The following is a 72,089-nucleotide window of genomic DNA, read 5'->3' as shown; positions in this document are numbered from 1 at the left end:
TAGAAAGTGAGAGTGTCAGTCCTCTTGTACTTAAGTCGGCATTGTGCCTTTTGAATTTAATTCCGATGCAATTTCTGTGTTTCATGGTCGATAAGAAGGTCCAAGGTTATACAGTAAACCTGAAGTGAACCATCGGAATCTAAAACTGGACTCACAGGAGCGGTTCAAATCATAGATATCTAGAGTGTCAGTCCTCTTGTACTTAAGTCGGCATTGTGCCTTTTGTATTAAATTCGGATGCAATTTCTGTGTTTCATTGTCAACAAGAGGGTCCAAGGGATACAGTAAACCTGAAGTGAAGCAACGGAAACTAAAACTGGACTCAGAGGAGAGTTTCAAATCATTGAAAGTTAGAGTGTCAGTCCTCTTGTACTTAAGTCGGCATTGTGCTTTTTGTATTAAATTCGGATGCAATTTCTGTGTTTCATCGTCAATAAGAGAGTCCAAGGGATACAGTAAACCTGAAGTGAAGCATCGGAATCTAAAACTGGACTCACAGGAGAGGTTCAAATCATAGAAAGTGAGAGTGTCAGTCCTCTTGTACTTAAGTCGGCATTGTGCGTTTTGTATTAAATTCGGATGCAATTTCAGTGTTTCATCATCAATAAGAAGGTCCAAGGGATACATTAAACCTGAAGTGAAGCATCGGAATATAAAACTTGTCTCACAGGAGACGTTCAAATCTTAGAAAGTTAGAGTGTCAGTCCTCTTGTACTTAAGTCGGCATTGGGCCTTTTGAATTTAATTCCGATGCAATTTCTGTGTTTCATCGTCAATAAGAAGGTGCAAGGTATACAGTAAACCTGAAGTGAAGCATCGGAATCTAAAACTGCACTCACAGAACAGGTTCAAATCATAGAGAGTTAGAGTGTCAGTCCTCTTGTACTTAAGTCGGCATTGTGCCTATTGAATTTAATTCCGATGCCATTTCTGTGTTACATCGTCAATAAGAAGGTGCAAGGTATACAGTATACCTGAAGTGAAGCATCGGAATCTAAAACTGGAGTCACAGGAGAGGTTCAAATCATAGAAAGTGAGAGTGTGAGTCCTCTTGTACTTAAATCGGCATTGTGCCTTTTGTATTAAATTCGGATGCAGTTTCTGTGTTTCATCGTCATTAAGAAGGTCCAAGGGATACAGTAAACCTAAAGTGAAGCATCGGAATCTAAAACTGGACTCACAGGAGAGGTTCAAATCATAGAAAGTTAGAGTATCAGTCCTCTTGTTCTTAAGTCGGCAATGTGCCTTTTGTATTAAATTCGGATGCAATTTCTGTGTTTCATCGTCAATAGGAAGGTGCAAGGAATACATTAAAACTGAAGAGAAGCATTGGAATCTAAAACTGGACTCACAGGAGAGGTTCAAATCATAGAAAGTTAGAGTGTCAGTCCTCTTGTTCTTAAGTCGGCAATGTGCCTTTTGTATTAATTTCGGATGCAATTTCTGTGTTTCATCGTCAATAAGAAGGTGCAAGGTATACTGTAAACCTGAAGTGAAGCATCGGAATCTATAATTGGACTCACAGGAGGGGTTTAAATCATAGAAAGTGAGAGTGTCAGTCCTCTTGTACTTAAGTCGGCATTGTGCCTTTTGTATTAAATTCGGATGCAATATCTGTATTTCATCGTCAATTAGAAGGTCCAATTGATACATTAAACCTGAAGTGAAGCATCGGAATCTAAAACTTGACTCACAGGAGACGTTCAAATCATAGAAAGTTAGAGTGTCAGTCCTCTTGTACTTAAGTCTGCATTGTGCCTTTTGAATTTAATTCCGATGCAATTTTTGTGTTTCATCGTCAATAAGAAGGTGCAAGGTATACAGTAAACCTGAAGTGAAGCATCGGAATCTAAAACTGGACTCACAGGAGAGGTTCAAATCGTAGAGAGTTAGAGTGTCAGTCCTCTTGTACTTAAGTCGGCATTGTGCCTATTGAATTTAATTCCGATGCAATTTCTGTGTTTCATAGTCAATAAGAAGGTGCAAGGAATACAGTAAACCTGAAGTTAAGCACCAGAATCTAAAACTGGACTCACAGGAGAGGTTCAAATCGTAGAAAGTTAGAGTGTCAGTCCTCTTTTACTTCAGTCGGCATTGTGCCTTTTGTATTAAATTCAAATGCAATTTTTGTGTTTCATCGTCATTAAGAAGGTCAAAGGTATACAGTAAACCCGAAGTGAACCATCGGAATCTAAAACTGGACTCACAGGAGCGGTTCAAATCATCGAATGTGAGGGTGTCAGTCCTCTTTTGCTTAATTCGGTATTGTGCCTTTTGTATTAAATTCGGATGCAATTTCTGTGTTTCATCGTCAATAAGAAGGTCCAAGGGATACAGTAAACCTGAAGTGAAGCTTCGGAATCTAAAACCGGACTCAAAGGAGAGGTAGAAAGTGAGAGTGTCAGTCTTCTTGTACTTAAGTCGGCATTGTGCCTTTTGTATTAAATTCGGATACAATTTCTGTGTTTCATCGTGAATAAGATGGTCCAAGGGATACAGTAAACCTGAAGTGAAGCATCGGAATCTAAAACTGGACTCACAGGATAGGTTCAGATCATAGAAAGTTAGAGTGTCAGTCCTCTTGTACTTAAGTCGGCATTGTGCCTTTTGTATATAATTCCGATGCAATTTCTGTGTTTCATCGTCGATAAGAAGGTCCAAGGTATACAGTAAACCTGAAGTGAACCATCGGAATCTAAAACTGTACTCACAGGAGAGGTTCAAATCATAGAAATTGAGATTGTCAGTCCTCTTGTACTTAAGTCGGCATTGTGATTTTTGTATTAAATTCAGATGCAATTTCTGTGTTTCATCGTCTATAAGAAGGTCCAAGGGATACAGTAAACCTGAAGTGAAGCATCGGAATCTAAAACTGGACTCACGGGAGAGGTTCAAATCATAGATATCTAGAGTGTCAGTCCTCTTGTACTTAAGTCGGCATTGTGCCTTTTGTATTAAATTCGGATGCAATTTCTGTGTTTCATTGTCAATAAGAGGGTCCAAGGGATACAGTAAACCGGAAGTGAAGCAACGGAAACTAAAACTGGACTCAGAGGAGGAGTTCAAATCATTGAAAGTTAGAGTGTCAGTCCACTTGTACTTAAGTCGGCATTGTGCCTTTTGTATTAAATTCGGATGCAATTTCTGTGTTTCATCGTCAATAAGAGAGTCCAAGGGATACAGTAAACCTGTAGTGAAGCATCGGAATCTAAAACTGGACTTACAGGAGAGGTTAAAATCATAGAAAGTTAGAGTGTCAGTCCTCTTGTACTTAAGTCGGCATTGTGACTTTTGTATCAAATTCGGATGCAATTTCCGTGCTTCATCGTCAATATGAAGGTTCAAGTGATACAGTAAATCTGAAGTGAAGCTTCAGAATCTAAAACTGGACTCACAGGAGCGGTTCAAATCATTGAAAGTTAGAGTGTCAGTCCTCTTGTACTTAAGTCGGCATTGTGCCTTTTGTATTAAATTCGGATGCAATTTCTGTGTTTCATTGTCAATAAGAAGGTCCAAGGGATACAGTAAACCTGAAGTGAAGCTTCGGAATCTAAAACTGGACTCACAGGAGAGGTTCAAATCATAGAAATTTACAGTGTCATTCCACTTGTACTGAAGTCGGCAATGTGCCTTTTGTATTAAATTCGGATGCAATTTCTGTGTTTCATCGTCAATAAGATGGTGCAAGGTATACTGTAAAATTGAAGTGAAGCATCGTAATCTAAAATTGGACTCACAGGAGAGGTTCAAATCATAGAAAATGCGAGTGTCAGTCCACTTGTACTTAAGTCGGTATTGTGCCTTTTGTATTAAATTCGGATGCAATTTCTGTGTTTCATCGTCAATTAGAAGGTCCAAGGGATACATTAAACCTGAAGTGAAGCATCGGAATCTAAAACTGGACTCACAGGAGAGTTTCAAATCATAGAAAGTTAGAGTGTCAGTCCTGTAGTACTTAAGTCGGCTTTGTGCCTTTTGTATTTAATTCCGATACAATTTCTGTGTTCCATCGTCAATAAGAAGGTGCAAGGTATACAGTAAACCTGAAGTGAATCATCGGAATCTAAAAATGGACTCTCAGGAGAGGTTAAAAACATAGAAAGAGAGAGTGTCTGTCCTCTTTTACTTTAGTCGGCATTGTGCATTTTGTATTAAATTTGGAAGCAATTTCTGTGTTTCATCGTCAATAAGAAGGTCCAAGGGATACAGTAAACCTGATGTGAAGCATCGGAATCTATAACTGGACTCACAGGACAGGTTCAAATCATAGAAAGTTAGAGTGTCAGTCCTCTTGTACTTAAGTCGGCATTGTATCTTTTGTATTAAATTCGGATGCAAATTTCTGTGTTTTATCGTCAATTAGAAGATCCAAGGGATACAGTAAACCTGATGTGAAGCATCGTAATCTGAAACTGGACTCACAGGACAGGTTCAAATCATAGAAAGTTAGTGCGTCAGTCCTCTTGTACTTAGGTCGGCATTGTGCCTTTTGTATTAAATTCGGATGCAAACTCTGTGTTTCATCGTCAATAAGAAGGTCCAAGGGATACAGTAAACCTGAAGTAAAGCATCGGAATCTAAAACTGGACTCACAGGAGAGGTTCAAATCATAGAAAGTTAGAGTGTCAGACCTTTTGAACTTAAGTCGGTAATATGCCTTATGAATTTAATTCCGATGCAATTTCTGTGTTTCATCGTCATTAAGAAGGTGCAAGGGATACAGTAAACCTGAAGTGAAGGGTTGGATTCTAAAACTGGCCTCACAGGAGAGGTTCGAATCAAAGAAAGTGAGAGTGTCAGTCCTCTTGAACTTAAGTCAGCATTGTGCCTCTTGTATTAAATTCGGTTGCAATTTCAGTGATTCATCGTCAATAAGAAGGTCCAAGGCATACAGTAAACCTGAAGTGAAGCATCAGGATATAAAACTGGACTCACAGGAGAGGTTCTAATAATAGAAAATTAGAGAGTGTCAGTCCTCTTGTAATTAAGTCGGCATTGTGCCTTTTGAATATAATTCCGATGCAATTTCTGTGTTTCATCGTCAATAAGAAGGTGCAAGGTATACAGTAAACCTGAAGTGAAGCATCGGAATCTAAAACTGGACTCACAGGAGAGGTTCAAGTCATAGATAGTAAGAGTGTCAGTACTCTTGTACTTAAGTCGGCATTGTGCCTTTTCAATTGAATTCCGATGTAATTTCTGTGTTTCATCGTCAATAAGAAGGTGCAAGGTATACAGTAAACCTGAAGTGAAGCATCGGAATCTAAAACTGGACTCACAGGAGAGGTTCAAATCATAGAAAGTTAGAGTGTCTGTCCTCATGTACTTAAGTCTGCATTGTGCCTTTTGTGTTAAATTGGATTGCAATTTCTGTGTTTCATCGTCAATAAGAAGATGCAAGGTATACAGTAAACCTGAAGTGAAGCATCGGAGTCTAAAACTGGACTCACAGGAGAGTTTCAAATCTTAGAAAGTGGGAGTGTCAGTCCTCTTATACTTAATTCAGCATTGTGCCTTTTGTATTAATTTCGGATGCAATTTCTGTGTCTCATCGTCAGTAAGAAGGTCCAAGGGATACAGTAAACCTGAAGTGAAGCTTCGGAATCTAAAACTGGACTCAAAGGAGAGGTAGAAAGTAAGAGTGTCAGTCCTCTTGTACTTATGTCGGCATTGTGCCTTTTGTATTATATTCCGACGCAAATTGCTGTGTTTTATCGTCAATTAGAAGGTCCAAGGGATACAGTAAACCTGAAGTGAAGCATCGGAATCTAAAACTGGACTCACAGGAGAGGTTCAAGTCATAGAAAGTTAGAGTGTCAGACCTCTTGTACTTAAGTCGACATTATGTCTTTTGAATTATATTCCAATGCAAATTCTGTGTTTCATCGTCAATAAGAAGGTGCAAGGGATACAGTAAACCTGAAGTGAAGGATTGGATTCTAAAACCGGACTCACAGGACAGGTTCAAATCATAGAACGTTACAGTGTCAGTCCTCTTGTACTTAAGTCAGCATTGTGCCTCTTGTATTAAATTCGGATGCAATTTCTGTAATTCATCGTCATAAGAAGGTCCAAGGGATACAGTAAACCTGAAGAGAAGCATCGGAATCTAAAACGGGACTCACAGGAGAAATTCTAATAATAGAAAGTTAGAGAGTGTCAGTCCTCTTTTACTTAAGTCGGCATTGTGCCTTTTGAATTTAATTCCGATGCAATTTCTGTGTTTCATCGTCAATAAGAAGGTGCAGGGTATACCGTAATCCTGAAGTGAAGCATCGGAATCTAAAACCGGACTCACAGCAGAGGATCAAATCATAGAGAGTTCGAGTGTCAGTCCTCTTGTAATTGAGTCGGCATTGTGCCTTTTGAATTTAATTACGATGCAATTTCTGTGTTTCATCGTCAATAAGAAGGTGTAAGGTATACAGTAATCCTGAAGTGTAGCATCGGAATCTAAAAGTGGACTCACAGGAGAGGTTCAAATCATAGAAAGTAAGAGTGTCAGTCCTCTTGTACTTAAGTCTGCATTGTGCCTTTTGAATTCAATTCCGATGCAATTTCTGTGTTTCATCGTCTAAAAGAAGGTCCAAGGAATACAGTAAACCTGAAGTGAACCATCGGAATCTAAAACTGGACTCACAGGAGAGGTTCTAATCATAGAATGTTAGTGTGTGAGTCCTCTTGTACTTAAGTCGGCAATGTGCCTTTCGAATTGAATTCCGATGCAATTTCTGTGTTTCATCGCAAAAAGATGGTGCATGGTATACAGTAAACCTGAAGTGAAGCATCGGTATCTAAAACTGGACTCACAGGAGTGGTTCAAATAATAGAAAGTGAGAGTGTCAGTCCTCTTTTATTTAAGTCGGCATTGTGCATTTTGTATTAAATTCGGATGCAATTTCTGTGTTTCATCGTCAATAAGAAGGTCCAAGGGATACAGTAAACCTGAAGTGAAGCATCGGAATCTAAAACTGGACTCACAGGAGAGGTTCAAATCATAGAAAGTTAGAGTGTCAGTCCTCTTGTACTTAAGTCGGCATTGTGCCTTTTGTATTAAATTCGGATGCAATTTCTGTGTTTCATCGTCAATAAGAAGGTCCAAGGGATATAGTAAACCTGAAGTGAAGCATCGGAATCTAAAACTGGACTCACAGGAGAGGTTCAAATCACAGAAAGTTAGAGTGGAATTCCACTTGTACTTAAGTCGGCAATGTGCCTTTTGTATTAAATTCGGATGCAATTTCTGTGTTTCATCGTCAATAAGAAGGTGCAAGGTATACTGTAAACTTGAAGTGAAGCATCAGAATCTAAAACTGGACTCACAGGAGAGTCTCAAATCATAGAAAGTTAGAGTGTCAGTCCTGTTGTACTTAAGTCGGCTTTGTACCTTTTGTATTTAATTCCGATACAATTTCTGTGTTCCATCGTCAATAAGAAGGTGCAAGGTATACAGTAAACCTGAAGTGAACCATCGGAATCTAAAAATGGACTCTCAGGAGAGGTCCAAAACATAGAAAGAGAGAGTGTCTGTCCTCTTTTGCTTTAGTCGGCATTGTGACTTTTGTAATTAATTTGGATGCAATTTCTGTGTTTCATCGTCAATAAGAAGGTCCAAGGGATACAGTAAACCTGAAGTGAAGCATCGGAATCTAAAACTGGACTCACAGGACCGGTTCAAATCATAGAAAGTTAGAGTGTCAGTCCTCTTGTACTTAAGTCGGCATTGTGCCTTTTGTATTAAATTCGGATGCAAATTTCTGTGTTTAATCGTCAATTAGAAGGTCCAAAGGATACAGTAAACATGACGTGAAGCATCGGATTCTGAAACTGGACTCACAGGACAGGTTCAAATCATAGAAAGTGAGAGTGTCTGTGCTCTTTTACTTAAGTCGGCATTGTGCCTTTTGTATTAAATTCGGATGCAATTTCTGTGTTTCATCGTCAATACGAAGGTCCAAGGGGTGCAGCAAACCTGAAGTGAAGCATCGGAATTTAAAACTGGACTCACAGCAGTGGTTCAAACCATAGAAAGTTAGAGTGTCAGTCCTCTTGTACTTAAGTCGGCATTGTGCCTTTTGTATTTAATTGGGATGCAATTTCTGTGTTTCATCGTCAATAAGATGGTGCAAGGTATACAGTAAACCTGAAGTGAAGCATCGGAATGTAAAACTGGACTCACAGGGGAGGTTCAAATCTTAGAAAGTGGGAGTGTCAGTCCTCTTTTACTTAATTCAGTATTGTGCCTTTTGTATTCATTTCAGATGCAATTTCTGTGTCTCATCGTCAATAAGAAGGTCCAAGGGATACAGCAAACCTGAAGTGAAGCTTCGGAATCTAAAACTGGACTCAAAGGAGAGTTAGAAAGAAAGAGTGTCAGTCCTCTTGTACTTAAGTCGGCATTGTGCCTTTTGTATTAAATTTCGATGCTAACTCTGTGTTTCATCGTCAATAAGAAGGTGCAAGGGATACAGTAAACATGAAGTGAAGCATCGGTATCTAAAACTGGACTCACAGGAGTGGTTCACATAATAGAAAGTGAGAGTGTCAGTCCTCTTTTACTTCAGTCGGCATTGTGCCTTTTGTATTAAATTCGGATGCAATTTCTGTGTTTCATCGTCAATACCAATGTCCAAGGGATACAGCAAACCTGATGTGAAGCATCGGAATCTAAAACTGGACTCACAGGAGAGGTTCAAATCATAGAAAGTTAGAGTGTCAGTCCTCTTGTACTTAAGTCGGCATTGTGCCATTTGTATTAAATTGGGATGCAATTTCTGTGTTTCATCGTCCATAAGAAGGTGCAAAGTATACAGTTAACCTGAAGTGCAGCATTGGAATCTAAAACTGGACTCACAGGAGAGGTTCAAATCATAGAAAGTGATGGTTACAGTCCTCTTTTACTTAATTCGGCATTGTGCCTTTTGTGTTTAATTCGGATGCAATTTCTGTGTTTCATCGTCAATAAGAAGGTCCAAGGGATACAGTAAACTTGAAGTGAAGCTTCGGAATCTAAAACTGGACTCAAAGGAGAGGTAGAGTGTAAGAGTGGCAGTCCTCGTGTACTCAAGTCGGCATTGTGCCCTTTGTATTATATTCGGACGCAAATTTCTTTGTTTAATCGTCAATTAGTAGGTCCAAGGGATAGAGCAAACCTGATGTGAAGCATCGGAATCTAAAACCGGACTCACAGGACAGGTTCAAATCATAGAAAGTTAGAGTGTCAGTCCTCTTGTACTTAAGTCGGCAATGTGCCTTTTGAATTGAATTCCGATGCAATTTCTGTGTTTCATTGTCAATAAGAAGGTCCAAGGGAAACAGTAAACCTGAAGTGAAGCATCGGAATCTAAAACTGGACTCACAGGACAGGTTCAAATCATAGAAAGTTAGAGTGTCAGTCCTCTTGTACTTAAGTTGGCATTGTGCATTTTGTATTAAATTCGGATGCAAATTTCTGTGTTTTATCGTCAATTAGAAGGTCCAAAGGATACAGTAAACCTGATGTGAAGCATCGGAATCTAAAACTGGACTCACAGGACAGGTTCAAATCATAGAAAGTTAGAGTGTGAGTCCTCTTGTACTTAAGTCGGCAATGTGCCTTTTGAATTGAATTCCGATGCAATTTCTGTGTTTCATTGTCAATAAGAAGGTGCAAGGTATACAGTAAACCTGAAGTGAAGCATCGGTATCTAATACTGGACTCACAGGAGAGGTTCCTTTTATAGAAAGTGAGAGTGTCAGTCCTCTTTTACTTAAGTCGGCATTGTGCCTTTTGTATTAAAATCGGATGCAATTTCTGTGTTTCATCGTCAATACGAAGGTCCAAGGGATACAGCAAACCTGAAGTGAAGCTTCGGAATCTAAAACTGGACTCACAGGAGAGGTTCAAATCATAGAAAGTTAGAGTGTCAGTCCTCTTGTACTTAAGTCGGCATTGTCCCTTTTGTATTAAATTGGGATGCAATTTCTGTGTTTCATCGTCAATAAGAAAGTGCAAGGTATATGGTAAACCTGAAGTGAAGTATCGGAATGTAAAACTGGACTCACAGGAGAGGTTCAAATCTTAGAAAGTGGGAGAGTCAGTCCTCTTTTACTTAATTCAGCATTGTGCCTTTTGTATTCATTTCGGATGCAATTTCTGTGTCTCATCGTCAATAAGAAGTTCCAAGGGATACAGTAAACCTGAAGTGAAGCTTCGGAATCTAAAACTGGACTCAAAGGAGAGGTAGAAAGTAAGAGTGTCAGTCCTCTTGTACTTAAGTCGGCATTGTGCCTTTTGTATTATATTCGGACGCAAATTTCTTTGTTTAATCGTCAATTAGAAGGTCCAAGGGATAGAGCAAACCTGATGTGAAGCATCGGAATCTAAAACTGGACTCACAGGAGAGGTTCAAGTCATAGAAAGTTAGAGTGACAGACCTCTTGTACTTATGTCGGCATTATGCTTTTTGAATTTTATTCCGATGCAATTTCTGTGTTTCATCGTCAATAACAAGGTGCAAGGGATACAGTAAACCTGAAGTGAAGGATTGGATTCTAAAACCGGACTCACAGGACAGGTTCAAATCATAGAAAGTCAGAGTGTCAGTCCTCTTGTACTTAAGTCAGCATTGTGCCTCTTGTATTAAATTCGGATGCAATTCCTGGGCTTCATCGTCAAAAAGAAGGTCCAAGGGATACAGTAAACCTGAAGTGAACCATCGGAATCAAAAACCGGACTCACAGGAGAGGTTCAAATCATAGAAAGTTAGTGTGTGAGTCCTCTTGTACTTAAGTCGGCAATGTGCCTTTTGAATTGAATTCCGATGCAATTTCTGTGTTTCATCGTCAATAAGAAGGTGCAAGGTATACAGTTAACCTGAAGGGCAGCATTGGAATCTAAAACTGGACTCACAGGAGAGGTTCAAATCATAGAAAGTGAGAGTGGCAGTCCTCTTGTACTCAAGTCGGCATTGTGCCTTTTGTATTAAATTCGGATGCAATTTCTGTGTTTCATCGTCAATTAGAAGGTGCAAGGTATACAGTAAACCTGAAGTGAAGCATCGGAAACTAAAACTGGTCTCACAGGAGAAGTTCAAATCATAGAAAGTGAGAGTGTCACTCCTCTTGTACTTAAGTCGGCATTGTGCCTTTTATATTAAATTCGGATGCAATTTCAGTGTTTCAGCATCAATAAGAAGATCCAAGGGAAACAGTAAACCTGAAGTGAAGCATTGGAATCTAAAACTGGGCTCACAGGATTGGTTCAAATCATAGAAAGTTAGAGTGTTAGTCCTCTTGCACTTAAGTCGGCATTGTGCCTTTTGTATAAAATTCGGATGCAATTTCTGTGTTTCGTCGTCAATAAGAAGGTGCAAGGTATACAGTAAACCTGAAGTGAAGCATCGGAATCTAAAACTGGACTCGCAGAAGAGGTTCAAATCATAGAAAGTGAGAATGTCAGTCCTCTTGTAATTAAGTCGGCATTGTGCCTTTTGAATTTAATTCCGATGCAATTTCTGTGCTTCATCGTCAATAAGATGATCCAAGGGAAACAGTAAACCTGAAGTGTAGCATCAGAATCTAAAACTGGATTCACAGGAGAGGTTCAAATCATAGAAAGTAAGAGTGTCAGTCCACTTGTACTTAAGTCGGCATTGTGCCTTTTGAATTTAATTCCGAAGCAATTTCTGTGCTTCATCGTCAAAAAGAAGGTCCAAGGGATACAGTAAACCTGAAGTGAAGCATCGGAATCGAAAACTGGACTCCCAGGAGAGGTTCAAATCATAGAAAGTTAGAGTGTGAGTCCTCTTGTACTTAAGTCGGCAATGTGCCTTTTGAATTGAATTCCGATGCAATTTCTGCGTTTCATCGTCAATAAGAAGGTACAAGGTATACAGTAAACCTGAAGTTAAGCATCGGTATCTAAAACTGGACTCACAGGAGAGGTTCAAATAATAGAAAGTGAGAGTGTCAGTCCTCTTTTACTGAAGTCGGCATTGTGCCTTTTGTATTAAATTCGGATGCAATTTCTGTGTTTCTTCGTCAATACGAAGGTCCAAGGGATACGGCAAACCTGAAGTGAAGCATCGGAATCTAAAACTGGACTCATAGGAGAGGTTCAAATCATAGAAAGTTAGAGTGTCAGTCCTCTTGTACTTAAGTCGGCATTGTGCCATTTGTATTAAATTGGGATGCAATTTCTGTGTTTCATCGTCAATAAGAAGGTGCAAGGTATACAATAAACCTGAAGTGCAGCATTGGAATCTAAAACTGGACTCACAGGAGAGGTTGAAATCATAGAAAGTGAGAGTGACAGTCCTCTTTTACCTAATTCGGCATTGTGCCTTTTGTATTTTATTCGGATGCAATTTCTGTGTTTCTTCGTCAATAAGAAGGTCCAAGGGATACAGTAAACCTGAAGTGAAGCTTCGGAATCTAAAACTGGACTCAAAGGAGAGGTAGAGAGTAAGAGTGGCAGTCCTCTTGTACTCAAGTCGGCATTGTGCCTTTTGTATTAAATTCGGATGCAATTTCTGTGTTTCATCGTCAATTAGAAGGTGCAAGGTATACAGTAAACCTGAAGTGAAGCATCGGAAACTAAAACTGGTCTCACAGGAGAGGTTCAAATAATAGAAAGTTAGAGTGTTAGTCCTCTTGCACTTAAGTCGGCATTGTGCCTTTTGTATAAAATTCGGATGCAATTTCTGTGTTTCGTCGTCAATAACAAGGTGCAAGGTATACAGTAAACCAGAAGTGAAGCATCGGAATCTAAAACTGGACTCACAGAAGAGGTTCAAATCATAGAAAGTGAGAATGTCAGTCCTCTTGTAATTAAGTCGGCATTGTGCCTTTTGAATTTAATTCCGACGCAATTACTGTGCTTCATCGTCAATAAGAAAGTGCAAGGTATACAGTAAACCTGAAGTGTAGCAACGGAATCTAAAACTGGACTCACAGGAGAGGTTCAAATCATAGAAAGTAAGAGTGTCAGTCCACTTGTACTTAAGTCGGCATTGTGCCTTTTGAACTTAATTCCGATGCAATTGCTGTTCTTCATCGTCAAAAAGAAGGTCCAAGGGATACAGTAAACCTGATGTGAAGCATCGGAATCTAAAACTGGACTCACAGGACAGATTCAAATCATAGAAAGTTAGAGTGTCAGTCCTCTTGTACTTAGGTCGGCATTGTCCATTTTGTATTAAATTCGGATGCTAACTCTGAGTTTCATCGTCAATAAGAAGGTCCAAGGGATACAGTAAACCAGAAGTGAAGCATCGGAATCTAAAAGTGGACTCACAGGAGAGGTTCAAGTCATAGAAAGTTAGAGTGTCAGGCATCTTGTACTTCAGTCGGCATTATGCCCTTTGAATTTTATTCCGATGCAATTTCTGTGTTTCATCGTCAATAAGAAGGTGCAAGGGATACAGTAAACCTGAAGTGAAGGATTGGATTCTAAAACTGGACTCACAGGAGATGTTCAAATCATAGAAAGTGAGTGTGTCAGTCCTCTTGTACTTAAGTCAGCATTGTGCCTCTTGTATTAAATTCGGAAGCAATTTCTGTGATTCATCGTCAATAAGAAGGTCCAAGGGATACAGTAAACCTGAAGTGAAGCATCGGAATCTAAAACTGGACTCACAGGAGAAATTCTAATAATAGAAAATTAGAGAGTGTCAGTCCTCTTTTACTTAAGTCGGCATTGTGGCTTTTGAATTTAATTCCGATGCAATTTCTGTGTTTCATCGTCAATTAGAAGGTGCAGGGCATACAGAAAACCTGAAGTGAAGCATCGCAATCAAAAACCGGACTCACAGGAGAGGTTCAAATCATAGGAAGTTAGTGTGTGAGTCCTCTTGTACTTAAGTCGGCAATGTGCCTTTTGAATTCAATTCCGATGCAATTTCTGTGTTTCATCGTCAATAAGAAGGTGCATGGTATACAGTAAACCTGAAGTGAAGCATCGGTATCTAAAACTGGACTCACAATACAGGTTCAAATAATAGAAAGTGAGAGTGTCAGTCCTCTCTTACTTAAGTCGGCATTGTGCCTTTTGTATTAAATTCGGATGCAATTTCTGTGTTTCATCGTCAATACGAAGGTCCAAGGGATACGGCAAACCTGAAGTGAAGCATCGGAATCTAAAACTGGACTCACAGGAGAGGTTCAAATCATAGAAAGTTAGAGTGTCAGTCCTCTTGTACTTAGGTCGGCATTGTGCCTTTTGTATTAAATTGGGATGCAATTTCTGTGTTTCATCGTCAATAAGAAGTTGCAAGGTATACAGTAAAACTGAAGTGCAGCATCGGAATCTAAAACTGGACTCACAGGAGAGGTTCGAATCATAGAAAGTGAGAGTGACAGTCCTCTTTTACTTAATTCGGCATTGTGCCTTTTGTATTAAATTCGGATGCAATTTCTGTGTTTCATCGTCAATAAGATGGTCCAAGGGATACAGTAAACCTGAAGTGAAGCTTCGGAATCTAAAACTGGACTCAAAGGAGAGGTAGAGAGTAAGAGTGTCAGTCCTCTTGTACTTAAGTCGGCATTGTGCCTTTTGTATTAAATTCGGATGCAATTTCTGTGTTTCATCGTCAATTAGAAGGTGCAAGGTATACAGTAAACCTGAAGTCAAGCATCGGAATCTAAAACTGGACTCACAGGAGAGGTTCAAATCATAGAAAGTTAGAGTGTCACTCCTCATGTACTTAAGTCGGCATTGTGCCTTTTGTATTAAATTCGGATGCAATTTCTGTGTTTTACCGTCAATAAGAAGGTGCAAGGTATACAGTAAACCTGAAGTGAAGCATCGGAATCTAAAACTGGTCTCACAGGAGAGGTTCAAATCATAGAAAGTGAGAGTGTCAGTCCTCTTGTACTTTAGTCGGCATTGTGCCTTTTGTATAAAATTCAGATGCAATTTCAGTGTTTCATCATCAATTAGAACGTCCAAGGGAAACGGTAAACCTGAAGTGAAGCATCGGAATCTAAAACTGGGCTCACAGGATTGGTTCAAATCATAGAAAGTTAGAGTGTTAGTCCTCTTGCACTTAAGTCGGCATTGTGCCTTTTGTATAAAATTCGGATGCACTTTCTGTGTTTCGTCGTCAATAAGAAGGTGCAAGGTTTACAGTAAACCTGAAGCGAAGCATCGGAATCTAAAAGTGGACTCACAGGAGAGGTTCAAATCATAGAAAGTGAGAATGTCAGTTCTCTTGTAATTAAGTCGGCATTGTGCCTTTTGTATTAAATTCGGATGCAATTTCTGTGTTTCATCACCAACAAGAAGGTCCAAGGGATACAGTAAACCTCAAGTGAAGCTTCGGAATCTAAAACTGGACTCAAAGGAGCGGTAGAAAGTGAGAGTGGTAGTCCTCTTGTACTTAAGACGGCATTGTGCCTTTTGAATTAAATTCGGATGCAATTTCTGTGTTTCATCGTCAATAAGAAGGTGCAAGGTATACAGTAAACCTGGAGTGCAGCATCGGAATCTAAAACAGGACTCACAGGAGAGGTTCAAATCATAGAGAGTAAGAGTGTCAGTCCTCTTGTACTTAATTCGGCATTGTGCCTTTTGAATTTAATTCCGATGCAATTTCTGTGCTTCATCGTCAATAAGAAGGTGCAAGGTATACAGTAAACCTGAAGTGTAGCATCGGAATCTAAAACTGGACTCTCAGGAGAGGTTCAAATCATAGAAAGTAAGAGTGTCAGTCCTCTTGTACTTAAGTCGTCATTGTGCCTTTTGAATTTAATTCCGATGCAATTTCTGTGCTTCATCGTCTAAAAGAAGGTCCAAGGGATGCAGTAAACCTGAAGTGAAGCATCGGAATCTAAAACTTGACTCACAGGAGAGGTTAAAATCATAGAGAGTTAGATGTCAGTTCTCTTGTACTTAAGTCGGCATTGTTTTATTTGAATTTCACTCCGATGCAATTTATGTGTTTCATCGTCAATAAGAAGGTGCAAGTTATACAGTAAACCTGAAGTGAAGCTTCGGACTCTAAAACTGGACTCACAGGAGAGGTTCAAATCATAGAAAGTGAGAGTGTCAGTCGTCTATTACTTTATTCGGCATTGTGCCTTTTGTATTAAATTCGGATGCAATTTCTGTGTTTCATCGTCAATAAGATGGTCCAAGGGATACAGTAAACTTGAAGTGAAGCTTCGGAATCTAAAACTGTACTTAAAGGAGAGGTAGAGAGTAAGAGTGTCAGTCCTCTTGTACTTAAGTCGGCATTGTGCCTTTTGTATTATATTCGGACGCAAATTTCTGTGTTTTATCGTCAATTAGAAGGTCCAAGGGATACAGTAAAGCTGAAGTGAAGCATCGGAATCTAAAACTGGACTCACAGGAGAAATTCTAATAATAGAATGTTACAGAGTGTCAGTCCTCTTTTACTTAAGTCGGCATTGTGCCTTTTAAATTTAATTCCGATGCAATTTCTGTGTTTCATCGTCAATAAGAATGTGCAGGTTATACAGTAAACCTGAAGTGTAGCATCGGAATCTAAAACCGGACTCACAGGAGAGGTTCAAATCATAGAGAGTTAGAGTGTCAGTCCTCTTGTAATTGAGTCGGCATTGTGCCATTTGAATTTAATTCCGATGCAATTTCTGTGTTTCATCGTCAATAAGAAGGTGCAAGGTATACAGTAAACCTGAAGTGTAGCATCGGAATCTAAACCTGGACTCACAGGAGAGGTTCAAATCATAGAAAGTAATCGTGTCAGTCCTCTTGTACTTAAGTCGGCATTGTCCCTTTTGAATTTCATTCCGATGCAATTTCTGTGCTTCATCGTCAAACAGAATGTCCAAGGGATACAGTAAACCTGAAGTGAACCATCGGAATCTAAAACTGGACTCACAGGAGAGGTTCAAATCATAGGAAGTTAGTGTGTGAGTCCTCTTGTACTTAAGTCGGCAATGTGCCTTTTGAATTTAATTCCGATGCAATTTCTGTGTTTCACCGTCAATAAGAAGGTGCATGGTATACAGTAAACCGGAAGTAAAGCATCGGTATCTAAAACTGGACTCACAGGAGAGGTTCAAATAATAGAAAGAGTGTCAGTCCTCTTTTACTTAAGTCGGCATTGTGCCTTTTGTGTTAAATTCAAATGCAATTTCAGTGTTTCATCATCAATAAAAAGGTCCAAGTGGAATAGTAAACCTGAAGTGAAGCATCGGAATCTAAAACTGGGCTCACAGGATTGGTTCAAATCATAGAAAGTTAGAGTGTCCTTCACAATAAAGGATGGCAGCCAAAAACAGTTGCAGGATAGAATTTTTTTATTAAAATTCTTGACCAAGGTTTCGGTACATATAAATATACCTTCATCAGAAGTACATTTACTGAATAGAAAGACACATTCATTAGAAAAGCCATATCAACGAAAGTTTTTTTTTTTTACTTTATTGTTATTTTAAAACCTGTACAACTCAGGTAGGCTGGCAGCGGCACACTACGCCGCTCTTCAGCCATAGCGTTTTACAAGAGTAGAAAACATGGTGAATGACAATGAACAAAGTGACGGGCAAAAGAGAGAGGTCACAGAGACATAAAAAACACGGAGTCGTTCACATGTGACGATAACAACACTGAAAACACGTTGGCACGGCGCACAAAACACTGATGAGTCCGACGGCACAAGTGAACGTAGGAGTGGGACGGCGGACACCAAAAACACTATACGACGTCACACACACGAGACACAAAAGGCGACGATCTCCGGCGCGCGAATGTTCACTATACGTGTGCGAGTCCGGGGACCTGCCAAGAGAGGAGGAGGAGGAAGGGGAGTGGGAGAGCGAGAGGGGAGAGCAGAGATGCCACGGGCAGGGGAGATAGGGGGGAGGGAGGAAGGGGGAGAGGAAGCCCGGGGGAAGAGGGAGAAGGGAGGGGACAGGGAGATGGAAAAAGAAGGGAAGAGAAGAGAAGGGGGGAGGGTGCCGAAAGGAAAGGACACGGGAAGTGGGGGGCGGGGCAGGGTCAAAGTTGATAGGAGGGGTAGATGGAGGGGACGAGGATATCATCAGGGAGAGGGAGCTGGCGGAAGCCACCTTGGGAGAGGGTATGGAGGGTGGAGAGATGGAGACCGGGTGGGACGTGGGAATACAGGCGCGGCAGCGGGCGGGGGTGGGAGAGGATCGGGGAAATGAGCGGGTGAGGAGGATCAACTTTACGTGAGGTGTACAGGATACGTATCCTTTCAAGGAAAAGGAGGAGGTGGGGGAAGGGGATGAGATCATACAGGATCCGCGTGGGGGAGGGGAGACGGATGCGATAGGCAAGGCGGAGAGCATGGCGTTCAAGGATTTGGAGGGATTTATAGAAGGTAGGGGGGGCGGAGATCCAGGCTGGATGGGCGTAACAAAGGATAGGGCGCATGAGGGATTTATAGGTGTGGAGGATTGTGGAGGGGTCCAGACCCCACGTGTGGCCGGAAAGGAGCTTGAGGAGACGGAGTCGGGAACGTGCCTTGGCTTGGATTGTCTGGAGATGGGGAGTCCAGGAGAGGCGACGGTCGAGGGTGACGCAAAGGTACTTAAGGGTGGGAGTGAGGGCGATAGGACGGCCATAGACGGTGAGATAGAAATCAAGGAGGCGGAAGGAAGGGGTGGTTTTGCCTACAATGATCGCCTGGGTTTTGGAGGGAGTGACCTTGAGCAACCACAGGTTGCACCAAGCGGTGAACCGGTCAAGATGGGATTGGAGAAGGCGTTGGGAGCGTTGCAGGGTGGGGGCAAGGGCGAGGAAGGCGGTGTCATCGGCAAACTGGAGGAGGTGGACGGGGGGCGACGGCGGCGGCATGTCCGCCGTGTACAAAAGGTGCAGAAGGGGGGAGAGGACGGAGACTTGTGCCACACCGGCGGAGGGGAAAAAGGTGTAGGAATCGGTGTTATGGATGGTGACATAGGAAGGACGGCGGGAGAGAAAGGAACCGATCAGACGGACGTAGTTAATGGGAAGGGCAAAGGTTTGGAGCTTGAAGAGGAGACCGGAATGCCAGACGCGGTCATAAGCGCGTTCGAGGTCAAGTGAGAGGAAGATGGCGGAGCGACGGGAATTAAGCTGTTCGGAAAGGAGATGAGTGAGGTGAAGGAGAAGATCGTCGGAAGAGAAGGATGGCCGAAAGCCACACTGGGTGACGGGAAGGAGGCGGTGCTGGCGGAGATGCTGGTGGATGTGGCGGGTGAGGATAGATTCTAGGACCTTGCTGAAGACCGAGGTAAGGCTGATGGGACGGTAGGAGGAGACGGCGGACTGCGGTTTGCCAGGTTTAAGGAACATGAGGATACGGGAGGTTTTCCACAGGTCGGGGTAGTAACCGGTGGACAGGACTACATTGTAAAGCCTGGCCAGGGTCGAGAGGAAAGAGACAGGAGCTTCGCGAAGGTGACGGTAGGTGGCACGATCGTGACCAGTAGCGGTGTTGCGTTTTGTGCGGAGTGTACCAATGAGATCCTGTGTAGTGATAGGGGCATTGAGTTCCGTGTGTGTAATGTTGTCCAAGTACTGGAAGCCAGGAGCGAGGGGAGGGGAAGAGGTGTCAGTTCGATCGCGGATATCTGGGAAGAGGGAGTAATCGAACTGGGGATCATCGGGGACGGAAAATACATCGGAGAGGTAGGAGGCAAAGTGATTGGCCTTACTAAGGGAGTCAGGGAAAGGGTGATCATCATGGAGAAGAGGATAATAGGGGGAGGGTTTAGTTCCGGTAAGGCGACGGAAGGCCGACCAGAACTTGGACGAGTTGATTGGTAGGGTTGCATTTAAACGGGTGCATGTCTGTCGCCAGTCCCGACGTTTCTTAGCCGCGAGCAAATTACGAACGTGTCGCTGGAGTTGCCGGTGGCGTCGTAGTGTGTCCGGGTCACGCGAGCGGAGGAAGGCACGGTAGAGACGACGGGATTCACGGAGGAGGAGAACGGCCTGTGGGGGTAAGGTAGGACGGTGGGGGTGGATGGCGACAGTAGGAACGTGGGCCTCCACGGCCTCAGACAAGGTCCGCTGGAGAAAGGAGGCGGCATGGGTGACATCGTCAGGGTGGTGGTAGGTGAGAGGGTGGCTATCGACCTGGGTCAACGAAAGTGAGAAACAGAAGCTTAAATAACGGTGAAATTGCTAAAGTAATACAGGCACACAATCTTTAGTACTTACTAAAATTACATCATGCACTGGAGAATAATGAAACAATTATGCCAAAAGGCGTCGTCAGTAATTAAAATATCATCTCCATTTGTACAACATGTGTAATGGGTACAGGATCAAAGCGAACAGTTTAACAATGTTACTTCGCCCATGAACTGTTGAGACACGAGTGTGAAGGCACTAAGGTAGATCGTTTCGCCGAGAGAGGGCACTTGCATGTGCCAGACTCGCGCATATTACAATCCATAAATACATACATAAGCGCATCAAAATTATTAAAGGTTGTGTTAATTCAAACTTTGTCTTAATAAATAAAGCGTATCACGCCAATTAAAGACATTTATGTAAACTAGAAATATAGAACCAAATTTACCTGTGTCTTAGTGTCAAACGGATAAAGCTTGCGCTTTGAACATCTAACGAGAGAGGGCACTACTGTAATGCGCGAGAGTCTCGCGTAACGTAGGCAGTGAAATACATACTAGCGAAACAACCAAAATGTTATAATAAAACGAAACCATCTGTCCGTATGAATAAAACATAGTAGTCATTTAACCACACATACACATTGAAATTCATAATTAACAAACATCACAATATGTAGATCCCAACAAGATAGGAAAAGCGCATTTCACCGGCATCAACAAGCAAGAAAATAACTCCTAGTCAACCAGACTATATTACATTAAGGCAATGAGGGGTTTGAAACTGTCTAAAAAATTTTTGTTTCGAAGCTGCACCTGTTCATTAAGAACAAAACCATCTTTTAGAGACAGATGCTTGAAAATCTCTAATTCTTCGAGCAAGTCTAGTTTGTCACCTTTATCAGCTTCATGAAGCAGCTCTACGTCGTCCAGTTCTCTTGGCGTGTGCTGTAAGAGCCATAGATGTTCAGCAAAGGTGGAATTATATACGTTTTCCCCATTTTTACCTAACTTGTGTTCTTTATACCTAACTTCAATGTGTCTACCTGTCTGCCCTATGTAATAGTTTGGGCAGTCGTTACAAGTAATTTTGTATACACCGGACTTAGTGCTGAGTTCTTCTCGTGCTCCAATATTATGAATTACTCTACGTTTGAGGCTATTATTTACGGAAAAAGCAACTCTATAACCGTATTGTTTCTGTAAAAGTCTTTTAATCTTATATGAAACGTTCCCTAAAAATGGAATAGAAATAAAGTTATTACTCTCATAGTTTTTTGCCCTGTTATCTCCTAAAGTAGAAAATTTTACAGCTGTTTTTTTCTTAGCAATTTGGTCAATTAATTTAGGGTCGTATCCATTGTTAGTGGCTATTGATTTTAATAAAAATATTTCATTTTCAAAACAATTCTGTGCTAAAGGTGTGCTCACAGCACGATGAACTGCAGAATGAGAAAAGGCGATCTTGTGAGTTTGAGGATGACAGAAATCTGCTGGAATAATATTATCAGATAAAGTTTCTTTACGGAAAATGTCGAAGATAATGGTGTTACCCGATAATTTAAGTTTCAAATCAAGAAAATTGAGTTCTCTCTAGTTATTTTGTATCTCTTTTGTAAATTTCATTTTCTCGTGGAAACTGTTGAAAACATGAAACAGTTGTTGTAGATCTTGGTCACAACCTTCAAATAGTATGAGTATATCATCAACATAACGAGCATAAAAAGAAATCTTATTGCCTAACGTAGGGTTGTTTTTGAAGAAATTTCCTTCTAGTGCATTCATAAAGATGTCAGCAAAGATGCCAGCTAACGGGCAACCCATGGCTAAGCCGAATGGTTGCTCATACATTTTACCATTAAACTGAAAGTAATTGTAATCTAGTACAACCTGCAGTAGTGACATAAGTTCCGACAACTGTAGCTCAGTTAAAGTTTTGTGTTGTCGAATGTTACCTTCAATAATCTTAAGAGTGATATCCACTGTAACATTAGTGTATAAACTTACGACGTCAAAAGAAACCAAACGAGAGGATGAAGTGATCTCTATTGATTTTAGCTTGTTTATTACCTCAGCACTATTTTTAACAGAGTAATTGTTTTCAAAAACAAAGGCTTCTTTAATTTTAGTGTGTAAAAATCTCGCTAATTTGTGATGTGGGCTCTTTATTCCATTAACAATGGGACGAACTGGGTGTTGACTTTTGTGTACCTTAAACTGACTTCTAAGCGTAGGTGCTCTAGGGTTCATGTTAATTAAGGTTTTCTTTTGAAACTCTTTCATAAGATGTTTACTTCTCCTTAACGTATCTCTAATTTGCGTTTGTAACGTAGGGGTATGATCCTGCTCAATTTCAAATATACCATTTTCTTCGAAAAAAGCCAAAGTTTTAGCAATGTATTCACTTTTATAGGCTACAACAAGCGAATTTCCTTTGTCTGATTTAGTGATGAGAGCCTCATTATTTTTTAATTTACGGTTAATACTAGTAATAATGTTACCACCTCTCTGTTTTAAATCACTGTTTTTTACCAACTTGACCTCTCTTTCTATAATTGCGCTACATTCATGAGCTATCCTATTTTGTTGGGATTTTTCAGTTTTTACGGAGTCAAGACCAACTTTAAGGTCAACAATACAATTATCTATCACTTTAGGATCGTTAATATCAGGCATGAAATTGTATTAGAAACCTCTCGCTAGCATGGCGCTTTCTTGAGGGGTAAAGCTTATAGAAGATTTGTTTAGTACTCTGTCGAAAAATTGGTGTTCGCAATTGACAGTTCTTTTTGCATGAACAACATTAGATTTTGGGGTAACATTTTCCAGTTTATGAAGTTTAAAATCATGTCTACACTGAATTTCAACCTTACGATTGTGTAACCACTCATTAACACTATGCCAAACACTGTCTACGTGAAAGTTAAAATAATCTTTAAAAGTACTAGTAATATAGAGATACAAAGAGTAAGCTTCTTCATTTGGTTTATCTTTCTTCTTATAAAGGTCACTGATTCTGTCACTCATAATTTGTTTCACCAGTTTAGCTTTAGTAGATGGAAACTTCTTACACTGTTTCACATTGATAAAAGCCTTCACATAATTCGGTGTCAAATGGCGTCTCTCACACTGTTTAGTGAAGTCAATAGCCATACCTGTTTTCAGGATTTTAAATGAGATGTCCATGTATTTTGAAACAGCCTTTGAAACCTGGGCAGGTACATATTTCAAGATTTTAAACATGGCTGCAGCAGCAACTGTTAAAATTCTTCACAATAAAGGATGGCAGCCAAAAACAGTTGCAGGATAGAATTTTTTTATTAAAATTCTTGACCAAGGTTTCGGTACATATAAATATACCTTCATCAGAAGTACATTTCCTGAATAGAAAGACACATTCATTAGAAAAGCCATATCAACGAAAGTTTTTTTTTTTTTTTTTTTTTTCTTTATTGTATTTCAATTCCCCTATCGGGGCGGGCTGGCAGCAGCATATGCGCTGCTCTTCAGCTGAAAGACATAGAACAAAACAATAGAAGACATTTAAAAACAGCAAAGGAGAGAAGAAGGCGAACATAGATATAAAAAGGGAGAACATCATGGAAGGCAATATACAAAAAACGGGGTGACTGTAAAATGGAGATAAAAAACTGTTTAAAAGTAGCACACACAAAAAGCCACACACTGCGACGATTAAAAGAAACACAAGGCACAGTATGACTGGAGCATAAAGGTGTTGACGGCTGGCATAGCACACAGCGTAGCACTGACGGCGAACCTCAAGGCAGCACACAATTAAAATCACACCTCTTGACGCACACGAGAAAAGCACGAAACACAACACTGACGTGGCACACTGATGTTGATCAATACAGAGGATCTGCCAGGTTCAAGGAGATGAGGGAGACCTGAAGAAGGGAGGGAGGGGAAGAGATGGGGGAGGGGAAATGGGGGGCGCTCGGAAGAGGGCCAGGTAGGGAGGGATGTGGGAAGGAGAGAGGCAAGTATGGGGTGCAGGGTCTCAGGGGAGGGGGGGATGGAGGAAAATCCGCTCTGGGAGAAGGAGGAAAGAGGAGAAGGGGGCTCTGGGGAGGGGGGGGGGGGAACAAGGCCGGGTTATAGTTGGAAGGAAGGGTATATGTCACGGCGAAGTTCGTCATCCGGGAGGGGGAGGCGTTGGAAATTGCCCTGATGAAGGAGATGGAGGGTGTGGAGGTGGAGAGAGGGAGGGATACAGCGATAGAGGCGCGGCAACAGGCGGGGGGTGGAGAGGAAGGAGGAAACCAGAGGTTGGGGGGGATCGACCCTGCGAACAATGTAAAGGATGCGGAGATGTTGGAGGAACAAGAGGAGGTGGGGGAAGGGGATCAGTTCATACAGGAGCCGTGTGGGGGAAGGAAGGCGGATACGGAAGGCAAGGCGGAGCGCATGGCGTTCAAGGATTTGGAGAGCCTTGTAAAAGCGGGTGGGGGCGGAGATCCAGGCGACGCTGGCATAACAGAGGATAGGACGGATGAGGGATTTGTAGGTGTGGAGGATGGTAGAAGGATGCAATCCCCATGTCAGGCCGGACAGGAGTTTCAGCAGGCGGAGGCGGGAATGGGCTTTCTGCTGGATGGTCAGGAGATGAGGGGTCCAGGTGAGGTGTCGGTCAAGGGTGAGGCCAAGGTATTTCAGGGTGGGGGTGAGTTGGATAGGACGACCATAAAGGGTGAGGTAGAAATCTTGGAGGCGAAAGGAGCGAGTGGTACGGCCTATGATGATTGCCTGGGTTTTGGAGGGGTTGAGACGGAGGAGCCACTGGTTACACCAAGTGGTGAACTGGTTAAGGTGGGTTTGGAGGGTACGTTGAGACCTTTGAAGGGTAGGATAGAGAGCCAGGAAGGCGGTGCCATCAGCATATTGGAGAAGGTGAACTGGTGGGGGTGGCTTGGGCGTATCAGCTGTATACAAGAGATAAAGGAGAGGGGAGAGGACAGAACCCTGGGGGACGCCAGCCGTGGGATAAAAGATACGGGAGTTGGTGTTGTGGAGGGCGACATAGGAAGGACGGTGCGAGAGGAAGGAAGCGACCAGACGGACAACATTGATAGGCAGGGCATAGGTTTGGAGTTTAAAGAGGAGACCGGGATACCATACACGGTCATAGGCATTTTGGAGGTCAAGGGAAAATCAACGAAAGTGAGAAAAAGAAGCTTAAATAACGGTGAAATTGCTAAAGTAATACAGGAACACAATCTTTAGTACTTACTAAAATTACATCATGCACTGGAGAATAATGAAACAATTATGCCAAAAGGCGTCGTCAGTAATTAAAATATCATCTCCATTTGTACAACATGTGTAATGGGTACAGGATCAAAGCGAACAGTTTAACAATGTTACTTCGCCCATGAACTGTTGAGACACGAGTGTGAAGGCACTAAGGTAGATTGTTTCGCCGAGAGAGGGCACTTGCATGTGCCAGACTCGCGCATATTACAATCCATAAATACATACATAAGCGCATCAAAATTATTAAAGGTTGTGTTAATTTAAACTTTGTCTTAATAAATAAAGCGTATCACGCCAATTAAAGACATTTATGTAAACTAGAAATATAGAACCAAATTTACCTGTGTCCTAGTGTCAAACGGATAAAGCTTGCGCTTTGAACATCTAACGAGAGAGGGCACTACTGTAATGCGCGAGAGTCTCGCGTAACGTAGGCAGTGAAATACATACTAGCGAAACAACAAAAATGTTATAATAAAACGAAACCATCTGTCTGTATGAATAAAACATAGTAGTCATTTAACCACACTTACACATTGAAATTCATAATTAACAAACATCACAATATGTAGATCCCAACAAGATAATAAAAGCGCATTTCACCGGCATCAACAAGCAAGAAAATAACTCCTAGTCAACCAGACTATATTACATTAAGGCAATGAGGGGTTTGAAACTGTCTAAAAAATTTTTGTTTCGAAGCTGCACCTGTTCATTAAGAACAAAACCATCTTTTAGAGACAGATGCTTGAAAATCTCTAATTCTTCGAGCAAGTCTAGTTTGTCACCTTTATCAGCTTCATGAAGCAGCTCTACGTCGTCCAGTTCTCTTGGCGTGTGCTGTAAGAGCCATAGATCTTCAGCAAAGGTGGAATTATATACGTTTTCCCCATTTTTACCTAACTTGTGTTCTTTATACCTAACTTCAATGGGTCTACCGGTCTGCCCTATGTAATAGTTTGGGCAGTCGTTACAAGTAATTTTGTATACACCGGACTTAGTGCTGAGTTCTTCTCGTGCTCCAATATTATGAATTACTCTACGTTTGAGGCTATTATTTACGGAAAAAGCAACTCTATAATCGTATTGTTTCTGTAAAAGTCTTTTAATCTTATATGAAACGTTCTCTAAAAATGGAATAGAAATAAAGTTATTACTCTCATAGTTTTTTGCCCTGTTATCTCCTAAAGTAGAAAATTTTACAGCTGTTTTTTTCTTAGCAATATGGTCAATTAATTTAGGGTCGTATCCATTGTTAGTGGCTATTGATTTTAATAAAAATATTTCATTTTCAAAACAATTCTGTGCTAAAGGTGTGACATTTTCCGTAAAGAAACTTTTTCTGATAATATTATTCCAGCAGATTCCTGTCATCCTCAAACTCACAAGATCGCCTTTTTTCATTCTGCAGTTCATCGCGCTGTGAGCACACCTTTAGCACAGAATTGTTTTGAAAATGAAATATTTTTATTAAAATCAATAGCAACTAAAAATGGATACGACCCTAAATTAATTGACCAAATTGCAAAGAAAAAAACAGCTGTAAAATTTTCTACTTTAGGAGATAACAGGGCAAAAAACTATGAGAGTAATAACTTTATTTCTATTCCATTTTTAGGGAACGTTTCATATAAGATTAAAAGACTTTTACAGAAACAATACGGTTATAGAGTTGCTTTTTCCGTAAATAATAGCCTCAAACTTAGAGTAATTCATAATATTGGAGCACGAGAAGAACTCAGCACTAAGTCCGGTGTATACAAAATTACTTGTAACGACTGCCCAAACTATTACATAGGGCAGACAGGTAGACCCATTAAAGTTAGGTATAAAGAACACAAGTTAGGTAAAAATGGGGAAAACGTATATAATTCCACCTTTGCTGAAGATCTATGGCTCTTACAGCACACGCCAAGAGAACTGGACGACGTAGAGCTGCTTCATGAAGCTGATAAAGGTGACAAACTAGACTTGCTCGAAGAATTAGAGATTTTCAAGCATCTGTCTCTAAAAGATGGTTTTGTTCTTAATGAACAGGTGCAGCTTCGAAACAAAAATTTTTTAGACAGTTTCAAACCCCTCATTGCCTTAATGTAATATAGTCTGGTTGACTAGGAGTTATTTTCTTGCTTGTTGATGCCGGTGAAATGCGCTTTTCCTATCTTGTTGGGATCTACATATTGTGATGTTTGTTAATTATGAATTTCAATGTGTATGTGTGGTTAAATGACTACTATGTTTTATTCATACAGACAGATGGTTTCGTTTTAATATATAACATTTTGGTTGTTTCGCTAGTATGTATTTCACTGCCTACGTTACGCGAGACTCTCGCGCATTACAGTAGTGCCCTCCCTCGTTAGATGTTCAAAGCGCAAGCTTTATCCGTTTGAGACTAGGACACAGGTAAATTTGGTTCTATATTTCTAGTTTACATAAATGTCTTTAATTGGCGTGATACGCTTTATTTATTAAGACAAAGTTTGTATTAACACAACCTTTAATAATTTTGATGCGCTTATGTATGTATTTATGGATTGTAATATGCGCGAGTCTGGCACATGCAAGTGCCCTCTCTCGGCGAAACAATCTACCTTAGTGCCTTCACACTCGTGTCTCAACAGTTCATGGGCGAAGTAACATTGTTAAACTGTTCGCTTTGATCCTGTACCCATTACACATGTTGTACAAATGGAGATGATATTTTAATTACTGACGACGCCTTTTGGCATAATTGTTTCATTATTCTCCAGTGCATGATGTAATTTTAGTAAGTACTAAAGATTGTGTGCCTGTATTACTTTAGCAATTTCACCGTTATTTAAGCTTCTGTTTCTCACTTTCGTTGATCACATCTAGAGGGTTGGATCCCCTCCTTCGAAAGCGTCAGATTGCAAAGCCTGGGCTACTCTCAGGGTGGAATCTCCGTCTTCGAAGAGTGTGTGTGTGTTTGTTTGTTTGTTTGTCTGTCTGTCTGGCTGTGTGTCTGCCCGCTGCTGTCGCTGTTCGTTCGTTCGTTCGTTCGTTCCGTCCGTCCGTCCGTCCGTGCGCCTGCTGGCTGTCCATCGCCGTCGTCGTAACCGTTGCCGCCGCCGCCGCCGCCGCCTGCTGTTCGTCAGTCTGTTCGCCGCCGACGCCGACGCCGCCTGCTGTTCGTCCGACGCTGCCCATCGCCGACGCCGACGCCGCCTGCTGCGCGTCCGTCTGTCCGTCGCCGTTCGTCTGCAATGAGTACTCCCACCTCCACCGTCATCTACACCTCCCCCTCCCCCTCTCCCACAGTCACTTCCTGGAGTGCCGCCTCTGGCCTCCCTCCTTCCACCTCCCCCTCCCTTCCCCCACTTACACACCCCCCTATCTCCTCCCCTGCTGTATACCCACACCTCTACTCCCTTCCCCCAGCCTCCGCACCCTCAACAGCTCCCACTCCTACCCCCGCCCTCACGTACGCATCTGTTGCCGCCTCTGCTGCCGCCCCTCAGGTGGTTGGCTTCCCCTCTCTCACCGACCCCGTCGCTTCGTCTTCTGCATCTCCCGCACGCATCACGTCGCGCCGAGCCACCATCGCCGCCACTGAACCAGCTGCTTCTCCCGGTGACTCCACTACGCCACAGGGATCTTCCACCCGCCACCTCCCTCTCCTCCCCGTCCCTCTCCCCTCCTCCCAGCCTCCAGTCTCCAAAAAACCCCAAAAGCGCGTCCTCACCGACTCTGCTCCCGCCACTTCCCACAAGAAATCAACGCCACCTCCCCCTCCCCCTGCCGTCACCATGGACACCACCCCTCCTCCTGCCACCCCTACCTTGGCCCCCACCCTCCACACCTTTGTCCTGTCCACTCCCGATCCTAAGTTCCTCGACGCTCGTACCCTCACCAAGGAAATACGAAAGTACTTACCTGGTGCTCCCATCTCCCAACTCATTCCCCGCAGGGACTCAGTCCTTATCAAGTCCCCGTCCCCATCATTTCACACAGACCTCCTGCGAAAACTCCCACGAGTTATGTTTGGCCCCCATGCCTCTCTGACACCCTTCCTTTCCGCTCCCACTCCTCGTCAGCCCCAGCCTCCCCGTCGCCCCCCCACCTACACCGCTGTGATCACCAAGCTCAGCCCGGTGATCACAGAGGATGAAGTGTTGGTAGAACTGAACTCCCACCCGGACTTGGAAATCCGCTCTGCCCGCCGTATCCACAATGCCTCTGGTCCCACCTACCTCATGCGGGTATTCTCCGAGTCTGCCCCGTCCATAGACCATCTCCTCACCCAGGGTGCCCTGATATACCACCGTCGCCACCCTGTTGAATCCTCCAAATCCCCTCCCCAATCCTACCGTTGCCAACGGTGCCTGATGTACAATGACCACCTGACTCCCAACTGCAAAAACCCCCCCACCTGTCCCCATTGCAAGGCCTCCCACTTTCTCAAGAACTGCCCCAACCTCGCTGCTCCTCCTTCCTGTAATACCTGCAATGGCCCCCATCCCACATACTCCCACAAGTGTAAAGCTAAACCCCCTCCAGCCACCCCTGAACTTACAGTCCCAGTTCGTCCCGTCGATCCTCCTGTCCATCCTAACAATTCCCTCCGTCCACCACCCACGGCCGAGGACATCATCCGGTTCATTACCGTTGTACTCCAAAACATTCACCCTTTTCAGCGCCCGCACACCTTCCAACAAATATCCCTTGCTGCTCGCTCTGTTTTCCACCTGAACACTTTCGCCACTTACTCCCACAACCAAGCCCACTTCACCTTCACCCGCCTCGACACCCTAGTTTAAGTCTCTTCCCTTCCCTCTCTTCCCCCCCCTCCTTCCCGTCATGGCGCGGCACGAGTCTCGCATCCTCTTCCAGAACATTCGCTCCTTCCGCTCCAACAAATACCTCCTCATGCACACCCTCTCCCACCACCAGGTCGACACCTTCCTCTTGAACGAAACCTTTCTCCAGCCCCACCATTCTATCCGCACCTCCCCCTATATCCTCCACTGCACTGATGCTCCTGGTCCTCGTGCGCAGGGTGGAGTCGCGATTGGCCACCTTAAGCATATCCCCGTCCGGCCACAACCTCTCCTCAATGACCCCACTGAACACCTTATCCTTAGCGTATTCTTCCCCTCCATCACCATTACCTGTGCCACCATCTATGTCCGCTCCACTGCTCCTCTTCCTTATGACTTCATCTCACACATTGACCGCACCTTCTCCACCTATGTGATTGCCGCCGACCTCAACGTCCATAGCCGCACTCCTGCTGCCCTTCGGCGGTGGCATCAGTTCCTCTCCACAATCCAGGGTGACCTTGTTCCCATTCCCCAGCACACCCGACCCGAAAGTAACACCACCCCCGATGTTGTCATTGCCTCCGCCAACCTCCTTGGGCGTATCACTGTTGCCGTCCTTGACCCCACAGGTAGCGATCACCTCCCTGTCCTTCTCACCATAACGTCTGCCAACCGCCCCCCTCCGGCTCCGCAACCTGCACCCCCTCCCAAGGTCGTCCATGACTATCGCCGTGCCAACTGGGATGCCTACCGGGACTCCATCTCCACCCAGGTCGAAAGCCGCCCTCTTACCTATCGCCATCCTGACGACATCATCCGCGCCTCGTCCTTCCTTCAGACGGTAATTACTGACGCCGTGGAGGCCCATGTTCCTACTAAAACCATCCACCCACACCGTCCCACTCTCCCTCCGCGGGCTGTCCTCCTCCTCCGTGAATCCCGCCGCCTCTATCGCTCCTTCCTCCGCACTCGTGACAGGGATACACTCCAACGCCACCGGCAAATACAGCGACACATACGGAACCTTATTACAGCAACGAAACGCCAGGACTGGCGCCAGACCTGCACACGACTCAATGCCACCCTCCCTATCAACTCCTCCAAGTACTGGTCTGCCTTCCATCGTCTTACTGGTTCCCTTTCCGCTCCCCACTACCCCCTTCTCCATAACGATCGCCCCCTTCCAGACAACCTCAGTAAGGCCAACCACTTCGCTTCCCACCTTTCCGAGGTCTTCTCCATCCCCGATGATCCCCACTTTGATTATTCTCTTTTCCCCACCGTCATGGCACGTGCTGATACCTCAGTCGCTCCACTTGCTCCTAGTCTCCAGTACTTGGGGCAGTTGCCCCCCTCCGACGTCAACACTCCCATCACAGCACAAGACATTAAACTTCTCCTCCAGTCCAAACGCAACACGGCCCCTGGTCACGACTGTGTCACCTACCGTCACCTTCGAGAAAGCCCCTATTCCTTCCTAACTGTCCTCGCCCATCTCTATAATGTCATCTTCTCTACTGGCTTCTACCCTGACCTGTGGAAGACCTCCCGCGTCCTCCTCTTCCTCAAACCCAACAAACCCCCTTCTGCCGCCTCTTCCTATCGTCCCATCTGCCTCACCTCCGTCTTCAGTAAGGTCCTTGAATCCATCCTCTCCCACCGTATCCATCGGCACCTTGCTCAACACCACCTCCTCCCCCTTACCCAGTGTGGCTTCCGACCCTCCTTCTCTGCAGACGACCAACTCCTCAACCTTGTTCACCTTCTGTCCCTCCAGCTCAACTCACGTCGCTCCGCCATTTTTGTTTCCCTTGACCTCCAAAATGCCTATGACCGTGTATGGCATCCCGGTCTCCTCTTTAAACTCCAAACCTACGCCCTGCCTATCAATTTTGTCCGTCTGGTCGCTTCCTTCCTCTCGCACCGTCCTTCCTATGTCACCCTCCACAACACCAACTCCCGTATCTTTTATCCCACGGCTGGCGTCCCCCAGGATTCTGTCCTCTCCCCTCTCCTTTATCTCTTGTATACAGCTGATATGCCCAAGCCACCCCCACCAGTTCACCTTCTCCAATATGCTGATGACACCGCCTTCCTGGCTCTCTATCCTACCCTTCAACGGTCTCAACGTACCCTCCAAACCCACCTTAACCAGTTCACCACTTGGTGTAATCAGTGGCTCCTCCGTCTCAACCCCTCCAAAACCCAGGCAATCATCATAGGCCGTACCACTCGCTCCTTTCGCCTCCAAGATTTCTACCTCACCCTTTATGGTCGTCCTATCCAACTCACCCCCACCCTGAAATACCTTGGCCTCACCCTTGACCGACACCTCACCTGGCCCCTCATCTCCTGACCATCCAGCAGAAAGCCCATTCCCGCCTCCGCCTGCTGAAACTCCTGTCCGGCCGGTCATGGGGATTGCATCCTTCTACCATCCTCCACACCTACAAATCCGTCATCCGTCCTATCCTCTGTTATGCCAGCGTCGCCTGGATCTCCGCCCCCACCCGCTTTTACAAAGCTCTCCAAATCCTTGAACGCCATGCGCTCCGCCTTGCCTTCCGTATCCGCCTTCCTTCCCCCACACGGCTCCTGTATGAACTGATTCCCTTCCCCCACCTCCTCTTGTTCCTCCAACATCTCCGCATCCTTTACATTGTTCGCAGGCTTGATCCCCCCCACCCTCTGGTTTCCTCCTTCCTCTCCACCCCCCGCCCGTTGCCGCGCCTCTATCGCTGTATCCCTCCCTCTCTCCACCTCCACACCCTCCATCTCCTTCATCAGGGCAATTTCCAACGCCTTCCCCTCCCGGATGACGAACTTCGCCGTGACACATACCCTTCCTTCCAACTATAACCCGGCCTTGTTCCCCCCCCCTCCCCAGGGCCCCCTTCTCCTCTTTCTTCCTTCTCCCAGAGCGGATTTTCCTCCATCCCCCCCCTCCCCTGAGACCCTGCCCACCATACTTGCCTCTCTCCTTCCCACATCCCTCCCTACCTGGCCCTCTTCCGAGCGCCCCCCATTCCCCTCCCCCATCTCTTCCCCTCCCTCCCTTCTTCAGGTCTCCCTCATCTCCTTGAACCTGGCAGATCCTCTGTATTGCTCATCATCAGTGTGCCACGTCAGTGTTGTGTTTCGTGCTGTTTCCCGTGTGCGTCAAGAGGTGTGATTTTGATTGTGTACTGCCTTGAGGTTCGCCGTCAGTGTTACGCTGTGTGCTATGCCATCCGTCAACGCCTTTATGCTCCAGTCATACTGTGCCTTGTGTTCTTTTAATCGTCGCAGTGTGTGGCCTTTTGTGTGTGCTACTTTTAAACAGTTTTTTATCTCCATTTTACAGTCACCCCGTTTTTTGTATATTGCCTTCCATGATGTTCTCCCTTTTTATATCTATGTTCGCCTTCTTCTCTCCTTTGCTGTTTTTAAATGTCTTCTCTTGTTTTGTTCTATGTCTTTCGGCTGAAGAGCAGCGCATATGCTGCTGCCAGCCCGCCCCGATGGGGAATTGAAATACAATAAAGAAAAAAAAAAAAATATTTCGTTGATTCCTCCACACCCTACGTCAGCACCGCGTGGATGCCTTCGTCCTCAATGAAACCTTCCTTCAGCCCCGTATCTCCGTCTCCACTGCCCCTTACACCCTACATCGCACCGATAACCCGTACCCTCTGGCACGTGGCGGAGTTGCTATAGGCCACCTCAAGCACCTCCCAGTCCGGCCCCAACCTCTCCTTAACAATCCTGCCGAGCATCTCACCCTCAGCCTCTTCTTCCCCGCCCTAACCATCACCTGTGCCACCATTTATGTCCGCCCTCGCACCCCCATCCCGTACGATTTCCTGGCCCACATTGACCGCACCTTCTCCCCCTACGTGATTGCCGCCGACCTCAATATCCACAGCCGTAATCCTGCCGACCTCCGGCGGTGGCATCAGTTTCTCACCACTCTCCAGGGAGACCTGGTTCCCCTGCCCCAGCACACCCGGCCCGAATCCAACACCACTCCTGATGTAGTCCTTGCCTCTCCCAACCTTCTTGGGCGCATCACCGCGGATGTCCTTGACCTCATTGGCAGTGACCATGCTCCTGTCCTCCTCACTATCTCTAACGGTCGCCATCCCCGCCACACTCCTCGCCCTGACGTCCCTCCTAAACTTGTCCATGATTACTCCCGTGCCAACTGGGATGCCTACCGGGATTCCATTCACACCCAGGTTGACAGCCACGACCTTACCCTCCAGTCTCCTGATGACATCCCTCGCACTGCTGCCTTCCTGCACCAGACCTTGTCTGACGCCGTCGCCACCCATATCCCCACCAAAGCCATCCACCCTCACCGCCCTGCCCTGCCTCCACAGGCCGTCCTTCTCCTTCGGGAGTCCCGCCGCCTCTACCGCTCTTTTCTCCGCACTCGTGACCGGGATACACTTACCCGCCACCGGCAATTACAGCGACACATCCGCAACCTGCTTGTTGCGAAGAAACGCCGAGCCTGGCGCCAGACATGTATACACCTCAACACCACGCTCCCCATCAACTCTTCCAAGTATTGGTCTGCTTTCCACCGCCTTACTGGGAACCGCCCCACCCCCCAGTACCCTCTCCTCCTTAATGACCGTCCCTTTCCTGACAACCTCAGTAAGGCCAACCACTTTGCCTCCCACCTCTCTGATGTTTTTTCCATCCCAGATGATCCCCACTTTGATTATTCCCTCTTCCCTGATGTCGTGGACCGTACGGATACCTCTGTTCCTCCCCTTGCTCCTAGCTTCCAGTACTTGGGCCACACCCCACCATCTGCACTTAACACTCCCATCACTACACAGGACATCAGCCTCACACTCCGCACTAAACGCAACACTGCTCCCGGCCACGACTGCGTTACCTACCGCCACCTCAAACACTGCCCTCCCTCCTTCCTTTCCCTCCTTGCCGCCCTCTACAATGTCATCCTTGCCACTGGCTTCTATCCCGACCTGTGGAAAACCTCCCGTATCCTGATGTTCTCCAAACCCAATAAGCCTCCATCTGATGCCTCTTCCTATCGTCCTATCTGTCTCACGTCGGTGTTCAACAAGCTCTTGGAATCCATCCTTTCCCGGCGCATCCATCTCCACCTCCACCAAAACCACCTCATCCCAAACACCCAATGTGGCTTTCGACCTTCCTTCTCTGCTGATGACCAACTCCTCCGCCTCACTCGTCTCCTCTCCCTCCAGCTTAACTCCCGTCGCTCCGCCATTTTTGTCTCACTTGACCTTGAAAAGGCCTACGACCGTGTCTGGCATCCCGGTCTCCTGTTTAAACTCCAAACCTACGCCCTTCCTATCAACTACATCCGTCTGGTGGCCTCCTTCCTCTCCCGCCGCCCCTCATACGTTACCATCCATCATGCCAATTCCCGCACCTTCTACCCCTCTGCCGGTGTGCCCCAGGGCTCTGTCCTCTCCCCTCTCCTCTACCTCCTGTACACGGCCGATATGCCCCAACCCCCCCCCTCCAGTGCACCTCTTGCAATATGCTGATGACACCGCATTCCTCGCCCTCGCTCCTACCCTCCAACGGTCCCAACGCCTTCTCCAGAATCACCTTGACCTTTTTTCTGCATGGTGTAACCAATGGCTCCTGAAACTAAATCCTTCCAAGACCCAGGCAATCATCATAGGTCGTACCACTCGCTCCTTCCGGCTCCTGGATTTCTCCCTTACTGTCTGCGCACGTCCTGTCCGTCTCACCCCCACCCTCACCTACCTTGGCCTCACCATTGACCGTCACCTCACCTGGATCCCTCATCTCTGATCCATCCAATCCAAAGCCCACAACCGCCTCCGCCTCCTCAAACTCCTCTCTGGCCGGACATGGGGGTTGCACCCCTCCACCATCCTCCACACCTACAAATCCTTAATCCGTCCCATCCTCTGTTATGCCAGTCCTGCCTGGATATCTGCCCCCCCCCCCAAATTCTATCAGTCCCTCCAGATCCTTGAGCGTCATGCACTCCGCCTCGCCTTCCGTATCCGCCTCCCGTCCCCCACGCTGATCCTCTATGATCTCATTCCTTTCCCCCATCTGCTCCTCTTCCTCGAACATATCCGCATCCTCTACACCTCCCGCCGTCTTGAACCCCCTCACCCCCTGGTTGCTCCTCTCCTCTCCCATCCTCGCCCCCTGCCACGTCTTCACCGTTGTGTCCCCCCTACCCTCCATCTCTACACCCTCCATCTCCTTTCCCAAGGTGGCTTCCGTCAGGTCCCCCTCCCGGATGATGCCCTCTCTCCCTCCATTTACCCTTCCTATCAACTCTGATCCTCCCTCCCCCTCCTTTCCTCTGTCCTTTCCCTGGGCTCCCTCTTCCCCCCCCCTTCCGTCCTGTTTCCTCCCCACTACGGCTCTCCCTACCTCCCTTCTCCCCCCCAGTCCTTTTGTATTCCCCTCCTCTACCTACCCCCCTCCCTGTCGTGTCTGCCCCCTACCCCTCTTATGGGTCCTCATCCTCCATCATCTCCTTTCCAGGTTCCCCCCCCCCCCCTTCGCTTTTACTCTCCTTTCCCCCCTTTTGTTTTCCCATCCCCTGTCCAGTTTCCCCCACCTGCTCTCGACTGTGGTGTCACCTTTGCCGACTTTTTCGTGCTGTGTTCTAGTGCCTATTCAGTGTTGTGTTGCGAACAGAAACCATACTGTCGCTGGGTGTGAATTTTATATACTTTGCGAACAGAATCCAGACTGTCGCCGTGTTTTTTTAACTGTCTGTTGTTTTCCCTGTCTGCTCCGTATGTATTTTTATTCGCTTCATCATCCCTCTGTTGCTTGTTTTAATTTCCCCATTTTCTTTTCACCTTGTTACTCACTAAGTCCCCGATTTTATCGCCTGTTTTTTATTATTATTTATTCTCCTGCTCTTTGTCAGAAAATCTGAAGGCTGCAGAGCGGCGTCCTAAGCTGCTGCCAGCCCGCCCCCTTTGGGGGGAATTGAAATTCAATAAAGAAAAAAAAAAAAAAAACTTTCGTTGATATGGCTTTTCTAATGAATGTGTCTTTCTATTCAGGAAATGTACTTCTGATGAAGGTATATTTATATATACCGAAACCTTGGTCAAGAATTTTAATAAAAAAATTCTATCCTGCAACTGTTTTTGGCTGCCATCCTTTATTGTGAAGAATTTTAACAGTTGCTGCTGCAGCCATGTTTAAAATCTTGAAGTTAGAGTGTTAGACCTCTTGCACATAAGTCGGGATTGTGCCTTTTGTATAAAATTCGGATGCACTTTCTGTGTTTCGTCGTCAATAAGAAGGTGCAAGGTATACAGTAAACCTGAAGTGAAGCATCGGAATCTAAAACTGGACTCACAGGAGAGGTTCAAATCATAGAAAGTGAGAATGTCAGTCCTCTTGTAATTAAGTCGGCATTGTGCCTTTTGTATTAAATTCGGGTGCAATTTCTGTGTTTCATCGCCAATAAGAAGGTCCAAGGGATACAGTAAACCTGAAGTGAAGCATCGGAATCTAAAACTGGACTCGTAGGAGAGGTTCAAATCATAGATAGTGAGAGTGTCAGTCCTCTTTTACTTATGTCGGCATTGTGCCTTTTGTATTAAATTCGCATGCTATTTCTGTGTTTCATCGTCAATAAGAAGGTTCAAGGGATACAGTAAACCTGAAGTGAAGCTTCGGAATCTAAAACTGGACTCAAAGGAGCGGTAGAAAGTGAGAGTGTCAGTCCTCTTGTACTTAAGTCGGCATTGTGCCTTTTGAATTAAATTCGGATGCAATTTCTGTGTTTCATCGTCAACAAGAAGGTGCAAGGTATACTGTGAACCTGAAGTGTAGCATCGGAATCTAAAACTGGACTCACAGGAGAGGTTCAAATCATAGAAAGTAAGAGTGTCAGTCCTCTTGTACTTAAGTCGGCATTGTGCCTTTTGAATTTAATTCCGATGCAATTTCTGTGCTTCATCGTCAATAAGAAGGTGCAAGGTATACAGTAAACCTGAAGTGTAGCACGGAATCTAAAACTGGACTCACAGGAGTGGTTCAAATCATAGAAAGTAAGAGTGTCAGTCCTCTTGTACTTAAGTCGTCATTGTGCCTTTTGAATTTAATTCCGATGCAATTTCTGTGCATCATCGTCAAAAAGAAGGTCCAAGGGATACAGTAAACCTGAAGTGAACCATCGGAATCTAAAACTGGACTCACAGGAGAGGTTCAAATCATAGAAAGTTAGTGTGTGAGTCCTCTTGTACTTAAGTCGGCAATGTGCCTTTTGAATTGAATTCCGATGCAATTTCTGTGTTTCCTCGTCAATAAGAAGTTGCATGGTATACAGTAAACCTGAAGTGAAGCATCGGTATCTAAAACTGGACTCACTGGAGAGGTTCAAATCATAGAAAGTGAGAGTGTCAGTCCTCTATTACTTAATTCGGCATTGTGCCTTTTGTATTAAATTCGGATGCAATTTCTGTGTTTCATCCTCAATAAGATGGTCCAAGGGATACAGTAAACCTGAAGTGATGCTTCGGAATCTAAAACTGGACTCAAAGGAGAGGTAGAGAGTAAGAGTGTCACTCCTCTTGTACTTAAGTCGGCATTGTGCCTTTTGTATTATATTCGGACGCACATTTCTGTGTTTTATCGTCAATTAGAAGGTCCAAGGGATACAGTAAACCTGATGTGAAGCATCGGAATCTAAAACTGGACTCACAGAACAGGTTTAAATCATAGAAAGTTAGAGTGTCAGTCCTCTTGTACTTAAGTCGGCATTGTGCCTTTTGAATTTAATTCCGATGCAATTTCTGTGCTTCATCGTCAAAAAGAAGGTCCAAGGGATACAGTAAACCTGAAGTGAACCATCGGAATTTAAAACTGGACTCACAGGAGAATTTCAAATCATAGAAAATTAGTGTGTGAGTCCTCTTGTACTTAAGTCGGCAATGTGCCTTTTGAATTGAATTCCGATGCAATTTCTGTGTTTCATCGTCAATAAGAAGGTGCATGATATACAGTAAACCTGAAGTGAAGCATCGGTATCTAAAACTGGACTCAAAGGAGAGGTAGAGAGTAAGAGTGTCAGTCCTCTTGTACCTAAGTCGGCATTGTGATTTTTGTATTAAATTCGTATGCAATTTCTGTGTTTCATCGTCAATAAGAAGGTACAAGGTATACAGTAAACCTGAAGTGCAGCATCGGAATCTAAAACTGGACTCACAGGAGAGGTTCAAATCATAGAGAGTGTCAGTCCACTTTTACTTAATTCGGCATTGTGCCTTTTGTATTAAATTCGGATGCAATTTCTGTGCTTCATCGTCAATAAGGAGGTCCAAGGGATACAGTAAACCTGAAGTGAAGCTTCGGAATCTAAAACTGGACTCAAAGGAGAGGTAGAGAGTAAGAGTGTCAGTCCGCTTGTACCTAAGTCGGCATTGTGATTTTTGTATTAAATTCGGATGCAATTTCAGTCATTCATCATCAATAAGAAGGTCCAAGGGAAACAGTAAACCTGAAGTGAAGCATCGGAATCTAAAACAGGGCTCACAGGAGTGGTTCAAATCATAGAAAGTTAGAGTGTTAGTCCTCTTGCACTTAAGTCGGCATTGTGCCTTTTGTATAAAATTCGGATGCAATTTCTGTGTTTCGTCGTCAATAAGAAGGTGCAAGGTATACAGTAAACCTGAAGTGAAGCATCGGAATCTAAAACTGGACTCAAAGGAGAGGTTCAAATCATAGAAAGTGAGAAAGTCAGTCCTCTTGTAATTAAGTCGCCATTGTGCCTTTTGTATTAAATTCGGGTGCAATTTCTGTGTTTCATCGCCAATAAGAAGGTCCAAGGGATACGGTAAACCTGAAGTGAAGCATCGGAATCTAAAACTCCACTCACAGGAGACGTTCAAATCATTGAAAGTGGGAGTGTCAGTCCTCTTGTACTTAAGTCGGCATTGTGACTTTTGTATAAAATTCGGATGCAATTTCTGTGTTTCATCGTCAATAAGAAGATCGAAGGTATACAGTAAACCTGAAGTGAAGCATCGGAATCTAAAACTGGACTCACAGGAGAGGTTCAAATCATAGAAAGTGAGAGTGTCAGTCCTCTTTTACTTAATTCGGCATTGTGCCTTCTGTATTAAATTCGCATGCAATTTCTGTGTTTTATCGTCAATTAGAAGGTCCAAGGGATACAGTAAACCTGAAGTGAAACATCGGAATCTAAAACTGGACTCACAGGAGAGGTTCAAATCATAGATAGTGAGAGAGTCAGCCCTCTTTTACTTATGTCGGCATTGTGCCTTTTGTATTAAATTCGGATTCAATTTCTGTGTTTCATCGTCAATAAGAAGGACCTAGGAATACAGTAAAACTGAAGTGAAGCATCGGAATCTGAAACTCCACTCACAGGAGACGTTCAAATCATTGAAATTGGGAGTGTCAGTCCTCTTGTACTTAAGTCGGCATTGTGACTTTTTTATAAAATTCGGATGCAATTTCTGTGTTTCATTGTCAATAAGAAGGTCCAAGGTATACAGTAAACCTGAAGTGAAGCATCGGAATCTAAAACTGGACTCACAGGAGAGGTTCAAATCATAGAAAGTGAGAGTGTCAGTCTTCTTTTACTTAATTCGGCATTGTGCCTTTTGTATTAATTTCGCATGCAATTTCTGTGTTTCATCGTCAATAAGAAGGTCCAAGGGATACAGTAAACCTGAAGTTAAGCTTCGGAATCTAAAACTGGACTCAAAGGAGCGGTAGAAAGTGAGAGTGTCAGTCCTCTTGTACTTAAGTCGGCATTGTGCTTTTTGAATTAAATTCGGATGCAATTTCTGTGTTTCATCGTCAATAAGAAGGTGCAAGGTATACAGTAAACCTGAAGTGAAGCATCGGAATCTAAAACTGGACTCACAGGAGAGTTTCAAATCATAGAAAGTTAGAGTGTCAGTACTCTTGTACTTAAGTCGGCATTGTGCCTTTTGTATTAAATTCGGATGCAATTTCTGTGTTTCATCGTCAATAAGAAGGTGCAAAGTATACACTAATCTTTATGTGAAGCATCTGAATCTAAAACTGGACTCACAGGAGAGGTTCAAATCGTAGAATGTGAGAGTGTCAGTCTGCTTGTACTTAAGACGGCATTGTGCCTTTTGTATTAAATTCGGATGCAATTTCTGTGTTTCACCGTCAATAAGAAGATGCAATGTATACAGTAAACCTGAAGTGAAGCATCGGAATCTAAAATTGGTCTTACAGGACAGGTTCAAATCATGATAAGTGAGAGTGTCAGTGCTCTTGTACTTAAGTCGGCATTGTGCCCTTTGTATTAAAATGGGAGGCAATTTCTGTGTTTCATCGCCAATAAGAAGGTGCAAAGTATACAGTAAACCTGAAGTAAAGCATGCGAATCTAAACCTGGACTCACAGGAGGGGTTCAAATCGTAGAAAGTGAGTGTGTCAGTCCTCTTTTATTTAAGTTGGCATTCTGCCTTTTGTATTAAATTCGGATGCAATTTCTGTGTTTCATCGCCAAAAAGAAGGTGCAAGGTATACAGTAAACCTGAAGTAAAGAATGCGAATCTAAACCTGGACTCACAGGAGGGGTTCAAATCATAGAAAGTGAGAGTGTCAGTCCTCTTGTACTCAAGTCAGCATAGTGCCTTTTGTATTAAATTTGGATGCAATTTCTGCGTTTCATCGCCAATAAGAAGATGCATGGTATACAGTACACCTGAAGTGAAGCATCGGAATCTAAAACTGGACTCACAGGAGAGATTCAAATCATAGAAAGTAAGAAAGTCAGTCCTCTTGTACTTAAGTCGGCATTGTGCCTTTTCTATTAAATTCGGATGCAATGTCTGTGTCTCATCATCAATAAGAAGGTCCAAGTGATACAGTAAACCTAAAGTGAAGCATCGGAATCTAAAACTGGACTCACAGGAGAGGTTCAAATCATAGAAAGTTAGAGTGTCAGTCCTCTTGTACTTAAGTCGGCATTGTGCCTTTTGAATTTAAATCCGATGCAATTTCTGTGTTTCATCGTCAATAAGAAGGTGCAAGGTAGACAGTAAACCTAAAGTGAAGCATCGGAATCTAAAACTGGATTCACAGGAGAGATTCATATCATAGAGAGTTAGAGTGTATGTCCTCTTGTAATTAAGTCGGCATTGTGCCTTTTGAATTTAATTCCGATGCAATTTCTGTGTTTTATCGCCAATAAGAAGGGCAAAGTATACAGTAAACCTGAAGTGAAGCATCGGAATCTAAACCTGGACTCACAGGAGAGGTTCAAATTATAGAAAGTGAGATTGTCAGTCCTCTTGTACTTAAGTCGGCGTTGTGCCTTTTGTATTAAATTTGGATGCAATTTCTGTGTTTCTTCGTCAATAAGAAGGTGAAGGTATACAGTAAACCTGAAGTGAAGCATCGGAATCTAAAACTGGACTCACAGGAGAGGTTCAAATCATAGACAGTGAGAGTGTCAGTCCTCTTGTACTTAAGTCGGCATTGTGCCTTTTGTATTAATTTCAGATGCAATTTCTGTGTTTCATCGTCAATAAGAAGGTCCAAGGGGTACATTAAACCTGAAGTGAAGCATCGGAATCTAAAACTGGACTCACAGGAGAGGTTGAAATCATAGAAAGTGAGAGTGTCAGTCCTCTTGTACTTAAGTCGGCATTGTGCCTTTTGTATTAAATTTGGATGCAATTTCTGCGTTTCATCGTCAATAAGAAGGTGCAAGGTATACAGTAAACCTGAAGTGAAGCTTCGGAATCTAAAACTGGACTCACAGGAGAGGCTAAAATCATAGGAAGTTACAGTGTCAGTCCTCTTGTACTTTAGTCGGCATTGTGACTTTTGTATTACATTCGGATGCAATTTCCGTGTTTCATCGTCAATATGAAGGTCCAAGGGATACAGTAAAGCTGAAGTGATGATTCGGAATCTAAATCTGGACTCACAGGAGAGGTTCAAATCATAGAAAGTGAGAGTGTCAGTCCTCTTGTACTTAAGTCGGCATTGTTCCTTTTGTATTAAATTCGGATGCAATTTCTGTGTTTCATCGTCAATAAGAAGGTGCAAGGTATTCAGTAAACCTGAAGTGAAGCATCGGAATCTAAAACTGGACTCACAGGAGAGGTTCAAATCTTAGAGAGTTAGAGTGTCAGTCCTCTTGTAATTAAGTCGCCATTGTGCCTTTTGAATTTAATTCCGATGCAATTTCTGTGTTTCATCGCCAATAAGAAGGGCATGGTATACAGTTAACCTGAAGTGAAGCATCGGAATCTAAAACTGGACCCACAGGAGAGATTCAAATCATAGAAAGTGAGAGTGTCAGCCCTCTTGTACTGAAGTCGGCATTGTGCCTTTAGTAATCAATTTGGATGCAATTCCTGTGTTTCATCGTCAATAAGAAGGTCCTAGGGATACAGTAAACCTGAAGTGAAGCATCGGAATCTAAAACTGGACTCACGGGAGTGGTTCAAATCATAGGAAGATAGAGTGTCAGTCCTCTTGTACTTAAGTCGGCATTGTGCCTTTTGTATTAAATTCGGATGCAATTTCTGTGTTTCATCGTCAATAAAAAGGTCCAAGGGATACAGTAAACCTGAAGTGAATATTTTGGAATCTAAAACTGGACTCACAGGAGAGGTTCAAATCTTAGAGAGTTAGAGTGTCTGTCCTCTTGTAATTAAGTCGCCATTGTGCCTTTTGAATTTAATTCCGATGCAATTTCTGTGTTTCATCGCCAATAAGAAGGGCATGGTATACAGTAAACCTGAAGTGAAGCATCGGAATCTAAAACTGGACCCACAGGAGAGATTCAAATCAAAGAAAGTGAGAGTGTCAGCCCTCCCTTACTGAAGTCGGCATTGTGCCTTTAGTAATCAATTTGGATGCAATTCCTGTGTTTCATCGTCAATAAGGAGGTGCAAGGTATACAGTAAACCTGAAGTGAAGCATCGGAATCTAAAACTGGACTCTCAGGAGAGATTCAAATCATAGAAAGCGAGAGTGTCAGTCCTCTTGTACTTAAGTCGGCATTGCGCCAATGTATTAAATTCGAATGCAATTTCTGTGATTTATCGTCAATTAGAAGGTCCAAGGGATACAGTAAACCTGAAGTGAAACATCGGACTCTAAAACTGTACTCACTTGAGAGGTTCAAATCGTAGAAAGTGAGAGTGTCAGTCCTCTTGTACTTAAGTCGGCATTGTGCCTTTTGTATTAAATTCCGATGCAATTTCTGTGTTTCACCGTCAATGAGATGGTGCAAGGTATACAGTAATCTTGAAGTGAAACATCGGACTCTAAAACTGTACTCACTTGAGAGGTTCAAATCGTAGAAAGTGAGAGTGTCAGTCCTCTTGTACTTAAGTCGGCATTGTGCCTTTTGTATTAAATTCCGATGCAATTTCTGTGTTTCACCGTCAATGAGATGGTGCAAGGTATACAGTAAACCTGAAGTGAAGCAACGGAATCTAATACTGGACTCACAGGAGAGGTTCAAATCATAGAAAGTTAAAGTGTCATTCCTCTTGTACTTAAGTCGGCAATGTGTCTTTTGTATTAAATTCGGATGCAATTTCTGTGTTTCATCGTCGATAAGAAGGTCCATGGGATACAGTAAACCTGAAGTGAAGCATCGGAATCTAAAACTGGACTCACCGGAGAGGTTCAAAACATAGAAAGAGAGAGTGTCTGTCCTCTTTTACTTAAGTCGGCATTGTGCCTTTTGTATTAAATTCGGATGCAATTTCTGTGTTTCATCATCAATAGGAATGGTCCAAGGGATACAGTAAACCTGAAGTGAAGCATCGGAATCTAAAACTGAACTCACAGGAGAGGTTCAAATCATAGAAAGTGAGAGTGTCAGTCCTCTTGTACTTAAGTCAGCACTGTGCCTTATGTATTAAATTCGGATGCAATTTCTGTGTTTCATCGTCAATAAGAAGGTCCTAGGGAGACAGTAAACCTGAAGTGAAGCATCGGAATCTAAAACTGGACTCACAGGAGAGGATCAAATAATAGGAAGATAGAGTGTCAGTCCTCTTGTAGTTAAGTCGGCATTGTGCCTTTTGTATTAAATTCTGATACAATTTCTGTGTTTCATCGTCAATAAGATGATGCAAGGTATACAGTAAACCTGAAGTGAAGCATCGGAATCTAAAACTGGGCTCAGAGGAGAGCTTCAAATCATAGAAAGTTAGAGTGTCAGTCCTCTTGTACTTAGGTCGGCATTGTGCCTTTTGTACTAAATTCGGATGCAAACTCTGTGTTTCATCGTCAATAAGAAGGTCCAAGGGATACAGTAAACATGAAGTGAAGCATCGGAATCTAAAACTGGACTCACAGGAGAGGTTCAAATCATAGAAAGTTAGAGTGTCTGACCCCTTGTACTTAAGTCGGCATTGTGCCTTTTGTATTAAATTCCGATGCAATTTCTGTGTTTCACCGTCAATGAGATGGTGCAAGGTATACAGTAATCTTGAAGTGAAACATCGGACTCTAAAACTGTACTCACTTGAGAGGTTCAAATCGTAGAAAGTGAGAGTGTCAGTCCTCTTGTACTTAAGTCGGCATTGTGCCTTTTGTATTAAATTCCGATGCAATTTCTGTGTTTCACCGTCAATGAGATGGTGCAAGGTATACAGTAAACCTGAAGTGAAGCAACGGAATCTAATACTGGACTCACAGGAGAGGTTCAAATCATAGAAAGTTAAAGTGTCATTCCTCTTGTACTTAAGTCGGCAATGTGTCTTTTGTATTAAATTCGGATGCAATTTCTGTGTTTCATCGTCGATAAGAAGGTCCATGGGATACAGTAAACCTGAAGTGAAGCATCGGAATCTAAAACTGGACTCACCGGAGAGGTTCAAAACATAGAAAGAGAGAGTGTCTGTCTTCTTTTACTTAAGTCGGCATTGTGCCTTTTGTATTAAATTCGGATGCAATTTCTGTGTTTCATCATCAATAGGAATGGTCCAAGGGATACAGTAAACCTGAAGTGAAGCATCGGAATCTAAAACTGAACTCACAGGAGAGGTTCAAATCATAGAAAGTGAGAGTGTCAGTCCTCTTGTACTTAAGTCAGCACTGTGCCTTATGTATTAAATTCGGATGCAATTTCTGTGTTTCATCGTCAATAAGAAGGTCCTAGGGATACAGTAAACCTGAAGTGAAGCATCGGAATCTAAAACTGGACTCACAGGAGAGGATCAAATAATAGGAAGATAGAGTGTCAGTCCTCTTGTAGTTAAGTCGGCATTGTGCCTTTTGTATTAAATTCTGATACAATTTCTGTGTTTCATCGTCAATAAGATGATGCAAGGTATACAGTAAACCTGAAGTGAAGCATCGGAATCTAAAACTGGGCTCAGAGGAGAGCTTCAAATCATAGAAAGTTAGAGTGTCAGTCCTCTTGTACTTAGGTCGGCATTGTGCCTTTTGTACTAAATTCGGATGCAAACTCTGTGTTTCATCGTCAATAAGAAGGTCCAAGGGATACAGTAAACATGAAGTGAAGCATCGGAATCTAAAACTGGACTCACAGGAGAGGTTCAAATCATAGAAAGTTAGAGTGTCTGACCCCTTGTACTTAAGTCGGCATTGTGCCTTTTGTATTAAATTCTGATGCAATTTCTGTGTTTCATCGTCAATAAGATGATGCAAGGTATACAGTAAACCTGAAGTGAAGCATCAGAATCTAAAACAGGACTCACAGGAGAGGTACAAATCATAGAAAGTGAAAGTGTCAGTCCTCTTTTACCTAAGTCGGCTTTGTGCCTTTTGTATTAAATTCGGATGCAATTTCTGTGTTTCATTGTCAATACGAAGGTCCAAGGGATACAGCAAACCTGAAGTGAAGCATCGGAATCTAAAACTGGACTCACAGGAGAGGTTCAAATCATAGAAAGTTAGAGTGTCAGTCCTCTTGTACTAAAGTCGGCATTGTGCCTCTTGTATTAATTTGGGATTCAATTTCTGTGTTTCATCGTCAATAAGATGGTTCAAGGTATACAGTAAACCTGAAGTGAAGCATCGGAATCTAAAACTGGACTCACAGGAGAGATTCAAATCATAGAAAGCGAGAGTGTCAGTCCTTTTTTACTTAATTCGGCATTGTCCCTTTTGTATTAAATTCGGATGCAATTTCTGTGTTTCATCGTCAATAAGAAGGTCCAAGGGATACAGTAAACCTGAAGTGAAGCTTCGGAATCTAAAACTGGACTCAAAGGAGAGGTAGAAAGTTAAAGCGTCAGTCCTCTTGTACTTCAGTCGGCATTGTGCCTTTTGTATTAAATTCGGATGCAAGTTCTGTGTTTCATCGTCAATAAGAAGGAGCAAGGTATACAGTAAACCTGAAGTGAAGCATCAGAATCTAAAACTGGACTCACAGGAGTGGTTCAAATTATAGAAAGTGAGAGTGTCAATCCTCTTGTATTTAAGTCGGCATTGTGCCTTTTTATTAAATTCGGATGCAATTTCTGTGTTTCATCGTCAATAAGAACGTACAAGGTATACAGTAATCTTGAAGTGAAACATCGGACTCTAAAACTGTACTCACATGAGGGGTTCAAATCGTAGAAAGTGAGAGTGTCAGTCCTCTTGTACTTAAGTCGGCATTGTGCCTATTGTATTAAATTCCGATGAAATTTCTGTGTTTCACCGTCAATAAGATGGTGCAAGGTATACAGTAAACCTGAAGTGAAGCATCGGTATCTAAAACTGGTCTCACAGGAGAGGTTCCAAACATAGAAAGTGAGAGTGTCAGTCCTCTTGTACGTAAGTCGGCATTGTGCCTTTTGTATTAAATTGGGATGCAATTTCTGTGTTTCATCGTCAATTAGAAGGTGCAAGGTATACAGTAAACCTGAAGTAAAGCATGGGAATCTAAAACTGGACTCACAGGAGTGGTTCAAATTGTAGAAAGTGAGAGTGTCGGTCCTCTTGTACTTAAGTCGGCATTGAGCCTTTTGTATTAAATTCAGATGCAATTTCTGTGTTTCATCGTCAATAAGAAGGTCCAAGGGATACAGTAAACCTGAATTAAAGCTTCGGAATCTAAAACTGGACTCAAAGGAGAGGTAGAAAGTAAGAGCGTCAGTCCTCTTGTACTTAAGTCGGCATTGTGCCTTTTGTATTAAATTCGGATGCAAGTTCTGTGTTTCATCGTCAATAAGAAGGTGCAAGGTATACAGTAAACCTGAAGTGAAGCATCAGAATCTAAAACTGGACTCACAGGAGAGGTTCAAATCATAGAAAGTTAGAGTGTCACTCCTCTTGTACTTAAGTCGGCATTGCGCCAATGTATTTAATTCGAATGCAATTTCTATGTTTTATCGTCAATTAGAAGGTCCAAGGGATACAGTAAACCTGAAGTGAAACATCGGAATCTAAAACTGGACTCACAGGAGAGGTTCAAATCATAGAAAGTGAGAGTGTCAGTCCTCTTGTATTTAAGTGGGCATTGTGCCTTTTTATTAAATTCGGATGCAATTTCTGTGTTTCATCGTCAATAAGAAGGTACAAGGTATACAGTAATCTTGAAGTGAAACATCGGACTCTAAAACTGTACTCACTTGAGAGGTTCAAATCGTAGAAAGTGAGAGTGTCAGTCCTCTTGTACTTAAGTCGGCATTGTGCCTTTTGTATTAAATTCCGATGCAATTTCTGTGTTTCACCGTCAATAAGATTGTGCAAGGTTTACAGTAAACCTGAAGTGAAGCATCGGTATCTGAAACTGGTCTCACAGGAGAGGTTCAAATCATAGAAAGTGAGAGTGTCAGTCCTCTTGTACGTAAGTCGGCATTGTGCCTTTTGTATTAAATTGGGATGCAATATCTGTGTTTCATCGTCAATTAGAAGGTGCAAGGTATACAGTAAACCTGAAGTAAAGCATGGGAATCTAAAACTGGACTCACAGGAGAGGTTCAAATTGTAGAAAGTGAGAGTGTCAGTCCTCTTGTACTTAAGATGGCATTGAGCCTTTTGTAATAAATTCGGATGCAATTTCTGTGTTTCATCGTCAATACGAAGGTCCAAGGGAAACAGTAAACCTGAAGTGAAGCAGCGGAATCTAAAACTGTACTCACAGGAGAGGTTCAAATCATAGAAAGTTAGAGTGTTAGTCCTCTTGCACTTAAGTCGGCATTGTGCCTTTTGTATAAAATTCGGATGCAATTTATGTGTTTCGTCGTCAATAAGAAGGTGCAAGGTATACAGTAAACATGAAGTGAAGCATCGGAATCTAAAACTGGACACACAGGACAGGTTCAAACCATAGAAAGTTAGAGTGTCAGTCCTCTTGTTTTTAAGTCGGCATTGTGCCTTTTGTATTAAATTCGGATGCAATTTCTGTGATTTATCGTCAATTAGATGGTCCAAGGGATACAGAAAACCTGATGTGATGCAACGGAATCTAAAACTGGACTCAAAGGACAGGTTCAAATTATAGAAAGTTAGAGTGTCAGTACTCTTGTACTTAAGTCGCCATTGTGCCTTTTGTATTAAATTCGGATGCAATCTCTGTGTTTGATCGTCAATAAGAAGGTCCAAGGGATACAGTAAACATGAAGTGAAGCATCGGAATCAAAAACTGAACTCACAGGAGAGGTTCAAATCATAGAAAGTGAGAGTGTCAGTCCTCTTGTACTTAAGTCCGCAATGTGTCTTTTGTATTTAATTCGGATGCAATTTCTGTGTTTCATCGTCGATAAGAAGGTCCAAGGGATACAGTAAACCTGAAGTGAAGCATCGGAATCTAAAACTGGACTCACCGGAGAGGTTCAAAACATAGAAAGAGAGAGTGTCTGTCCTCTTTTACTTAAGTCGGCATTGTGCCTTTTGTATTAAATTCGGATGCAATTTCTGTGTTTCATCGTCAATAAGAAGGTCCAAGGGATACAGTAAACCTGAAGTGAAGCTTCGGAATCTAAAACTGGACTCAAAGGAGAGGTAGAAAGTGAGAGTGTCAGTCCTCTTGTAGTTAAGTCGGCATTGTGCCTTTTGTATTAAATTCTGATACAATTTCTGTGTTTCATCGTCAATAAGATGATGCAAGGTATACAGTAAACCTGAAGTGAAGCATCGGAATCTAAAACTGGGCTCAGAGGAGAGTTTCAAATCATAGAAAGTTAGAGTGTCAGTCCTCTTGTACTTAGGTCGGCATTGTGCCTTTTGTATTAAATTCGGATGCAAACTCTGTGTTTCATCGTCAATAAGAAGGTCCAAGGGATACAGTAAACATGAAGTGAAGCATCGGAATCTAAAACTGGACTCACAGGAGAGGTTCAAATCATAGAAAGTTAGAGTGTCAGACCCCTTGTACTTAAGTCGGCATTGTGCCTTTTGTATTAAATTCTGATGCAATTTCTGTGTTTCATCGTAAATAAGATGATGCAAGGTATACAGTAAACCTGAAGTGAAGCATCAGAATCTAAAACAGGACTCACAGGAGAGGTACAAATCATAGAAAGTGAATGTGTCAGTCCTCTTTTACCTAAGTCGGCTTTGTGCCTTTTGTATTAAATTCGGATGCAATTTCTGTGTTTCATCGACAATAAGAAGGTCCAAGGGATACAGCAAACCTGAAGTGAAGCATCGGAAGCTAAAACTGGACTCACAGGAGAGGTTCAAATCATAGAAAGTTAGAGTGTCAGTCCTCTTGTACTAAAGTCGGCATTGTGCCTTTTGTATTAATTTGGGATGCAATTTCTGTGTTTCATCGTCAATAAGATGGTTCAAGGTATACAGTAAACCTGAAGTGAAGCATCGGAATCTAAAACTGGACTCACAGGAGAGATTCAAATCATAGAAAGCGAGAGTGTCAGTCCTTTTTTACTTAATTCGGCATTGTCCCTTTTGTATTAAATTGGGATGCAATTTCTGTGTTTCATCGTCAATAAGAAGGTCCAAGGGATACAGTAAACCTGAAGTGAAGCTTCGGAATCTAAAACTGGACTCAAAGGAGAGGTAGAAAGTTAAAGCGTCAGTCCTCTTGTACTTCAGTCGGCATTGTGCCTTTTGTATTAAATTCCGATGCAATTTCTGTGTTTCACCGTCAATAAGATGGTGCAAGGTATACAGTAAACCTGAAGTGAAGCATCGGTATCTAAAACTGGTCTCACAGGAGAGGTTCAAATCATAGAGTGAGAGTGTCAGTCCTCTTGTACGTAAGTCGGCATTGTGCCTTTTGTATTAAATTGGGATGCAATTTCTGTGTTTCATCGTCAATTAGAAGGTGCAAGGTATACAGTAAACCTGAAGTAAAGCATGGGAATCTAAAACTGGACTCACAGGAGTGGTTCAAATTGTAGAAAGTGAGAGTGTCGGTCCTCTTGTACTTAAGTCGGCATTGAGCGATTTGTATTAAATTCAGATGCAATTTCTGTGTTTCATCGTCAATAAGAAGGTCCAAGGGATACAGTAAACCTGAAGTGAAGCTTCGGAATCTAAAACTGGACTCAAAGGAGAGGTAGAAAGTAAGAGCGTCAGTCCTCTTGTACTTAAGTCGGCATTGTGCCTTTTGTATTAAATTCGGATGCAAGTTCTGTGTTTCATCGTCAATAAGAAGGTGCAAGGTATACAGTAAACCTGAAGTGAAGCATCAGAATCTAAAACTGGACTCACAGGAGAGGTTCAAATCATAGAAAGTTAGAGTGTCACTCCTCTTGTACTTCAGTCGGCATTGCGCCAATGTATTAAATTCGAATGCAATTTCTATGTTTTATCGTCAATTAGAAGGACCAAGGGATACAGTAAACCTGAAGTGAAACATCGGAATCTAAAACTGGACTCACAGGAGAGGTTCAAATCATAGCAAGTGAGAGTGTCAGTCCTCTTGTATTTAAGTCGGCATTGTGCCTTTTTATTAAATTCGGATGCAATTTCTGTGTTTCATCGTCAATAAGAAGGTACAAGGTATACAGTAATCTTGAAGTGAAACATCGGACTCTAAAACTGTACTCACTTGAGAGGTTCAAATCGTAGAAAGTGAGAGTGTCAGTCCCCTTGTACTTAGGTCGGCATTGTGCCTTTTGTATTACATTCCGATGCAATTTCAGTGTTTCACCGTCAATAAGATGGTGCAAGGTTTACAGTAAACCTGAAGAGAAGCATCGGTATCTGAAACTGGTCTCACAGGAGAGGTTCAAATCATAGAAAGTGAGAGTGTCAGTCCTCTTGTACGTAAGTCGGCATTGTGCCTTTTGTATTAAATTGGGATGCAATTTCTGTGTTTCATCGTCAATACGAAGGTCCAAGGGAAACAGTAAACCTGAAGTGAAGCAGCGGAATCTAAAACTGTACTCACAGGAGAGGTTCAAATCATAGAAAGTTAGAGTGTTGGTCCTCTTGCACTTAAGTCGGCATTGTGCCTTTTGTATAAAATTCGGATGCAATTTCTGTGTTTCATCGTCAATAAGATGATGCAAGGTATACAGTAAACCTGAAGTGAAGCATCGGAATCTAAAACTGGGCTCAGAGGAGAGGTTCAAATCATAGAAAGTTAGAGTGTCAGTCCTCTTGTACTTAGGTCGGCATTGTGCCTTTTGTATTAAATTCGGATGCAAACTCTGTGTGTCATCGTCAATAAGAAGGTCCAAGGGATACAGTGAACCTGAAGTGAAGCTTCGGAATCTAAAACTGGACTCACAGGAGAGGTACAAATCTTAGAAAGTGAAGGTGTCAGTCCTCTTTTACCTAAGTCGGCATTGTGCCTTTTGTATTAAATTCGGATGCAATTTCTGTGTTTCATTGTCAATACGAAGGTCCAAGGGATACAGCAAACCTGAAGTGAAGCATCGGAATCTAAAACTGGACTCACAGGAGAGGTTCAAATCATAGATAGTTAGAGTGTCAGTCCTCTTGTATTAAAGTCGGCATTGTGCCTTTTGTATTAAATTGGGATGCAATTTCTGTGTTTCATCGTCAATAAGAAGGTTCAAGGTATACAGAAAACCTGAAGTGAAGCATCGGAATCTAAAACTGGACTCACAGGAGAGATTCAAATCATAGAAAGCGAGAGTGTCAGTCCTTTTTTACTTAATTCGGCATTGTGACTTTTGTATTAAATTCGGATGCAATTTCTGTGTTTTATCGTCAATAAGAAGGTCCAAGGGATACAGTAAACCTGAAGTGAAGCTTCGGAATCTAAAACTGGACTCAAAGGAGAGGTAGAAAGTAAGAGCGTCAGTCGTCTTGTACTTAAGTCGGCATTGTGCCTTTTGTATTAAATTCGGATGCAAGTTCGGTGTTTCATCGTCAATAGGAAGGTGCAAGGTATACAGTAAACCTGAAGTGAAGCATCAGAATCTAAAACTGGACTCACAGGAGAGGTTCAAATCATAGAAAGTTAGAGTGTCACTCCTCTTGTACCTAAGTCGGCATGGCGCCAATGTATTAAATTCGATTGCAATTTCTGTGTTTTATCGTCAATTAGATGGTCCAAGGGATACAGTAAACCTGAAGTGAAACATCGGAATCTAAAACTGGACTCACAGGAGAGGTTCAAATCATAGAAAGTGAGAGTGTCAGTCCTCCTGTATTTAAGTCGGCATTGTGCCTTTTTATTAAATTCGGATGCAATTTCTGTGTTTCATCGTCAATAAGAAGGTACAAGGTATACAGTAATCTTGAAGTGAAACATCGGACTCTAAAACTGTACTCACTTGAGAGGTTCAAGTCGTAGAAAGTGAGAGTGTCAGTCCTCTTGTACTTAAGTCGGCATTGTGTCTTTTGTATTAAATTCGGATGCAATTTCTGTGTTTCATCGTCGATAAGAAGGTCCAAGATATACAGTAAACCTGAAGTGAAGCATCGGAATCTAAAACTGGACTCACAGGAGAGGTTCAAAACATAGAAAGAGAGAGTGTCTGTCCTCTTTTACTTAAGTCGGCATTGTGCCTTTTGTATTAAATTCGGATGCAATCTCTGTGTTTCATCATCAATAGGAATGGTCCAAGGGATACAGTAAACCTGAAGTGAAGCATCGGAATCTAAAACTGAACTCACAGGAGAGGTTCAAATCATAGAAAGTGAGAGTGTCAGTCCTCTTGTACTTAAGTCAGCATTGTGCCTTATGTATTAAATTCGGATGCAATTTCTGTGTTTCATCGTCAATAAGAAGGTCCTAGGGATACAGTAAACCTGAAGTGAAGCATCGGAATCTAAAACTGGACTCACAGGAGAGGTTCAAATCATAGGAAGATAGAGTGTCAGTCCTCTTGTACTTAAGTCGGCATTGTGCCTTTTGTATTAAATTCGGATGCAATTTCTGTGTTTCATCGTCAATAAGAAGGTCCAAGGGATACAGTAAACCTGAAGTGAAGCTTCGGAATCTAAAACTGGACTCAAAGGAGAGGTAGAAAGTGAGAGTGTCAGTCCTCTTGTAGTTAAGTCGGCATTGTGCCTTTTGTATTAAATTCTGATGCAATTTCTGTGTTTCATCGTCAATAAGATGATGCAAGGTATACAGTAAACCTGAAGTGAAGCTTCGGAATCTAAAACTGGGCTCAGAGGAGAGGTTCAAATCATAGAAAGTTAGAGTGTCAGTCCTCTTGTACTTAGGTCGGCATTGTGCCTTTTGTATTAAATTCGGATGCAAACTCTGTGTTTCATCGTCATTAAGAAGGGTCAAGGGATACAGTAAACCTGAAGTGAAGCATCGGAATCTAAAACAGGACTCACAGGAGAGGTACAAATCATAGAAAGTGAAAGTGTCAGTCCTCTTTTACCTAAGTCGACATTGTGCCTTTTGTATTAAATTCGGATGCAATTTCTGTGTTTCATTGTCAATACGAAGGTCCAAGGGATACAGCAAACCTGAAGAGAAGCATCGGAATCTAAAGTGGACTCACAGGAGAGGTTCATATCATAGAAAGTTAGAGTGTCAGTCCTCTTGTACTAAAGTCGGCATTGTGCCTTTTGTATTAAATTGGGATGTAATTTCTGTGTTTCATCGTCAATAAGTAGGTTCAAGGTATACAGTAAACATGAAGTGAAGCATCGGAATCTAAAACTGGACTCACAGGAGAGATTCAAATCATAGAAAGCGAGAGTGTCAGTCCTTTTTTACTTAATACGGCATAGTGCCTTTTGTATTAAATTCGGATGCAATTTCTGTGTTTCATCGTCAATAAGAAGGTCCAAGGGGTACAGTAAACCTGAAGTGAAGCTTCGGAATCTAAAACTGGACTCAACGGAGAGGTAGAAAGTAAGAGCGTCAGTCCTCTTGTACTTAAGTCGGCATTGTGCCTTTTGTATTAAATTCGGATGCAAGTTCTGTGTTTCATCGTCAATAAGAAGGTGCAAGGTATACAGTAAACCTGAAGTGAAGCATCAGAATCTAAAACTGGACTCACAGGAGAGGTTCAAATCATAGAAAGTTAGAGTGTCACTCCTCTTGTACTTAAGTCGGCATTGCGCAAATGTATTAAATTCGAATGCAATTTCTGTGTTTTATCGTCAATTAGAAGGTCCAAGGGATACAGTAAACCTGAAGTGAAACATCGGAATCTAAAACTGGACTCACAGCAGAGGTTCAAATCATAGAAAGTGAGGGTGTCAGTCCTCTTGTATTTAAGTCGGCATAGTGCCTTTTTATTAAATTCGGATGCAATTTCTGTGTTTCATCGTCAATAAGAAGGTACAAGGTATACAGTAATCTTGAAGTGAAACATCGGACTCTAAAACTGTACTCACTTGAGAGGTTCAAATCGTAGAAAGTGAGAGTGTCAGTCCTCTTGTACTTAAGTCGGCATTGTGCCATTTGTATTAAATTCCGATGCAATTTCTGTATTTCACCGTCAATAAGATGGTGCAAGGTATACAGTAAACCTGAAGTGAAGCATCGGTATCTAAAACTGGTCTCACAGGAGAGGTTCAAATCATAGAAAGTGAGAGTGTCAGTCCTCTTGTACGTAAGTCGGCATTGTGCCTTTTGTATTAAATTGGGATGCAATTTCTGTGTTTCATCGTCAATTAGAAGGTGCAAGGTATACAGTAAACCTGAAGTAAAGCATGGGAATCTAAAACTGGACTCACAGGAGAGGTTCAAATTGTAGAAAGTGAGAGTGTCGGTCCTCTTGTACTTAAGTCGGCATTGAGCCTTCTGTATTAAATTCGGATGTAATTTCTGTGTTTCATCGTCAATACGAAGGTCCAAGGGAAACAGTAAACCTGAAGTGAAGCAGCAGAATCTAAAACTGTAATCACAGGAGAGGTTCAAATCATCGAAAGTTAGAGTGTTAGTCCTCTTGCACTTAAGTCGGCATTGTGCCTTTTGTATAAAATTCGGATGCAATTTCTGTGTTTCGTCGTCAATAAGAAGGTGCAAGGTATACAGTAAACATGAGGTGAAGCATCGGAATCTAAAACTGGACACACAGGACAGGTTCAAATCATAGAAAGTTAGAGTGTTAGTCCTCTTGCACTTAAGTCGGCATTGTGCCTTTTGTATAAAATTCGGATGCAATTTCTGTGTTTCATCGTCAATAAGAAGGTCCAAGGGATACAGTAAACCTGAAGTGAAGCTTCGGAATCTAAAACTGGACTCAAAGGAGAGGTAGAAAGTAAGAGCGTCAGTCCTCTTGTACTTAAGTCGGCATTGTGCCTTTTGTATTAAATTCGGATGCAAGTTCTGTGTTTCATCGTCAATAAGAAGGTGCAAGGTATACAGTAAACCTGAAGTGAAGCATCAGAATCTAAAACTGGACTCACAGGAGAGGTTCAAATCATAGAAAGTTAGAGTGTCACTCCTCTTGTACTTAAGTCGGCATTGCGCAAATGTATTAAATTCGAATGCAATTTCTGTGTTTTATCGTCAATTAGAAGGTCCAAGGGATACAGTAAACCTGAAGTGAAACATCGGAATCTAAAACTGGACTCACAGCAGAGGTTCAAATCATAGAAAGTGAGGGTGTCAGTCCTCTTGTATTTAAGTCGGCATAGTGCCTTTTTATTAAATTCGGATGCAATTTCTGTGTTTCATCGTCAATAAGAAGGTACAAGGTATACAGTAATCTTGAAGTGAAACATCGGACTCTAAAACTGTACTCACTTGAGAGGTTCAAATCGTAGAAAGTGAGAGTGTCAGTCCTCTTGTACTTAAGTCGGCATTGTGCCATTTGTATTAAATTCCGATGCAATTTCTGTATTTCACCGTCAATAAGATGGTGCAAGGTATACAGTAAACCTGAAGTGAAGCATCGGTATCTAAAACTGGTCTCACAGGAGAGGTTCAAATCATAGAAAGTGAGAGTGTCAGTCCTCTTGTACGTAAGTCGGCATTGTGCCTTTTGTATTAAATTGGGATGCAATTTCTGTGTTTCATCGTCAATTAGAAGGTGCAAGGTATACAGTAAACCTGAAGTAAAGCATGGGAATCTAAAACTGGACTCACAGGAGAGGTTCAAATTGTAGAAAGTGAGAGTGTCGGTCCTCTTGTACTTAAGTCGGCATTGAGCCTTTTGTATTAAATTCGGATGTAATTTCTGTGTTTCATCGTCAATACGAAGGTCCAAGGGAAACAGTAAACCTGAAGTGAAGCAGCGGAATCTAAAACTGTAATCACAGGAGAGGTTCAAATCATCGAAAGTTAGAGTGTTAGTCCTCTTGCACTTAAGTCGGCATTGTGCCTTTTGTATAAAATTCGGATGCAATTTCTGTGTTTCGTCGTCAATAAGAAGGTGCAAGGTATACAGTAAACATGAGGTGAAGCATCGGAATCTAAAACTGGACACACAGGACAGGTTCAAATCATAGAAAGTTAGAGTGTTAGTCCTCTTGCACTTAAGTCGGCATTGTGCCTTTTGTATAAAATTCGGATGCAATTTCTGTGTTTCGTCGTCAATAAGAAGGTGCAAGGTATACAGTAAACATGAAGTGAAGCATCGGAATCTAAAACTGGACACACAGGACAGGTTCAAACCATAGAAAGTTAGAGTGTTAGTCCTCTTGCACTTAAGTCGGCATTGTGCCTTTTGTATTAAATTCGGATGCAAACTCTATGTTTCATCGTCAATAAGAAGGTCCCAGGGATACAGTAAACCTGAAGTGAAGCATCGGAATCTAAAACTGGACTCACAGGAGAGGTTCAAATCATAGAAAGTTAGAGTGTCAGACCTCTTGTACTTAAGTCGGCATTGTGCCTTTTGTATTAAATTCTGATGCAATTTCTGTGTTTCATCGTCAATAAGATGATGCAAGGTATACAGTAAACCTGAAGTGAAGCATCGGAATCTAAAACAGGACTCACAGGAGAGGTACAAATCATAGAAAGTGAAAGTGTCAGTCCTCTTTTACCTAAGTCGGCATTGTGCCTTTTGTATTAAATTCGGATGCAATTTCTGTGTTTCATTGTCAATACGAAGGTCCAAGGGATACAGCAAACCTGAAGTGAAGCATCGGAATCTAAAACTGGACTCACAGGAGAGGTTCAAATCATAGAAAGTTAGAGTGTCAGTCCTCTTGTACTAAAGTCGGCATTGTGCCTTTTGTATTAAATTAGGATGCAATTTCTGTGTTTCATCGTCAATAAGAAAGTTCAAGGTATACAGTAAACCTGAAGTGAAGCATCGGAATCTAAAACTGGACTCACAGGAGAGATTCAAATCATAGAAAGCGAGAGTGTCAGTCCTTTTTTACTTAATTCGGCATTGTGCTTTTTGTATTATATTCGGATGCAATTTCTGTGTTTCATCGTCAATAAGAAGGTCCAAGGGATACAGTAAACCTGAAGTGAAGCTTCGGAATTAAAAACTGGACTCAAAGGAGAGTAGAAGGTAAGAGCGTCAGTCCTCTTGTACTTAAGTCGGCATTGTGCCTTTTGTATTAAATTCGGATGCAAGTTCTGTGTTTCATCGTCAATAAGAAGGTGCAAGGGATACAGTAAACCTGAAGTGAAGCAACGGAATCTAATACTGGACTCACAGGAGAGGTACAAATCATAGAAAGTTAAAGTGTCATCCCTCTTGTGCTTAAGTCGGTAATGTGTCTTTTGTATTAAATTCGGATGCAATTTCTGTGTTTCATCGTCGATAAGAAGGTCCAAGGGATACAGTAAACCTGAAGTGAAGCATCGTAATCTTAAACTTTACTCACAGGAGAGGTTCAAAACATAGAAAGAGAGAGTGTCTGTCCTCTTTTACTTAAGTCGGCATTGTGCCTTTAGTATTAAATTCGGATGCAATTTCTGTGTTTCATCATCAATAGGAATGGTCCAAGGGATACAGTAAACCTGAAGTGAAGCATCGGAATCTAAAACTGAACTCACAGGATAGGTTCAAATCATAGAAAGTGAGAGTGTCAGTCCTCTTGTACTTTAGTCAGCATTGTGCCTTATGTATTAAATTCGGATGCAATTTCTGTGTTTCATCGTAAATAAGAAGGTCCTAGGGATGCAGTAAACCTGAAGTGAAGCATCGGAATCTAAAACTGGACTCACAGGAGAGGTTCAAATCATAGGAAGATAGAGTGTCAGTCCTCTTGTACTTAAGTCGGCATTGTGCCTTTTGTATTAAATTCGGATGCAATTTCTGTGTTTCATCGTCAATAAGAAGGTCCAAGGGATACAGTAAACCTGAAGTGAAGCTTCGGAGTCTAAAACTGGACTCAAAGGAGAGGTAGAATGTGAGAGTGTCAGTCCTCTTGTAGTTAATTCGGCATTGTGCCTTTTGTATTAAATTCTGATGCTATTTCTGTGTTTCATCGTCAATAAGATGATGCAAGGTATACAGTAAACCTGAAGTGATGCATCGGAATCTAAAACTGGGCTCAGAGGAGAGGTTCAAATCATAGAAAGTTAGAGTGTCAGTCCTCTTGTACTTAAGTGGGCATTGTGCCTTTTGTATTAAATTCGGATGCAAACTCTGTGTTTCATCGTCAATAAGAAGGTCCAAGGGATACAGTAAACCTGAAGTGAAGCATCGGAATCTAAAACTGGACTCACAGGAGAGGTTCAAATCATAGAATGTTAGAGTGTCAGACCTCTTGTACTTAAGTCGGCATTGTGCCTTTTGTATTAAATTCTGATGCAATTTCTGTGTTTCATCGTCAATAAGATGATGCAAGGTATACAGTAAACCTGAAGTGAAGCATCGGAATCTAAAACAGGACTCACAGGAGAGGTACAAATCATAGAAAGCGAAAGTGTCAGTCCTCTTTTACCTAAGTCGGCATTGTGCCTTTTGTATTAAATTCGGATGCAATTTCTGTGTTTCATTGTCAATACGAAGGTCCAAGGGATACAGCAAACCTGAAGTGAAGCATTGGAATCTAAAACTGGACTCACAGGAGAGGTTCAAATCATAGAAAGTTAGAGTGTCAGTCCTCTTGTACTAAAGTCGGCATTGTGCCTTTTGTATTAAATAGGGATGCAATTTCTGTGTTTCATCGGCAATAAGAAGGTTCAAGGTATTCAGTAAACCTGAAGTGAAGCATCGGAATCTAAAACTGGACTCACAGGAGAGATTCAAATCATAGAAAGCGAGAGTGTCAGTCCTTTTTTACTTAATTCGGCATTGTGCCTTTTGTATTAAATTCTGATGCAATTTCTGTGTTTCATCGTCAATAAGAAGGTCCAAGGGATACAGTAAACCTGAAGTGAAGCTTCGGAATCTAAAACTGGACTCAAAGGAGAGGTAGAAAGTAAGAGCGTCAGTCCTCTTGTACTTAAGTCGGCATTGTGCCTTTTGTATTAAATTCGGATGCAATCTCTGTGTTTGATCGTCAATAAGAAGGTCCAGTGGATACAGTAAACATGAAATGAAGCATCGGAATCTAAAACTGACTCACAGGAGAGGTTCAAATCATAGAAAGTGAGAGTGTCACTCCTCTTGTACTTAAGTCGGCATTGTGACTTTTTATTAAATTGAGATGCAATTTCTGTGTTTCATCGTATTTAAGAAGGTGCAAGGTATACAGTAAACCTGAAGTGAAGCATCGGAATCTAAAACTGGACTCACAGAAGAGGTTCAAATCATAGAAAGCGAGAGTGTCAGTCCTTATTTTACTTAATTAGGCATTGTTCCTTTTGTATTAAATTCGGATGCAATTTCTGTGTTTCATCGTCAATAAGAAGGTCCAAGGGATACAGTAAACCTGAAGTGAAGCTTCGGAATCTAAAACTGGACTCAAAAGAGAGGTAGAAAGTAAGAGTGTCAGTCCTCTTGTACTTAAGTCGGCATTGTGCCTTTTGTATTAAAATCAGATGCAAGTTCTGTGTTTCATCGTCAATAACAAGGCCCAAGGTATACAGTAAACCTGTAGTGAAACATCGGAATCTAAAACTGGACTCACAGGAGAGTTTCAAATCATAAAATGTTAGAGTGTCAGTCCTCTAGTACTTAAGTCGGCATTTTGACTTTTGTGTTAAATTCGGATGCAATTTCTGTGTTTTATCGTCAACTAGAAGGTCCAAGGGATTGAGTAAACCTGATGTGAAGCATCGGAATATAAAACTGGCCTCACAGGACAGGTTCAAATCAAAGAAAGTTAGACTGTCACTCCTCTTGTACTTGAGTCGGCATTGTGCCTTTTGTATTAAATTCGGATGCAAACTCTGTGTTTCATCATCAATAAGAAGGTCCAAGGGATACAGTAAACCTGAAGTGAAACATCGGAATCTAAAGCTGGACTCACAGGAGTGGTTAAAATCATAGAAAGTGAGAGTGACAGTCCTCTTGTACTTAAGTCGGCATTGTGCCTTTTTATTAAATTCGGATGCAATCTCTGTGTTTCATCGTCAATAAGAAGGTCCAAGGGAAACAGTAAACCTGAAGTGAAGCATCGGAATCTAAAACTGGGCTCACAGGAGAGGTTCAAATCATAGAAAGTTTGAGTGTTAGTCCTCTTGCACTTATGTCGGCATTGTGCCTATTGTATAAAATTCTGATGCAATTTCTGTGTTTCGTCGTCAATAAGAAAGTGCAAGGTGTACAGTAAACCTGAAGTGAAGCATCGGAATCTACAACTGGACTCGCAGGAGAGGTTCAAATCATAGCAAGTGACAATGTCAGTCCTCTTGTAATCAAGTTGGCATTGTGCCTTTTGTATTAAATTCGGATGCAATTTCTGTGTTTCATCGCCAATAAGAAGGTCCAAGGGATACAGTAAACCTGAAGTGAAGCATCGGAATCTGAAACTGGACTCACAAGAGAGGATCAAATCATAGATAGTGAGTGTGTCAGTCCACTTTTACTTATGTCGGCATTGTGCCTTTTGTATTAAATTCGGATTCAATTTATGTGTGTCATCGTCAATAAGAAGGTCCTAGGAATACAGTAAAACTGAAGTGAAGCATCGGAATCTAAAACTGGACTCACAGGAGACGTTCAAATCGCTGAAAGTGAGAGTGTCAGTCCTCTTGTACTTAAGTGGGCATTGTGACTTTTGTATAAAATTCGGATCAATTTCTGTGTTTCATCGACATTAAGAAGTTCAAAGGGATACAGTAAACCTGATGTGAAACATCGGAATCTAAAACTAGACTCACAGGAGAGGTTCAAATAATAGAAAGTGGGAGTGTCAGTCCTCTTGTACTTAAGTCGGCATTGTGCCTTTTGAATTTAAATTCGATGCAATTTCTGTGTTTCATCGTCAAAAAGAAGGTCCAAGGGATACAGTAAATCTGAAGTGATGCATCGGAATCTAGAACTGGAGTCACAGGAGAGGTTCAAATCATAGAAAGTTAGAGTGTCAGTCCTCTTGTACTTAAGTCGGCATTGTGCCTTTTGCATTAAATTGGGTTGCAATTTCTGTGTTTCATCGTCAATCACAAGGTGCAAGGTATACAGTAATCCTGAAGTGAAGCATCGAAATCTAAAACTGGACTCAAAGGAGAGGTTCAAATCATAGAAAGTGAGAATGTCAGTCCTCTTTTACTTAATTCGGCATTGTGTCTTTTGTATTATAATCGGATGCAATTTCTGTGTTTCATCGTCAATAAGAAGGTCCAAGGGATACAGTAAACCTGAAGTGAAACCTCGGAATTTAAAACTGGACTCACAGGAGAGGTTCAAATCATACAAAGTTAGAGTGTCAGTCCTCTTGTACTTAAGACGGCATTGTGCCTTTTGTATTAGATTCGGATGCAATTTCTGTGTTTTATCGTCATTTACAAGGTCCAAGGGATACAGTAAACATAATGTGAAACATCGGAATCTAAAACTGGACTCACAGGAGAGGTTCAAATCATAGAAAGTGAGAGTGTCAGTCCTCTTGTACTTAAGTCGGCATTGTGACTTTTGTGTTAAATGGGGATGCAATTTCTGTGTTTCATCGTCAATTAGAAGGTGCAAGTTATACAGTAAACCTGAAGTGAAGCATTGGAATCTAAAACTGGACTCACAGGAGAGGTTCAAATCATAGAAAGTGAGAGTGTCAGTCCTCTTTTACTTAAGTCGGCATTGTGCATTTTGTATTAAATTTGGATGCAATTTCTGTGTTTCATCGGCAATACGAAAGTCCAAGGGATACAGTAAACCTGAAGTGAAGCTTCGGAATCTAATACTGGACTCACAGGAGAGGATCAAATCTTAGAAAGTTAGAGTGTCAGTCCTCATGTACTTAAGTCGGCTTTGTGCATTTTGTATTAAATTGGGATGCAATTTCTGTGTTTCATCGTCAATAAGAAGGTGCAAGGTATACAGTAATCTTGAATTGAAGCTTCGGACTCTAAAACTGGACTCACAGGATAGGTTCAAATCGTAGAAAGTGGGAGTGTCAGTCCTCTTGTACTTAAGTCGGCATTGTGCCTTTTGTATTAATTTCGGATGCAATTTCTGTGTTTCACCGTCAATAAGAAGGTCCAAGGTATACAGTAAACCTGAAGTGAAGCATCGGAATCTAAAACTGGTCTCACAGGAGAGGTTCAATCATTGAAAGTGAGAGTGTCAGGCCTCTTGTACTTTAGTCGGCATTGTGCCTTTTGTATTAAATTCGGATGCAATTTCGGTGTTTCACCGTCAATAAGAAGGTCTAAGGTATACAGTAAACCTGAAGTGAAGCATCGGAATCTAAAACTGCTCTCACAGGAGCGGTTCAAATCATAGAATGTGAGAGTGTCAGTCCTCTTGTACTTAAGTCGGCATTGTGCCTTTTGAATTTAATTCCGATGCAATATCTGTGTTTCATCGTCAATAAGAAGGTGCAGGGTATACAGTAAACCTGAAGTGTAGCATCGGAATCTAAAACTGGACTCACAGGAGAGGTTCATATCATAGAGAGTGAGAGTGTCAGTCCTCTTTTACTTAAGTCGGCATTGTGCATTTTGTATTAAATTTGGATGCAATTTCTGTGTTTCATCGTCAATACGAAGGTCCGAGCGATACAGTAAACCTGAAGTGAAGCATCGGAATCTAATACTGGACTCACAGGAGAGGATCAAATCATAGAAAGTGAGAGTGTCAGACCTCTTGTACTTAAGTCGGCATTTTGCCTTTTGGATTAAATTCGGATGCAATTTCTGTGTTTCATCGTCAATAAGAAGGTGCAAGGTATCCAGTAATCCTGAAGTGAAGCTTCGGAACCTAAAACTGGACTCACAGGAGAGGTTCAAATCATAGAAAGTTAGGGTGTCAGTCCTCTTGTACTTAAGTCGCCATTGTGCCTTTTGTATTAAATTCGGATGCAATTTCTGTGTTTTATCGACAATTGGAAGTTCCCAGAGATACAGTAAACCTGATGTGAAGCATCGGAATCTAAAACTATACTCACAGGAGAGGTTCATATCATAGAAAGGTAGCGCGTCTGTCCTCTTGTACTTATGTCGGCATTGCGCCTTTTGTATTAAATTCGGATGCAATATCTTTGTTTCATCGTCAATACGAAGCTCCAAGGGATACAGTAAACCTGAAGTGAAGCATCGGAATTTAAAAATGGACCCTCAGGAGAGGTTCAAATCATTGAAAGTGAGAGTGTCAGGCCTCTTTTACTTAATTCGGCATTGTGGCTTCAGTATTAAATTCGGATGCAATTTCTGTGTTTCATCGTCAATAAGAAAGTCCAAGGGATACAGTAAACCTGAAGTGATGCTTCGGAATCTAAAACTAAACTCAAAGGAGAGGTAGAAAGTGAGAGTGTCAGTCCTCTTGTACTTAAGTCGGCATTGGGCCTTCTTATGAAATTCGGATCAATTTCTGCCTTTAATCGTCAATAAGAAGGTCCAAGGTATATAGTAAACCTGAAGTGAATCATCGGAATCTAAACCTGGACTCACAGGAGAGGTTCAAATCATAGAAAGTGAGAGTGTCAGTCCGCTTTTACTTAAGTCGGCATTGTGCATTTTGTATTAAATTCGGATGCAATTTCTGTGTTTCATCGTCAATACGAAGCTCCAAGGGATACAGCAAACCTGAAGTGAAGCATCGGAATCTAAAACTGGACTCACAGGAGAGGTTCAAATAATAGTCCTCTTGTACTTGAGTCGGGGTTGTGCCTTTTGTATTAAATTGGGATGCAATTGCTGTGTTTCATCGTCAATAAGAAGGTGCAAGGTATACAGTAAACCTGAAGTGAAGCATCGGAATCTAAAACTGGACTCACAGGAGAGGTTCAAATCATAGAAAGTTAGAGTGTCAGTCCTCTTGTACTTAAGACGGCATTGTGCCTTTTGTATTAGATTCGGATGCAATTTCTGTGTTTTATCGTCATTTACAAGGTCCAAGGGATACAGTAAACATAATGTGAAGCATCGGAATCTAAAACTGGACTCACAGGAGAGGTTCAAATCATAGAATGTTGAAGTGTCAGTCCTCTTGTACTTCAGTCGTCATTGTGCCTTTTGTGTTAAATGGGGATGCAATTTCTGTGTTTCATCGGCAATAAGAAGGTGCAAGTTATACAGTAAACCTGAAGTGAAGCATTGGAATCTAAAACTGGACTCACAGGAGAGGTTCAAATCATAGAAAGTGAGAGTGACAGTCCCCTTTTACTTAATTCGGCATTGTGCCTTTTGTATTCAATTCGGATGCAATTTCTGTGTTTCATCGTCAATATGAAGGTCCTAGGGATACAGTAAACCTGAAGTGAGGCTTCAGAATCTAAAACTGGACTCAAAGCAGAGGTTGAAAGTGAGAGTGTCAGTCCTCTTGAACTTAAGGCGGCATTGTGCCTTTTGTATTAATTTCGGATGCTATTTCTGTGTTTCAACGTGAATAAGAAGTTGCAAGGTATACGGTTAACCTGAAGTGAAACATCGGAATCCAAATCTGGACTCACAGGAGAGGTTCACATCATTGAAAGTTAGGGTGTCAGTCCTCTTGTACTTAAGTCGGCATTGTGCCTTTTGAATTTAATTCGGATGCAATATCTGTGTTTCATCGTGAATAAGAAGGTGCAAGGTATACAGTAAACCTGAAGTGTAGCATCGGAATCTAAAACTGGACTCACAGGAGAGGTTCAAATCATAGAATGTGAGAATGTCAGTCCTCTTTTACTTAATTCGGCATTGTGTCTTTTGTTTTATAATCGGATGCAATTTCTGTGTTTTATCGTCAATAAGAAGGTGCAAGGTATACAGTAAACCTGAAGTGAAGCTTCGGAATCTAAAACTGGACTCGCAGGAGAGGTTCAAATCATAGAAAGTGAGAGTGTCAGTCCTCTTTTACTTAATTCGGCATTGTGCCTTTTGAATTTAATTCCGATGCAATTTCTGTGTTTCATCGTCAATAGGAAGGTGCAAAGTATACATTAAACCTGAAGTGAAGCATCGGAATCTAAAACTGGACTCACAGGAGAGGTTCAAATCATAGAAAGTAGGAGTGTCAGTCCTCTTGTACTTAAGTCGGCATTGTGCCTTTTGAATTTAATTTCGATGCAATTTCTGTGCTTCATCGTCAAAAAGAAGGTCCAAGGGATACAGTAAACCTGAAGTGAAGCATCGAAATCTTTAACTGGACTCAAAGGAGAGGTTCAAATCATAGAAAGTGAGAATGTCAGTCCTCTTTTACTTAATTCGGCATTGTGTCTTTTGTATTATAATCGGATGCAATTTCTGTGTTTCATCGTCAATAAGAAGGTCCAAGGGATACAGTAAACCTGAACTGAAACATCGGAATTTAAAACTGGACTCACAGGAGAGGTTCAAATCATAGAAAGTTAGAGTGTCAGTCCTCTTGTACTTAAGACGGCATTGTGCCTTTTGTATTAGATTCGGATGCAATTTCTGTGTTTTATCGTCATTTACAAGGTCCAAGGGATACAGTAAACATAATGTGAAGCATCGGAATCTAAAACTGGACTCACAGGAGAGGTTCAAATCATAGAAAGTTGAAGTGTCAGTCCTCTTGTACTTAAGTCGGCATTGTGCCTTTTATGTTAAATGGGGATGCAATTTCTGTGTTTCATCGTCAATAAGAAGGTGCAAGTTATACAGTAAACCTGAAGTGAAGCATTGGAATCTAAAACTGGACTCACAGGAGAGGTTCAAATCATAGAAAGTGAGAGTGACAGTCCCCTTTTACTTAATTCGGCATTGTGCCTTTTGTATTCAATTCGGATGCAATTTCTGTGTTTCATCGTCAATATGAAGGTCCTAGGGATACAGTAAACCCGAAGTGAGGCTTCAGAATCTAAAACTGGACTCAAAGGAGAGGTAGAAAGTGAGAGTGTCAGTCCTCTTGAACTTAAGTCGGCATTGTGCCTTTTGTATTAATTTCGGATGCTATTTCTGTGTTTCATCGTGAATAAGAAGTTGCAAGGTATACGGTTAACCTGAAGTGAAACATCGGAATCCAAATCTGGACTCACAGGAGAGGTTCACATCATTGAAAGTTAGGGTGTCAGTCCTCTTGTACTTAAGTCGGCATTGTGCCTTTTGAATTTAATTCGGATGCAATATCTGTGTTTCATCGTGAATAAGAAGGTGCAAGGTATACAGTAAACCTGAAGTGTAGCATCGGAATCTAAAACTGGACTCACAGGAGAGGTTCATATCATAGAGAGTGAGAGTGTCAGTCCTCTTTTACTTAAGTCGGCATTGTGCATTTTGTATTAAATATGGATGCAATTTCTGTGTTTCATCGTCAATACGAAGGTCCAAGGGATACAGTAAACCTGAAGTGAAGCATCGGAATCTAATACTGGACTCACAGGAGAGGATCAAATCATAGAAAGTTAGAGTGTCAGTCCTCATGTACTTAAGTCGGCTTTTTTCATTTTGTATTAAATTGGGATGCAATTTCTGTGTTTCATCGTCAATAAGAAGGTGCAAGGTATACAGTAAACCTGAAGTGAAGCATCGGAATCCAAAACTGGACTCACAGGAGAGGTTCTAATCATAGAAAGTGAGAGTGTTAGTCCTCTTTTACTTAATTCGGCATTGTGCCTTTTGTATTAAATTCGGATGCAATTTCTGTGTTTCATGGCCAATAAGAAGGTCCAAGGGATACAGTAAACCTGAAGTGAAGCTTCGGAATCTAAAACTGGACCCAAAGGAGGGGTAAAAAGTGAGAGTGTCAGACCTCTTGTACTTAAGTCGGCATTTTGCCTTTTGTATTAAATTCGGATGCAATTTCTGTGTTTCATCGTCAATAAGAAGGTGCAAGGTATCCAGTAAACCTGAAGTGAAGCTTCGGAACCTACAACTGGACTCACAGGAGAGGATCAAATCATAGAAAGTTAGAGTGTCAGTCCATATGTACTTAAGTCGGCTTTGTGCATTTTGTATTAAATTGGGATGCAATATCTGTGTTTCATCGTCAATAAGAAGGTGCAAGGTATACAGTAACCTTGAAGTGAAGCATCGGACTCTAAAACTGGACTCACAGGATAGGTTCAAATCGTAGAAAGTGGGAGTGTCAGTCCTCTTGTACTTAAGTCGGCATTGTGCTTTTTGTATTAATTTCGGATGCAATTTCTGTGTTTCACCGTCAATAAGAAGGTCCAAGGTATACAGTAAACCTGAAGTGAAGCATCGGAATCTAAAACTGGTCTCACAGGAGAGGTTCAATCATTGAAAGTGAGAGTGTCAGGCCTCTTGTACTTTAGTCGGCATTGTGCCTTTTGTATTAAATTCGGATGCAATTTCTGTGTTTCACCGTCCATAAGAAGGTCTAAGGTATACAGTAAACCTGAAGTGAAGCATCGGAATCTAAAACTGCTCTCACAGGAGCGGTTCAAATCATAGAATGTGAGAGTGTCAGTCCTCTTGTACTTAAGTCGGCATTGTTTTTTGAATTTAATTCCGATGCAATATCTGTGTTTCATCGTCAATAAGAAGGTGCAAGGTATACAATAAACCTGAAGTGTAGCATCGGAATCTAAAACTGGACTCACAGGAGAGGTTCATATCATAGAGAGTGAGAGTGTCAGTCCTCTTGTACTTAAGTCGGCATTGTGCATTTTGTATTAAATTTGGATGCAATTTCTGTGTTTCATCGTCAATACGAAGGTCCAAGCGATACAGTAAACCTGAAGTGAAGCATCGGAATCTAATACTGGACTCACAGGAGAGGATCAAATCATAGAAAGTGAGAGTGTCAGACCTCTTGTACTTAAGACGGCATTTTGCCTTTTGTATTAAATTCGGATGCAATTTCTGTGTTTCATCGTCAATCAGAAGGTGCAAGGTATACAGTAAACCTGAAGTGAAGCTTCGGAACCTAAAACTGGGCTCGCTGGAGAGGTTCAAATCATAGAAAGTGAGAGTGTCAGTCCTCTTTAACCTAATTCGGCATTGTGCCTTTTGGATTAAATTCGGATGCAATTTTTGTGTTTTATCGTCAATTAGAAGGTCCCAGGGATACAGTAAACCTGAAGTGAAGCATCGGAATCTAAAACTGGACTCACAGGAGTGGTTCAAATCTTAGAAAGTGAGAGTGTCAGTCCTCTTTCACTTAAGTTGGCATTGTATATTTTGTATTAAATTCGGACGCAATTTCTGTGTTTCTTCGTCAATACGAAGGTCCAAGGGATACAGTAAACCTGAAGTGAAACATCGGAATATAAAACTGGACTCTCAGGAGAGGTTCAAATCATAGAAAGTTAGAGTGTCAGTCCTCTTGTACTTATGACGGCATTGTGCCTTTTGTATTAGATTCGGATGCAATTTCTGTGTTTTATCGTCATTTACAAGGTCCAAGGGATACAGTAAACATAATGTGAAGCATCGGAATCTAAAACTGGACTCACAGGAGAGGTTCAAATCATAGAAAGTTAAAGTGTCAGTCCTCTTGTACTTAAGTCGGCATTGTGCCTTTTGTGTTAAATGGGGATGCAATTTCTGTGTTTCATCGGCAATAAGAAGGTGCAAGTTATACAGTAAACCTGAAGTGAAGCATTGGAATCTAAAACTGGACTCACAGGAGAGGATCAAATCATAGAAAGTTAGAGCGTCAGACCTCATGTACTTAAGTCGGCTTTGTGCATTTTGTATTAAATTGGGATGCAATTTCTGTGTTTCATCGTCAATAAGAAGGTGCACGGTATACAGTAATCTTGAAGTAAAGCATCGGACTCTAAAACTGGACTCACAGGATAGGTTCAAATCGTAGAAAGGGGGAGTGTCAGTCCTCTTGTACTAAAGTCGGCATTGTGCCTTTTGTATTAATTTCGGATGCAATTTCTGTGTTTCACCGTCAATAAGAAGGTCCAAGGTATACAGTAAACCTGAAGTGAAGCATCGGAATCTAAAACTGGTCTCACAGGAGAGGTTCAATCATTGAAAGTGAGAGTGTCAGGCCTCTTGTACTTTAGTCGGCATTGTGCTTTTGTATTAAATTCGGATGCAATTTCTGTGTTTCACCGTCAATAAGAAGGTCTAAGGTATACAGTAAACCTGAAGTGAAGCATCGGAATCTAAAACTGCTCTCACAGGAGCGGTTCAAATCATAGAATGTGAGAGTGTCAGTCCTCTTGTACTTAAGTCGGCATTGTGCCTTTTGAATTTAATTCCGATGCAATATCTGTGTTTCATCGTCAATAAGAAGGTGCAAGGTATACAGTAAACCTGAAGTGTAGCATCGGAATCTAAAACTGGACTCACAGGAGAGGTTCATATCATAGAGAGTGAGAGTGTCAGTCCTCTTTTACTTAAGTCGGCATTGTGCATTTTGTATTAAATTTGGATGCAATTTCTGTGTTTCATCGTCAATACGAAGGTCCAAGCGATACAGTAAACCTGAAGTGAAGCATCGGAATCTAATACTGGACTCACAGGAGAGGATCAAATCATAGAATGTGAGAGTGTCAGACCTCTTGTACTTAAGTCGGCATTTTGCCTTTTGTATTAAATTCGGATGCAATTTCTGTGTTTCATCGTCAATAAGAAGGTGCAGGGTATCCAGTAAACCTGAAGTGAAGCTTCGGAACCTAAAACTGGACTCACAGGAGAGGTTCAAATCATAGAAAGTTAGAGTGTCAGTCCTCTTGTACTTAAGTCGCCATTGTGCCTTTTGTATTAAATTCGGATGCAATTTCTGTGTTTTATCGACAATTGGAAGGTCCCAGAGATACAGTAAACCTGATGTGAAGCATCGGAATCTAAAACTATACTCACAGGAGAGGTTCATATCATAGAAAAGTAGCGCGTCTGTCCTCTTGTACTTAGTTCGGCATTGCGCCTTTTGTATTAAATTCGGATGCAATATCTTTGTTTCATCGTCAATACGAAGCTCCAAGGGATACAGTAAACCTGAAGTGAAGCATCGGAATTTAAAAATGGACCCTCAGGAGAGGTTCAAATCATCGAAAGATAGAGTGTGAGTCCCCTTGTACTAATGTCGGCGTTATGCCTTTTGTATTAAATTGGGATGCAATTTCTGTGTTTCATCGTCAATAAGAAGGTGCAAGGTATACAGTAAACCTGAAGTGAAGCATCGGAATCTAAAACTGGACTCACAGGAGAGGTACAAATCATAGAAAGTGAGAGTGTCAGTCCTCTTTTACTTAATTCGGCATTGTGGCTTCAGTATTAAATTCGGATGCAATTTCTGTGTTTCATCGTCAATAAGAAAGTCCAAGGGATACAGTAAACCTGAAGTGATGCTTCGTAATCTAAAA

This window comes from Schistocerca serialis, chromosome 1 (genome assembly GCF_023864345.2).
Source record: "Schistocerca serialis cubense isolate TAMUIC-IGC-003099 chromosome 1, iqSchSeri2.2, whole genome shotgun sequence".
Taxonomy (NCBI): Eukaryota; Metazoa; Arthropoda; class Insecta; order Orthoptera; family Acrididae; genus Schistocerca; species Schistocerca serialis.
The sequence above is the reverse complement of the archived record's forward strand: the minus strand, read 5'-3'. Positions refer to the sequence as shown.